Source organism: Dreissena polymorpha, chromosome 7, assembly GCF_020536995.1.
Source record: "Dreissena polymorpha isolate Duluth1 chromosome 7, UMN_Dpol_1.0, whole genome shotgun sequence".
NCBI lineage: Eukaryota > Metazoa > Mollusca > Bivalvia > Myida > Dreissenidae > Dreissena > Dreissena polymorpha.
The window spans coordinates 11,372,605-11,439,495 of record NC_068361.1 but is presented as its reverse complement, the minus strand read 5'-3'; the positions used below and the strand labels follow the sequence as shown (position 1 = coordinate 11,439,495).

At 34.1% G+C, this 66,891-nt stretch overlaps 1 protein-coding gene across 1 annotated transcript; it reads right to left on the bottom strand.

The window, feature by feature from the left end:
* Window positions 1–11,960: 11,960 nt before the first annotated feature.
* LOC127838254 (beta-1,3-galactosyl-O-glycosyl-glycoprotein beta-1,6-N-acetylglucosaminyltransferase-like) lies at window positions 11,961–32,277 on the bottom strand. The gene is made up of 6 exons (XM_052365879.1): window positions 32,060–32,277; window positions 26,662–26,759; window positions 18,715–18,908; window positions 18,029–18,564; window positions 13,634–13,860; window positions 11,961–12,259 (listed from the first exon to the last, which is right to left on the bottom strand). Exons 1-6 carry the CDS (start codon window positions 32,275–32,277, stop codon window positions 11,961–11,963), a joined length of 1,572 nt encoding a protein of 523 aa, XP_052221839.1.
* Window positions 32,278–66,891: the final 34,614 nt, after the last annotated feature.

Genomic DNA, 66,891 nt, shown 5'->3' with positions numbered 1-66,891 from the left:
TTTTTTATATTAACATTAAACGTTTCATTGCACACACGACTCATCGCTTATTCAATTGTCTCATTTTTTTGTGTCGATCATTTTTCTGGAGTAATTAAAGCGCTGTGCATACTTTTGATACAATCAACATTTTCTGTTCTGTTATTTTTACATGTGTAAAAACAAGTTGCATTATGGAACAAACATTCTTGATTTGCCGAGGCAATGAACATCGAAACATTTTCCAACCAACTTATTGAACGTCCTTCTGTGATGATTTTAACGTTAATTGTAATTACATTCAACATGTATTGCAATGAACTGCGTTTGAGATATGCTGTTAGTTCATTTTCATTCATTTTTACTCTGTTTCACCAGAAAACTGCATAACAATTTGTTCGATCGAGTTTATACATCGAATATCTTTTTAGATTCGCATGAAAATTACAATTGTATAAACCAAGTATTAATGGATCATTATGATTTAATAAGTGTTTTATCATCCTTAAAATGGCCCAATTCACTTACAATTATACTACTCTCCCAATGCAGATGTCAATGATATATTGTATGAATCAAATTACACAAACTAGTATCGGGTTCTATTACATCACGTTTTCAGCAAAGTCAATACATACAAATAAAAAGTATTCCAAGAAGAAAATATTATATTTCAGTTCATTTTTGAATTAGTACAATAAATAAGATTTTTCGGTTGTCCTTTAATTCGCAAATAATTCGCATTAATCAAAACATACATAACAGCTATTTAACAAACATATTTTGCAATATATTGTTTGTGTTACATGATTCAGTAAATCGGCTTGAACGAATCTCTAAAACAAGTTTGATCAAACGTTTTATCTTCTGATAGTAGGATTGGTGGTTATGGTGGTGGTGGTGGTGGCGGCGGCGGCGGCGGCAGCGGCGGCGGTGGTGTCGGCTTCGGTGGCGGTGGTGGTGTGTAAACCTTTATCGGCAGAGAAATAAAACAGGTTTTAACTCGAACTTGTAAACTCTACATGTCTATGTGAATGACGAGCACTATACCAGAGGTATTTGCATTCCAATCACAATCAGGCAGAAATAATTGCTTATTCACACAGTATGCATGATATGTATCTATAAGCATTAAAGAACAGTCACAATTATATGTTGAACAACGTTAACCATATGTCAAACATGTATTCGTTATTACAAAATGTCAAACTTATTCAGACATTTGTTTGATGCAGATGTTCATTAAAACGTATTCGATATATATTTAACATATACAAACAACAAACATTTATATTGAACGAAAGCATACATTAGTTGACTTTTTGTTTGCCCCAGCAGGGAAGACATCATATGAAAAAACAGAAAATGTTGAAAATTAGATGACAGCTGCATGAAAAAAATTAACATATACGCGAAGAGAGTAATTTGTCATTATTCCACGTAGTGGCAGCATTAAGAATTGCACATTTCCGTCCGTAGGTCCGTCCGTAGGTCCGTCCGTGCGTAGATATGTCGAGAACCTTGTGTTATGCCTTTTTGTTCTTTATTGAAGGAATCTTGTTCAAACATTTACATTTAGATGGCCTTAATGTGCACACATTGTTTTTGTCTTTAGCTCTTCAATAACTACTCGGTGGATCTCTCTAAAACTTTTACTATTGAATAGCCTGTATACGTGGAAGATCGTTGAGACAGGAATTGTGGGTGCGAAAATTGTTTATATAATAATGACCCTTTTTTAACATCTGCATTGATCTTGCTGCAACATACACAGTTGAAATACACTTATGTTAACATTATCATAACAATTGCAATTTTTGAGACGAGTTTACTAGAATAATTGATCTTGGTCCGTTTTTCCACTTTTTAATATGTAGTCCCATTTTTGCGTCATTTGCCTTAAACTCATTTTCTTTTTAATATGTTGTCCCATTCTTGCGTCATTTTCTTGCCGCTTTGACTTTGTGTTTACCGTAGACTATATAGTGAATTATTTCAAACGTGAGTTGTTCGGGCATCAGTGTATGTGACACATGTGTTTTATGTGTGTTTAGTGAAGAGGTATTCATACGGCAAACCCGTTTTTGCCCCTTTTAATTCCATATAATATATATGCCGTACTGGACCTTACACTATGAAACGAAAAGTGTTTATGCAGTTACTGTAGTTTAATTTCTTTGTTTAACGTTGAGTATATACCAAGTAATATGATTAAATTTGTGTTATCAACTAATATTAACATACTGATAATATTCATTAATTGTTTGAATATCGTAAAATCGGTGTTTCAAATTTATGCATTTAGTTTAAAAACATATTTGCCTTAGAATCTGTTCTGGCTGCCCAACTTGTCCTATCCTTGGCACTTATGTATTGTCCGGTACGTTATGAAATGCTGCCTGGTTAAAATAGATAACAAATACATTTACTTATAGTTTGCCATATATGCGCGTATTCTTTCTAGTGACTTAATACGTAGGTTAAACTATATAAAAATGTTGAATTAATATTGAACATTTTTCTAATGCAATACATGTTTGGAGATCTAGATCTTAACACTGCCTTAAACGGGAAGCTATGTGACTAATTGGTGTATACCAATACCTGAAGCAGGTAGTGCATTATGTTATCGAACCAATTCAAAGCATAGGAACCATAACGTCTTAAATAGAAATAAACATGACATACGCGGAAAATGATTCCCATGAAAGTACATTTTGTTGCAACATCGTAAATTTCCATTAAACCATGTTCTGTTAACCTAACAGGTCCTTAAACGCCGTAGAGAGATGAAACGCTCGTACATCTATATGTACATCAATTTTCCTCACCACAGCGAAATTCTGTTCAGAAATTCAATTTCAAATTGATATACAACCAAAATTCTAATCTGTCACACTAATTACTAATACCAATCCCTCTAAGACGTGGAAATGGAAATATGCCGCAAGATTAAGTAGTTTAATTCTAAGTTGAAAATAAAGCATATTGTTTTGTTAGATTTAACGTACCATGATAATCACGCACATTTAAACATTCGATTTTTGTTAAAACTATGTAATATGCGTTGGTTTCTGCACGTTATCTTGAAGACGCGTTGTCCATAGAACACGTACATTTGCATCATGGCTAATCGGCAGACACCCGGTCCAAGTTACTGATCATAAGCTCCAATGACATGTAATTAAGAACTGTCTTCTACCATTTAATTGAAATGGACTGAGGGCACATATGCCCCTTGGGTGCAAAAAGGTACCAAGTGATATTGAAATAAGAAGGTGCATGGTACTTTTTTGCACCGATGGGGCGATACATTCGCCCGTCTGCCCTTCTGTCGTTCTTGAGAGCCATCACAACCTGGTTACTGACACAGACATACTGTGACGAACTGTGACGCACTGTGAATAAAACAGAATAACATAAATGAATACAATAAAGGGTTTACATCTATTCTTGTAATCAATACATCTTCACAAACAGTTATAGTTTTATTTCGACTGAACTCATTACGGCTGCAATGTTAAATGAGTGAAAGATTCCTAGTCACTGTATACACTTAAAACAATATGTGTTAGTGAAACATGTTCACGTGCACAATGTTCACGTAACCACACTTACCCCACGTTTAAAAGCGCCCGATAGTCACGGATGAATGATGCACAGAATATAGTCAAATGATAACATTCGCACTTGTAAATAAAAATCTCAACTCATTACTGAGATACTCAAGTTTGAAAAGTGTTGCGTTAGAAGAGACTCAAAGTGTACTGGTTTCGTTGTTTGTATTTTTCAGTCATACTTTTTGTCGCATTGAACACTTGATTATCTTAATATATTGTTCGTTTGCAGATAAAAAAAACAACAACATTACTTCATGAAATTTATGGTAGCATGACTTTAAATACTGGTTTTAAATATGAACAACATTTTTACTAAAACGTCATGTTCAAATACAGTATCGCGTTCGACATTTTTTTGTGGTTTGTGCCTGGTTAACTATCTTACTGTAAACAGGTCACCCGACTTTTGTTTTGAAGCGTGACTAAGGTGGTCGACTCAAAAAAAAAAGAACTATTGTATTTTCGTTTACCTATAACTAAGGTTGTGTTGCTGTTTTAAATTAATCAGTTAATCATGTAAACAAAAACTTTCTCTTACAAACATATTAAAGGGGCAGTCAACCCGATTGACGAAAAAATAAAAGTTCTAAAATACCGTCATTTAATGCATTATACTGATACATTTAAACATTGGATCTAAAAATCTCCAGTAAAAATCAAGAAAAAAGAAAAGAAAAGAAAACATAAGTAACCCCGAACAGGGCTCAAACCGCTGACCGCTTGAGTCCTGGAGTAAAAAGAGTAAGAAGTCTCCCATTTAGACCACTCGTCCATCCATGCTCATATAATGAGAATTGTATTTTATACTTTATATAAGCAATCCTCGTAGTTTCACAAAATTTAACGACAACAACAGAACTCTCCAAATTTTCTGGTAGATATACTCAGTAAAATTTTATTACCGAATATACTGAAAATATGAAAACTTTACAACATTTTTCAAGTCATGTAATATACCAGTCTTGATATTTTAATCAATATAAACTAATAATTGTAAAAAATACGGTATTTTAGAACTTTTCTTTTTTCGTCAATCTGGATGACAGCCTCTTTAACCGATTGGTGTGTGACGCTTTCGAAAATTAAATATTAATACCTTTAGATAAACGTTAAAACCTTCATGCTGTGGTACTTGTCATTTTTATTAAGGGATAAATCTGTTGAGACTATGTTACAGCCAGATAGGATTGTCTCCCTTTAAATGTATAATCTTCCTATTGTTCTCTTGGTTTTAATCCACATTGCATTCCTTGGTAACTGAATAATAATTATACTTCTGTTTTTACATTGTATAAACTTAATTATGTTGCTTTTCGCTTCATTTACTATTGTGCTATTATCTCTGGTGTCAAGTATCGTTGAAATGGCAAAATAATTCAGATATGTCACCATTTGCAAATCTTAGCCCGAGTACTTTAATCCGTTTTTCAACGAGAACAAACAAGTTAAAATGTTAAAAGCAAGACATTAATACAATAACGATGGATGATAAAAAGGTTTGCCACTTGTTTAACAGACATAATATGTAAACACGATAGAACAATATGCCAAAAGACGAATGCAATACGCACGTCATACATTAACTGTACGCTTATAGGTGTACATACTGCATCATCTGCATTATAAATAAACAGCACACACGCATGCGAAGATGAGTATATTTTATCATTCGCCCGCGCTTATGTGTGTGTGTATGTCTCCATAGCTTCGATTGTTACAAAACAATAATGAATCATCCGTATTTATTTGCATGTAAATGTCATTAAAGAACACGCCTTCCATGTTTTACAGTCATTTGTTACATACATTACAACTATAGTATTGTTTAAGATCAATAATGATTGATTGTAATCTTCAATAACTATCTCACGCACTGCACCGACATAAAACCGTTTACATTTTTAAACAAATCATTTAAGTCGGATTCCTAGGCCAGGTTCATAGACACTTGTGACGTACAAATACGTTTATATAAATCGGAAGGTTATTTCTAACAGCGAATGATTAATTGGGCGACAGACTCACGCCAGTCATGTTAATTACTACGTAAGTATAAAAATGACATTCAATACCATAATTAAATGAAATTAGTTATCAATTTTAATTATCCTCATTATTTGCATACATATATATAGTTCATTTGCCTTTTTGAATTTGGCAGACGTCGAAGATGGCGCGTATATTTATTGCGTTTGTGATATTTACATGCCTAGGTAGGTACTATCTTTATGTTATTTAAGCACTATTTGTATTATAATATTATACATATGTTTGCTGTTTACAGAAAAAGCAATATGCGTTTTAATTACAATATAATACCATTTGTAATGTTTATTTTTATAAATTATTTATTAACTAAATATCACTATATTATCTATTAATGGTCCGTGTACATACCGTCTTTTCGTTTTTCGTTTTGCATTCGACAACACGAAACACGAAAATAAACGCATATTAGTTCATATTCCGATTTTCTTATAACCGAAACAAATACAAAAACGAAGAACAAATCGGCTTATTTATATCGTTTTTCGTTTTACTAATTACAAAAGAAAACACGAAACGTGTATGTATATTCCTATTTCGTTTCAATTTAAATTACAAAAAAATTCAATATTTGACAATTGAAACAAAGCGCCTGCTCTCATTTATCGTTCTTGATTTGATAAAACGATACACGGAAAACGGAAAACGAGGGGCGCTGCGCAGATTTATTTGGATGATAACTCATGATTAATCTTAGTGCGCAGTTTCCTCCCTTTGAAACTATTATTTTGAATTATAAAATGTTCACTTTTACATGTATCATAGAGGAAGAATAGACGAGTCTTGGCACAGCTCTTTTTGACTAGTCTAATGGAATAATGAATAGATCAACAGTAAAGTTATATAACGATACCAATATAAATGCCTGCTTTTGTTTCAAGTCATTGGATTTGATTTAATGTATACAATGCATTACAATAAGCATTGCACAATAAAATATCTTTGTTCGGCGTAGCCTATCTCTTCAAGTAATAAACAACAATCGAATTATTTACTACACTGTATTCATATCGGTTTAAGAAATGAAATAAAAGTCCACATTATTGCTAATCATATACACATGTACATTCAATTAGTATGGTGAATTATTCCTAAGAGCATGCACGGCCTCATAAAGCCCTGTCATGGCACGTCGTGTGCCGTCCTGGCTCATACACTTCGGGTAACTGGCTGGCGGTGGGGTCTCATACCAGGTGTCCATGCAGTTCTTGCATCGAACCATTGATTTGCAACAAGTTGCAAATGTAGGGTGCGACACTGTTCCTGAATGTAACAATTTATGTTGTCATAAAGCTATCGGTTCACGCACTGAGTTCTTTTTAAATTTTATCAGCATGATTATATTTGGTGCTCCCTTTATAGAATAAAGAACATTTGCTTATAACAATTATAAAATTATTTGAAACTCTTTGCGAGAACACATCATTCAAATAACAGAAAAATCAACGCTAAGTATAGAACATTATGTCAATAGATTTTATTTTATAAGTTACAACTCTGACGTTGCTACAAATTTATTTATTTATTTTTAATAACGTTTTTGTTTGGTTGTACAGATTTTGTCCAATTTGTGAAGGACTGTTAAAATGAACTGGATGGGTATAAAACGAATAAAATAATACACTTTTCGACTAATAAATGTACTTTAACAGATCATGCAAGCGAACGCTTGATGGCGCGCTCCTCATATATATCATTGACTCAGCAAATCATACACGTATTGTTACAAATGTAAACACTTTTCTATAATGGCATTCGAGTTTCATTTTAGGAGACAATCGAGGTCATAAACGGAACATTTCAACGAGTGCAAGTAGATTCTATAGGCGTGACGCATGATATTCGCCTTCTTTAAGTAACGTAACGTTTAAAGGAAAAAAGATTAAGCGGCGTTATAATATCATTGGAATGTACATAGCTTGTTAGCAATAACTTAATCTTGGGCGCTCTTTCAGGAACATTAAATATGTTGTTTAATAAGTTATTAAATTGGTACATTTATTAATTATATTTAAGTTAATTTCATTTTCTTCAAGCGCAAAGCGGTTTCATATAAGCTGTTTGGTTATAACTCTTGTTTTAGAGCTAAAATCACTAGACATATCACAATGCAGTTGTTAAGTGCAACATGTATTTGTTATTAATCGAACGAATTGGAAATTATATATCAGACACCTTGCACTTGACCGTTCCATAAGATTAAAACATTTTTTAGATATTTATTCTCCTTTCGTCCTGTTCTTTCTTTCAATAGTGGCTGTACTAAACCAACTTTGACATTCTATTATGTAAGGTGACGTTAAAAGTAAAACATAGGGACATTTTAGCAGCCGCCGCCGATTATTGTGTCTTTAAAATGTCATGTGGGTCTAACGGGTAATAAAAATAGGAATACAGGACTCAGGGGACGGGGTATTGCAGCTCTTAAAATGTAAGGAACACCCCCCCCCCATGATAATAGGATTAAAACGAGTTTTTTTTTTAAATAAGTACTGAATTTACATAGCATAGGGGCAAAGAACAAGAAGTGTCATAAGAGGCTAATTATAATAGCCCTATCTAATCGGCTGGATCGGCATGAATTACCGGTACGTTGGAAAACCTTTCGATGTCAAGATTATGATCATTTCAAATTGGAAAGAAAACAATGCCTGGAAAAACAACTGAAAATATCCACGTCTCTGTCCCTTACGGGCGTGTCTTAACCTCCACGAAAAAAAGCACGTAGGATGCCATGCTGATGGAAATAAGTGATTAAGTCTTATGTAAGGGAGAAAAATACGCGCAAAAAGCCACTAATGAGTTACCTCCCCAAGACAGCAGCACATCCCGCAAACGCCACTCGATTTTCGTTTTTCGTATACCGTTCTTTCAAACTAAGAACGGTAAACGGGATCAAACAATCCGTTCCAATTTTCAAACATTTACTTTTGTTATAAGATTTGAAACGAAATATGAATAGGGGAATCAATTTCGTTTTTTGTTTTATAATAAGTACAACGAAAAACGATATAAAGAAGTTAATTTTGTTTCGTATTTTGTTTAAGTTTTGGTTATTAGAAAATCGGAATATGAACTTATATGCGTTGATTTTCGTGTTTCGTTGTTTCGAATGTTAAATGAAAAAGGAAAAAACGGTGTATACACGGACCATTAATGTTATTCTTCTATGAAATTATTTTGTGTTAGCCATCTATACAAGCATTTGATTATTTTACACTGAAAATGGTGTAGACACTTTTGCAAATTGAATTTGGTAGTTATGATTATAACGCAAAGTGTCCTGATTACACCTAATATGAAATGGCTGCATGTCTGGTTATATTTATGCGCTTTTGTCAATCACATGCAATAACAGCTGAAATGTTCATGCAATGTTGAATCATAGACGTCTATAATTTACCGTTGACGTTTCAACAGGGCTCAAGCCAACGAGGTTCTTATTCACGAACATTAAATCTAAAACTAATAAGATGGCGGTAGTTGAATGTTAAAATACCTTAAACGGACGAAAAACTTATTGTATATTAAATTACACATATGCTTTTATAATATTACAGAGACAAAGTGTGGCTCCGTGTTTGAATATACAATACGAACTTCTTAATTATTGCATTGTTATTATTTCAGGTCTAGCACTTTGTCGCCTTGAATACAAGTGCACACATTGCGAATATTCGTGCGAAACCGAGCCGGCTATGGAAAACCACCTGCAGAGCACACATCCCTATGACAGACCAAATTTTTATGAAATAAATATTGATGAAACAAACCATCGGCGCAGACAACGACTCGTTCAGGGGAGGCGAAGGCGTCCACGTTTACAACGGGGACGTTTGGATGCCGCTTTGACGCCATGAAGAATGGAATGATAATAAACATAACATTAGTATGCAAAGGTTTAAATGAAGAAATCTGAAAAAAATAACAAATGTATAATTTCATTCGGGAAAGTGAATTCATGGATTATAGTTTCTAACAGTGTATATACAAATTTTGATCATATTTCATCCATTTTGAATTCAAAACACATTTTTTATCAAGACATGAACAAAAGACGACAGCAACAAAGGTCGATATGCTTGTGTGAGTCTGATCTACGCTTGCAACACGAGATGATCTGATTCGAAGATTTTCTTCATATACAACATCGTCGTCATTGTATTATCGCACTATCGCAAAGTCGCATTGTCGCCATCGTACTGTCGAACTGTCGCCATCGTATTGTCGCACTGTCGTCATCGTATCATCGTACTATCACACTGTCGCCATCGTATTGTTCGCACTGTCGTCATCGTATTATCGCACTATCGCATTGTCGCCATCGTAATATCGCACTGTCGCCATCGTATTGTCGCACTGTCGTCATCGTACTATCGCATTGACGCCATCGTACTATCGCGTTGTCGCCATCGTACTATCGCATTGTCGCCATCGTACTATCTAATTGTCGCCATCGTACTTTCGCATTGTCGCCATCGTACTATGGAACTATCGCATTGTCGCTCTCTGGATTTAAATGTGTAACCACGATGGCACTAACGGTATTCCGTAGTATTCCGTACTTTGGCCAGGTGTCTTCAAGTAACCCAGCGATTTGTGGAAGATTTGAATATTTGTAGACGATAGTTGTATTCCCATTTGTAGAGCAAGTTGACTTAATGTACAATGTATCTTTAAGATCCCGTATGAATACCTGTAACAAAATCTTATACAAGTATGCATGCACGATTTACAATAATTTATACTGTTCAAAGAAAGATAGCGATGCCAACAAAAGAGAATAATAAATCTCGAAACAAACGCGTTTTCGAATTATGCATTTTTAATAGGAGTTGTGAAATATACAAATATAAAGATATATATGCATGATCAGATACCGATAACACAAATAATGTCCAATCACATTAAAACATACCGTGCTCCTTTGTCACGTTCAAAATTTTAGTTTGATGTAGAATGTGAACTGCATTGAAATACTGTCTTATTCAAGCCGTTGAAAGAAAGCAAAGGTCTGTCCGAGGTTTTTACAAGTGTGATAAATCCCACAATTATAATAAAAAACGCCAATCAAAATATTTACAGAACATTGCAAGAAGCGTAAAATGAGGATCATTGTACGCGCAAATGAATCAGCAGCTCAACCATGTCCTCTCCTGCAACCGTGGTTAGAAATTACGTTTGATCATTAAATAAATATAAAAAATGGCAAATTGTGTCAAACAATATGTTTAATCCTCCGCTGTAAGGTTATAAGAAGAATTATGGGAATGACATTTGTTCGTCCGTCATTCCATCTGCAATGTCGTCACTTTGCCGTAACACATATGTGTGTCATACACTTTTACGGATTTTCACAAAACTTGCCGAACTTAAGGCATTGTTACGAAGTGTGGAATGCATGGGTTCTCCATGCCAGCTTGAGGTCAATGCCGTTGTTTAAATAAAATATGGTGTGCCTCCATTGTTCTTGTCCGCTCAATAGTAAATACCCATTGAAGGATTTGGTGAAACTAGGCTAATTGTTTTGTCATCGAGAGAATGCGTTCTCTCCATTGAATCATGTTTATGAAACTCTGGATAAATGCTTCGGTTATTGACAACATTTGCACACAACATTAGTCAGAGATGCCTGCTAAAGTTCAAGGTCGTGCATAAATGTTCACGGTTTGAGCTTCTATTTACATGCCCGGCACATACTCTCTATATCTACTGAATGATGTGTTTTACAAATGTGCAGAAGTCGCGAGTAAGTTACGATTGCGGAAAGTCAATGTCATACTTTAACGTCAAAAGTTTGAGACTCTACTGTCAGGGCAATATATCCAATACACATTTTCATGAAACGACGAGGCTTGCCGAGTCGATATGTTATTCGTGCCTAGACTGCTATGTAACAGAACGATCAGACAGTTACCTGTTGTGTGTTTATCACAGCTATACGTCCCCATTTAACAAAACCTCGCATGCTAGCCAACCACGCGATTGTGTAAACAATATGAAATACTGAAATGAAATAGCGCAAAGCACATGTATATAAAGAGCTAATGAAAACAACTTAAACACGCAATACAATTTCCAGGCTGTTCACGTACATGTAAAGCCTAACATATACTATTATCTATTTTAGAATCAATATAGCAATACAGTAATTCTTAAATAGTATCCAGGATAACGTTTTTTTAAATCGGAGCCTTCCCTACAACATAAATATGAAAAATATGTAATACAGTTAATATATGGCACACTTAAATCTACATTATTACAATGGTACGCATATAACTTGCAGCAAACAAATGTGCTTCCCATGCAACATTAGATTTTGTTCTTTACAAATCCCAAAGTCCCGTAATATCTAGAATCAAATGCGAGATCTCCTAGGTAAATGTCTCGGGTGCGGTTGGCGATGAGTTCCTCAAGACAATCGTAACCATAGGGATGAAAGTTCTGGTGGAATTTGTTCACGAAGAGCTTTTTGCTCTGAGCCAGTTCCGGCAGATCGCCTGTGCCTATGATGCATATGGCGCGCACACGTTTGCCATGGCACTCTCTTTCGCCCCAATCCTTGAAACGCGTCATGAACGGCTTTAGCACATCGTCCGTCTCGGGTACCCCTGCATCATAACCAAATCGTGAACATAAAAGTTTATTATAAAGTATATGTACCGTACATTGTTCACATTGAAAAATGGCAATATTCTTGTGAGGCAACGTTATTATACAGTTTTCAGCTTGACCATTTTTTGGTTCTCGATCATGCTCGAAAAATAATTGTTTTCTAGGCGGATGGTCAAAGCCATGTATACCCATATATAAAAAAACTTGCAATAGGCTTCTGAATTCAGCATACGGAAATGGCCGAGTGATACCGAACCGTTTTTGAATGAACGAAATCTTGAATTCGCTCAGCGGGTTAGAAAATGGTTCAACATATTCAGAGTTTTTAGTATTTGTTGCTTTAAAATCAACAAACTATGCATTTAAATTTGAATGTCAAAACATCGATATATTTAAAAATTGATCATTTCTTTACATGTACATGTATAGACTAGTTGGCGAATCAATCTTTGTGTGTTGTTTCACTTGCCAAAGACCTTTTTTTGTATTTTATAGGTCTTTATGTCATTGCGAAGGCGCTCGATGTCATGTTTTTTTAAATTAATTTTATTTTTATTTTTTATTTTTTTCAGTTACCCATTATTAATTATAATGCATACACATACTAAATCAATAAAAATCTTCCGACAAAACGACTTCTTAAAACGTTTTGTTGGAAGATTTTTTATTGATTTAGTATGTGTACTGAGTATGCCTTATACTAAACAATGGGTAACTAAAAAAACAATAAAATAAAACAAAAAACATTGCCATCGAGCGCATATGTGTTGTTTCTGTATGTGATATACTTTTTTAAGACTATTTTTTAAAGAAGAATTTAATATAATAATCGAACGATATCCAGTACTGCAACATATCAAGTTTTATATTTTTGTTTTTCAAGCTCGAGTTCCGTCCAGTTTTGCCCAAAGACGTTACGCACCAACAGACGTTTGAAAGTTCTTCGAGGTTACACATCAATTACCAAATAAAAGCGTATTTCAGTGTCAACCTATAACATCATCCAGTCAGAAGTAAAAAATAACCTGTAAACTGTAAAATCTTGTCAGCGAATCTAACTTTTATAAAATAAAACATTACATGCATTTAGCACAGAAATAACACATAAAGATGTTCTAAGTGAAGCAATAAACACTCAATTAAGCCTTTAAAATTGTAAAGGATTATGTACATTATATACAAGAAGCACTGATGCACCCTTGTTTTGTTTCAATAAATGCACCGGCAATGGCTAAAGCAATACACAATTATTAATTCCAAATTGATCTTTATTTATAAACTGTTGCTAAATCCTTGAGCCTAACAAGGGCCATCTTCTTGCTACACATGAAATGAAGATGAACCGAGTCAATAAACGATAGTGAACCTACCTAAATAAGCACCTGGTACACCGAGTTGAGGGTTATGATTGAGCGTGGCAAAGTACGTTTCATCGGGAAAATACGTCTGTCTTGTCCAGTTCAAAAGGTCATGGGCTCTTTGATCATGCAACACGAAGTCCACGAAGCCCCTGTTGACCACAATGTGCGCGGCCCCCTTTATTGCCGTGATGTTGTGAGGTGGTGAACCGGCTTTCTCCCATCGATCCCTGTTGGCTCTTAAGTCAGTTTGAACGTTTGAAACATTAAACAGATATTGATCAACGAAATCAGCATTATTAAGAAAACTGCGTCACCGATCTGACCCGACCTTAGACTGAAATATTCATGGAGAAAAGGGAATTTTCCTTGCAAAGTTCACGGACCTCGGTACCATAATTCAATAAAACGTATGAAAAAACATTATTAACGTGCTTGTCGTTACATTATGCATCAAAACTAACTGTCCAGCGCCGTTTAAAACCTTTGTTTACATACATTTCAACTGGTCGACATTTTAAACACACAAGTGATTTCATTGGTCCAATGCGAAGGTGTGTCTGTACACCTGAAGATTTCATACGTGAATCGGGCCTGATCGTTGACGATTAGGTCACGCGAGTTGTGTATCGTGTAATTTCTTAAAATTTGACCCAGCATTTGTATACATATTACAGGATATGTACATGTCCAGAAGAAATTGAGTGGGATACCTTTGTATATATATCTTGGATAGCGATTTTTGTTCAGACAAGTTGATTATTCGTAATAATTTTATTATTTTTCATTCAAAATGATGTTTTTACTAATTAATAACATAGCCACACTCTTACCACCTGTGCATGATATTGTAGTTGTTTTGTTAAGTTTTTTACCGTTTTGACTATATATTGGTCTACGAATCCAATAAAATGGAAATAATAATCCATGGACTTAGTTTACCATCTGCCCCAACTGTCACGCCTACTTCACTTATATTATATATCATAAAATGTAAACCCCCTTGATTTATGTACGCTTTCTTTTCGTAAAATGCCGGTGGCATGATATAAAGCAGCAGTTTTTATTTTGAGTTTTTATCCATTATAAGCAAACATGATAGTTTCAAGCATGACGGAAGTGCCTCTGTTATGGCTGTGTGCAATGATAAAATATTCTATTGAGAATTGTTGCCTTTTTGTATTATCAGCCACGTTATTTATTAGTCGATGGATTCACTTCAATAACCCACTTAAGTATGATAAATGAACAATCTTGTTTAATAACAATAGCAGAATTAAATCAAACATAATGGTGTGATCGATAAACAAGGTTGTTTCTTGCCAATATAAATAATGTTCTTGTTGCCTATGTTAAAGGTTGTTGGTGATGGAAAGTACGTTTGTGTATAATTTATATATACTAGCATCATACTAGTTCTATTTGTTATAAAGAAATTACGTTTCTGTACTGAGCAACGGTGTCTTTGAACTCGATGAACCATATACCGTGTGACATCCGTATATGTAAGGTATCAATGTACGAAGTTTACCGGTACAATTGCTCTTTCTGTTTTAAGGTATTGAGTTCAAACAATGCTTGTTTATTTTCTCACAGTAACCTTGACTTTTACCCAATATACCCTATATGCGACTCCTTGCGTAACCTGAACTACTGGTTTTTATGGGCATCGTTTGAATACAATAGATTTATTGTTATTAAGCGACATAGTTTACATTCAGTATTCTATATTAAGCAAGGGTTACAATGACCCTGGTCAAAAATATAGTTTGATGATATGCAAATCCATGTTTGTAGTTGCATACTTATAGCTCAATTCGTTATTTTAGAATTATTTTGCAGCATCCATATCTATTTGTAGATACACGATTCATATCACATGAAACGCTATCGAGGTAAACACATAACCAAATTACTTTATTTAGCCAAACGGGAACTAACAAAAAGTGAAATGGAAAATGCTTTAACAATGAAAATTGAGTTATATGCGTTCGATTTTCATTTAACAGCGTGTTCAATCAATTGTGCAGTTTAATTTGCCTATGAAGTGTCAATTAGAATGTCCATGGTTCAAATGACGCTTGAAGTAGAAACTTATCCAACTAAAAATAAAAATCCAACTAAAGTTCCCAAGATGGCATATGAAGAAATTACAATATGAGAAATACATGATATTTGTTTCTGATTAACTTAAGTCAATCTTGTATTAAGAGGCAACTAAAGGGGGTATCTAAAAATTGTCTATTAATAACATTGTCTTAATGTAGTTCTTCCATATATGTCGAATTGTGTCGTTTTGCCACAATGTTTTCAGCTTTTGTTTTCAAATGAATATACATTTAAATAAAATAAAACAATCTTGTACTTTGTTCTCTTATTCTAAATAAATGGTTTTCACAAAGGTATTTTCAAACAATTTAGACATGGAATTATTTGCCCTAAACATTGTTGCATATAAGTATTTCCAATTGCGAATCTTTAATAATCCGAAAAGAATTGCCAGTTTTTTTTATTGAAATTAACGAAATAGTACCACACATAAACAATAATTATTTGTTTCGTGTAAATCCTTTGTTCTGTTTTGATCAAGAGCAGCTGTCTGTCACGACATCAACACCAGCTCTCCTTTGTGCAAAAGACTAAAAACCATACTAAAACATTCGGAGAATCGAACTTACAAAAGACGTTGTTACAGAAGAAAGACAACTTCTATAATTAAAGACTGCTTTACACGCGTCATTCAGACAGCAACAGAAACCATTCCTAGAGGAGTCAAGAATCATAATCCTCAATCCCGGACGTAAGAATGAAAAATGCGCACGACCACCTGGCCCAAACCAGAAAGGAAGGCGGTGCAATACGATCCATGGCCATACAAGCGAGTGAACAGTCCTGTAGATAGCTTTACAGCAGATCATGAAGACCAGGTTAACATGGAAAACAGCAGGTAGAACAGCCTCGGAATAAGATGTCTGAAAAGATCTTGCTGTGTATAAGAACAGAAAGCAATGCTGAAAGTTCATCACAAAGAAACACCATCATGCCACAACATCAGTAGCAGAGCAGGCATACCTAACCACAAGTCTCAACAGCCGGGTTTGATGCCTTGAAACATGATACAAACGCAATCAGAAGAATAATAAGCCGCAGCCGAATGTGACGTAATAACCCCGTAGAGATAAATAAATTAATTAGTCATGTTTATATAGTATAACAAATGATAGAAATTAATATGTAACAGCATATGCATATCAGTTATTCTTATAGCATATTGTTTATTCTTATGATAGAAATTAATAAGGAGATATTTTAACAATATGGATATGCAATGTTAGAATGAAGTTTGAAAATTTAATAAAACAAATTTGTGACACATTGGTCATTTACAAATAATCTAAGAGTACACATAAACTAGAACTTGAATTAAGATTTATTACAAGTAAGAACACATCCAGGGTGGAGTATAAGATGAGTCAACAAGATGAAAAGTCAGTTAGATAAGAAAATCGAGGGACCATATACTTCACAATGAGTTCAATAAACGAAAGGGTCAGCATATAGACATGAGATTAGTATTACTTCATATAGTTATTGAAATAGCACAGATGAACGGGTCAACGAAAAGTCTTATTTGCATAGGTTATACAAAATATTGCACCGACAAACATGACAGTAAAACTTCATACCAATACAAAGTAATTAGATTTTGGAGTATTTGACAAGCAGGTAAATACATGAATAAATTGGTTTTTCTAGTATATTCCAGCAAGTCAACCAATCAGCAATAAGCACGTTAGCTAAGGACCAATCAAAGTTATAAAGAAAATATATGCAAATTAACCTGTAGACAAAATGTAGTGGTGTAGTCAGAAGTAGTCAGTCTGCGGTTAGATTTGAATAGAACTTTGAGATCTGTCACGTCTTTTTTACGTGGCGGCCATGATGGCCGCCGCGCTGTAAAATTGTATGTCATGAACATTAGCAAGCGTTGTATTAGAAAATATTCAACAAAAATAAATCGCGATGAAAATATAGATGAACTTTGGTTATCACTGTATGTCTCCACGAACAATGTGTAATTACGTGATACGAACATTTCAGATAGTCTTCTTAACAGATGCTTTGCCTGTCCCGGGGGAATGGAAAACACCACACTCCGACTCATAGCAGCTTTCTATACTATCAGATACTGAATGGATTCTACCATGATTACATTCGAAAGAAAAAAAGCACATCGTAAACAATTTCGTTTTTTTATATTTGATTCCGAATTAATGTATATTTTTATACAGCATCGTAGCATGACAATTTTTTTCCATACTTTCGTGGTTGTGTTTGCATGCAAAAGAAACATTGATGCAGAGTCAATTTGTATAACTGCAATTATGAACATTGATTTCAATTTACCTCTTTAAAGTTCCCTCCAAGTCGTTTGATCCATTGTAAGCCTCTAAAATGCGCACAAGTTCGTAGTTCGTTCTCAACGGAAACTCCTGTCCAGTCAGATTAATGAAATATTTCCACAATGTACTTTTGTTCCAAAGCTCTTTCATGCAGAGCAAATCTGGCTCAAGATTGGTCATTGTACCCCACTGTACGTCAAATCGTGTTGACATCACAAATACGTTATCAAAGCAACTGGCAATTGAAGACATGCCATCGTATATGGTTTGATTTGTTTTGGAGTCAACATGTATGCAATAATAGTTCTGTGGTCTGTAAATGGCGCGCAGAAGTCTCTCAGATTGTTCAATGTCTGTGAACATGATAATACTGAACGCTATTGGAAAGTCGCGTTCAACTTCCGTTAAATGATGGTCAATATATCCACGCTCATGTATAAAATTTGAGCAGTTCTTTGTCATTGCTGAGTAGTTTTGAGGTTGGAGGAAATTTCTAACTTGTGTTGTGTTATCTGCACGTTTTATTTCAGTTTTATCACCCTGAAATATAGCATTGCAATTAACATCAGCAACCATTCTTGTATTCTGAAACACATGTTTGTGTGGTAAGTACATGTGTTTTAGTTTATTGTCTTGTTTTACATACGGTTTGATGAGACTTAACAACTTTGAAAGCCCGCGTAATCTTACTAAACTCGTTGAGTTGTTTTTGCCCGTGTAGCCAATCATCTCTAGTGCCTCGTCTGTAATGTTATATTCGTTGACATGAAAATTAATTAGATGACTTTGCTCACGAACGTCATGCGTAGAAACGGAGGCATCATTCTTACAAAATAAGTCTGTCTTCACAACCCTTGAATAGATCTGTAACGAAATGCTGTTTTCTAGCAGGAACATAAATGTTCCAGTTAAAACAATTAGTCCAAGAAGAAGTTTGTATTTGATTGACAATGGCATGATGCTGAAGGAAAGTTCTTTCACGACTGTTGTTGATGTAATCTCGAAATCCTGTAAGCAGAGAAATCGACAGACTATATTAAAAGACGGTTTATCACTGAACGCTATCTGCCCAACCATATTGAAAAAAATCTTTATTTAAATATCTGCGCAAATAACGAGAATAAAATCAACTTTAAACATTTAAAAAAGAAAACATCTTCATATTAGAAACTTGTAAACGATACATAAATGTATAAACACCAAATACTTACACATTCGCGATGTAAAACCACACCTGTATTATAAAAATCATACATAACATAAAGAAATATTATTGATCTAGATCAATGCTAGTTTTTGAGTAATAAGTATTCAATGTGCATCCAATTGCACCACAATGTTAAGTTTTATTATGCGACAATCAGATACAAAATATAATTGGATACTTTTTTTTTCATTTTCATTTATTAGAATTTATGCAAAAAAAGGAATCCGAACGTGGGACATTAATATTTCAAGTTTGGAATAGTATTTTCAGTTTATAATGCCGATTTATCCACGAGTAGCTACATATTCGAATTTTATTAAAAATCTCGTAAAGTTCGCATTCAAAAGCTCAAGTATTTGCAACCAAATTCTATATTTTGGTATTTACAAACATATAGAAAGGAATTCCCTCGGTTATTATTATTATTTACTTATTATTATTATTATTTTATAATTAATAATAATATTATTATTATAATTATTATCAGTATTATTATTATCATCATCATTTACTTACTATGGTTGTTATTTCTCTTGCAATATGTTTTCTAAACAATTTGTACACTCATCAATGAACACACAAAATAAACTTTTAATAACAAGAGCTATCAGATGAGCGAATGCTCCACATGTTTGATAATTTCAGGAGAGTGGGAATGATAAGCCAACAACAAAACGTACAATGGAATCTCAGAAAATTTCTTCACATTTAGTCATGTGTTATCTCCTATCTGGACAAATACACACACACGCACGCACGCACACACGCACGCGCTACCTTTGTTTATAGCAGTGTTGTGTGCACTGTCGAAAGGTAACATTAATATTTTATACGCATCACTTTTTTATTTCAGAAATCTCTATATGTATTAACGCATATCAATGAGGAAGTAACATACAATTCCAAGCATTTGGAGTGCCATTCGGGTAAAGAAATTGCAAAATTAAGATGCGCACTTCCGTATACATGCGCGCATAATTTTGTGTTATGTACAACTTTTCCCGCGCATGTCTTTAAAGAAAATGTGTGATACGTTCTTTATGTGGAATTCTTGTCGCTTTAATTTCACTCAATAAACTTCTTTAAAATATGTATATGTCACATACGAGGTTAATATATCTCTAAAGGTAATATAATCTAAATGTTCAAATCGATAACAATGAAAGCTTTGAATGGCGTTAATATTGTTAACCATTGTAGTCTACGCGTAGCCAGTAGAGCTGACATCGTAGCGTAGAAACTTCGACACGGAAAGCTTTAATAAAAATGTTCGGAACGAGACGACTATAGTTGTTTATATTCGTTTCATCTGTGCGGATAGTTTTGACAATCTTCATATTACTGTCTCCCATCAACACCGCAGATTTAACAATCTTCATATAACTGTCTCCAATCAATATCCACGTTTGATGTATATTGCTCGAAGCTCTTTTAGCGGAAAGTGTATTGCAACATTTCACCACAACAAATGGCGTCGGGGAGGGGGGGGGGGCGAATGACGAACCCCAAGAAAATTAAAAATATAGTGACAGTTTATGAAGTGGACATTAACGTTGAAAATTGTACTGAAATAAAGCAACCGGAACGGACTGAATGACCAGACCGTCATGTAAATATACAACATAACACAATTTCTAATTAGTAATATATTTACCACATTTGTACGGCTACAATGGTTACCTGAAATAGCAAAGAAATGTTTATTACCTAATATGTTGAACAATACTTAACGAACAAAGTTATCTTGATATTTCGTTAGTCCAATTATTTATAACGTCGTTAGTAATAACCCTAATAATAAGTAAAACATAACAAACTAGATGTATCTTAAATCGGTTCAGCCACTCAATTACAACAGGTCATGCTAGCTTGATCACCAACAAATTCACACATTACTGTCTTATAGTGTGCTACTGAAAACATCGCCTCAAGCTCCCTTAGTCCTACGGTTACCTGTTATGTTTTCTTAAATGGTGCCACGATATAAAGTGTGCGGGTCACAACTTGATCTGACTCAATGGTTTACTTCGATTTTAGTGTTAAACTTATCTCAATGAGAGTGTATTTAAAAATGGAAGAAGTAGACTCAAAAAGCAGGTGTTTGTCACGCGACTTAATAACTATATAAAACATATGTGCTATGTATCTATATATTATTTATGTATATATCGATGTAGGTATATATGTATCTATGTACCAGTGTGTATCTATGAATGTTTATATGTATGCATCAATGTATGTATTTATGTATGTATATATCTATGTATGTATGTATCTTTGTATGTATGTATCTATATATGTATTTATCTATATATGTATACATCTATCTGTGTATCTTTATTTCTTTGGATCAATGTATCTATATATGTATCTATCTTTATTTCTTTGTATCTATCTTTATATATTTGTATCTATGTATCTATCTTTATTTCTTTGTATCTATGTATTTATCTATGTATTCATCTTTATTTCTTTGTATCTATGTAACTTTCTTTGTTTCTAGGTCTCCGTCTGCCTGCTTGCCTGTCTGTCTGTCTGTCTGTCTGTCTGTATATTTAGTTATCTACCTATCTTTTTATATTTTTGGTGACAAAATACGTAATATCCAGCCATTTTGTTGCAATTTCTTTGCTTTGTAGAGACATAGAGTAAGTGTATATTGACACATATGCATACATATGTACTTTTAATGCTTTATAATACATTCTTTGATATTCGTTGCATTTCAACATCATTTCATAAACTTGAATCCTTTGTCTGATATATAATGTGGTTAGACTATGTCCACTTTAGATAGTTAAAGCTGATAGCTTTTGTCTTAATTACTTACTCGTTTGCCAGTTGGTGCTAAAATTACATTGTATCAAAATGCTAGTGTTGCCCCTCCCGCACATTATTATACCCCCACAAACTCTGTTCGGGGGGCTATATAGAAAGCAGTTTGTCCCGTCTGTTAGTTGTTCTAAAATTTCCTGAAATCTGATGGCATTTCTTAGGCATGGCTTTGTTTTATGTTATAATGATTGCAAATACATTTAAACTAAATTCTGGAGGGGATGTCACCCTCTGGGATGCTTGACGGCCCTGTAATTAGGTCTAAAGGTCAATGAGTGCATTTTGCTTTAAACATTGAGGTAACATTTCCAAAATTGTGAAATATCAGAAACTTTGACTGATTTTACTCCTGGACTGACTTATATTTGATAATTGAAGTGTTATCTCATTTTTTAAATGATTTTGGCTTTTCATAAGTAGGTCAAAGGTCATCAAGTGCACTTTTATAACCCGTATGGAACTGAAATCGCAGTGTTGAAACCATCCAAAGATCCATGTATTATATATTTGTAAGTTACTTTTCAATAAGAGATGGTTACTTTGATGATTAAAAAAGTATTTCTCTGTTGTATCGGAAGTGAATGTTCCTAACTTTGTAAATAACGTTACCTAAATTAAAAGATTTATTTTTATTTTTAGACTTTTTATACTTATTGCGTTTATAATATAACAACTTATTATAATAAGAACCAAAATTATCTCTGCATTATCCTATCAATACAATTAAGAGACTTTTAACAATGAAAATATAGTTACAAGTAAACATATGTTTTATATGCATATTATGCTAAATACTATTTTAAGTAAAAGATTTCAGCTCAAATAATATACTCAAAGTTCTTAATACTGTAGGTTCTATAATGTCATATTCATGCAAGATAAGTTATAATAAGTTATATTTACTTCACCAAATTAGTATTAATTGTTACAGATCGAAATAATGTCAAACAGAAATTATTTTACCAAAAACAGTGATCTATTTAGTAATATATTTCAAAATCTTGAAATACCATTTATAATATAAAACAAATGTCCATCTGACTTCAATGCAATTTTATGACCTACTGTAACATCATGCTGAAGATAATGTCGGTCTTGTGCGATATTTTATTTAACATGCGTTAAATAAAGTCACAGTTGTGTTCCAAAACACGAATTACTATGGCAGTATATGCATCTCCTTATCTTTTATCGTTTACAATAATTATATGGAGTTTAAACAGCCATTCGCTTCACATGCGCATTCAAACAAGCATCCTTGGTCAGACTGATAGCACTTACATCGTGCTGTACTACACTTGGTTTGACTGACACATGATACTACATGTTACTGGACACATGCTGCCTTTGGTTCCCTCATCCATGCCGGTTTCAAAGCATTTTCTTCAAGTTTCCATGCGCCAGTATTAAGAGGATCATCGGGTTGAAAGTCCTTATCTGTGGCATTAAGCCATTTCTTTTCCTGAGTATTTGCCCTTTTAATGTGAAGTTCATGAGCATCATTTGTAGGGGTTACAAATTCAAATTCTTGCTGGCTTTCAAAAATAATACAGCACACACATAAATTTAGAAACTGCTAGAGCATCACCATCTCTATCAATACACTCCAATGTATCAGGGTGTGCGATATACTTCACACAGGCGGTTTTCTTACTTCCATTCCATTAATAGCAGACGTTGTGTCGCAATCTGTCAATTCGTGAAACGGCAAAATGTTCCTTCTGACATTTTCACCTTGTTTTTCAGATATTGTGTGCACAGGATAACATTTTATTTGTTTGCCTGTACCAGATATCATATATTCCTCGGCGTCAGGATGAGAATGAGACATGTGTAGATTTGTATAAATCCTTTTATTATTGTAGTTGCTTGCAAATTAAAGCAGTTTTTCTCTCCTAAATGCCTGAACATGGCCCATTTTGCCCGATCTTCTACTTCAGGGAGCCACATTTCGCTCATTTTTTTTTAAAGAAAATTTGTCAGGATCTTTTCTACATGTATGCCAATATCTGTGTTATCAATGTTAATACACAGTTTTTTCAAATTGGACTTTGAAATTTTTATTTTTTCCAATTGTCTTACCCTATTTAAGTTTATGGTAAAATAACGAGCACTGCTCCAATGGTATTACACTACCCACAATGTATCAGGTTTCCTGGGATGGTATGATAACAAAGCATACAAACTGCTACATGACCATTCCAATTATCGACCGACAGTGGCGTTACTGGACAGACAGACGGACAGACAGACGGACAGACAGACAGACAGACAGACAGACAGACAGACAGACAGACAGACAGACAGACAGACAGACAGACAGACAGACAGACAGACAGACAGACAGACAGACAGACAGACAGACAGACAGACAGACAGACAGACAGACAGACAGACAGACAGACAGACAGTCAGACAGGCAGGCAGGCAGGCAGACAGACAGACAGACAGACAGACAGACAGACAGACAGACAGACAGACAGACTATTTTGACTTTTACAATGTACATCGTCAACAACACATAATGAAACAAGTGAAGTCAATTTTATTGGAAAATATATAAGTACATGGCCAAAAAACATACATAAGGCATGTAACAGCGATGTTAATAAATCCTTAAACGACATGATGATGAACAGTATGGTATATATAAAATGGGCATGAAATAAAATTTAATGAATTGTTATATGAATGTTGTCCATAATATTATATGAAAAGTATAACCAACACGTAGACAACATAAAGTAGATCAATAGTAGGGACATTGGTTGTCGTAATACTACAGTGAATACTACACACAAAAAACAACATTAACAGCAAAAAAGAAAACGAACAATATATACATGATTAATGCTAATTGTGACTAGATCTTAGATCGAAGGTCATTCTAGCAAATTTAGCTAGGTTTATTAATATCTTCCTGTTCGAAGTAGTCATTAGTGGCTTAAATTTTATAATATAATGCCAGTGTAGATAATATTTAGATAGCATCAGTTTTTTTTAATCTCTCTATCATTGACAACTTAACAAGAAATAGTATTCATTCTCAATTACACCCATATAACATCGTGTGCATACTCGTTCGATGCTTGGAATATTTTTATATCTACGTTCTTCAATGAATAGTGAGTGTGCAGAACAGCGAAGTCTAGTCAAACAATTTCTATCATTAATATTTACAACAATATCTAAATAGTTTTCAAAATAAAAATTTGATTTAAATAAACGATAAGTATCAAGTTAGGGCAAGTTATCAATATCACTGGTCCATGTTTGTAAACTGATATCCTTTATATGTTGACAGATACAATTAGCATCGCGGGTGGTTATCTCAGATTTATAATACAAAAAAGACAATCCTAATTCCTGAAGTAATATCTTTAGTGTATTACCCCAGTTAGAAATATGTGAATTAACGTCAGAGAACTCTATCAAAAAATTATTGCGTCATGAATCTGGATTCTTCTTTATTTTGAACCAAAATGTAATGATACGCATCTGTTTTTCACACTCTAAAGGAAAACTACCCAGCTCACCATACACTGCCGCGGACGTAGCTTGTGGCCGTATAGATAGTGTCTGTTTTAGAAATTTTAAAAGGACTTTTTCTAGTCGGGGCCTGGATGGAATCCCCAAATCTCAGTACCGTAGGTCAATATTGGCAAAATCATAGCATCAAAAAAGACACATTTTTTCACCAATACTAAATGAAATTTTAGAAAAGAGTCTATTTATAGAAAACATTGCCCTACACGCTTGTTAAGATAAGGCTTCATGGGCTTTAGAAAAGATTTCCGTTCGAGGACAGTGCCATTTACTACATAGAGCTTAATATCATTATATTTAAGATCAATATTTTTTATTCTATTGCCTTTATTAAAAACCATAACTACAGTCTTGCTGGTGTTCACAGATATGCCCCATTTGCTAAAATATTCATGCAACCTATCCTAAAGACGCTGGTGTTCCGCAGCTGAGTAAGAGAATAATGCTGTATCTTCAGCAACTGGCACCGTGAATAAAAATGTATGTTGTCGACATTTACATATTCAGTAGAATCACATTACAAATAGTATTACTAATAGTTATGTGTAAATTTATTATTTTATATTAAAAAAAAACTATTAAATTCTCATCATCATTATGAACAATATCATCATCATCCTATCAACATCATTACCATTAATGTTACCATCATCTCAATCATCGATAAAAAACATCATCGTTATCCTCGTTAATCTTAACAAATATTATCCATACAAATAATAACACAAAGACAAAATTGGAGTGGGTGATTGTATTTGACAGGACTTTCGAATAAAACACAGAGAGGATACAAATTATAAATAACAATATAAAACATAAAATAAATACATAACTATTCTCCACCATGTTATATACCCATCGAACTGTCATTTTACTGAAAAGATAAATTTGCAAACATTTGTCAAAGCAATACAATTATTTGTTTCAACCAAACTCGGCACACTGCGGCCTTCAACAACGGTCAACTGACCACACAAGCAAACTGGCTTATCCACAAAAGGCACACAATAGCAAGGTACACTATAGCATTCAACAAACGGTCAACTCACTGCACAAGCCAACTGGCTTATCCACATAAGGCACACTATGGCCTGCAACAATGGTCAATTTACCACACATGCCAACTGGCTTATCCACATCAGGCACACTATGGCCATCAACAAACGGTCAACTGACTACTCAAATAATACATAAGATAATAAAACAACAAAACATCATATAATTCAAAACACACATACATTAATAATGCCTTTTTCACAAATCTAAATTTAGTGACATCGATAATATGTATTTCACAGAATCTTTTATACAACCGTCTTTAGTGGAAACACTTGTCCATGTACCATGCCTTTATCACAGTCTTTCCACAGTCTTATTATTGGCACTTATTGATGCTCCACCAGCACGAAAAGAATGAAGTCCATATTTAGAAGAAACATAACCCAATAGACTTAACTTCTTCTTAAAACTATCATTTATAGTCGAATAACTAGTATGCGTATCATTCGAGATTAATTTAAAACAGTGTTTTAAATTACAAAATTAAACTGGTTTCAACACATAGTCATTAGATGAACATCCAATATCTGCAACACACAATTACTTTGCAAACATTTCACAGGACAAGTCTCTGTATTCGTTCTTGCAATAAAAACTGTATCACATTCTCTTAAAATGTCCGTTTTTGACTTTTCAACTCTAATTTCACAATGAGTATCTAAAACACAACATATGATTGTTTAACAGACACAATTTCACTTATCCTGAAAAAAAAACCCAGTTTAGGATACTAAAAATATCGTAACGTCTCTTAAATCTTCCAAAAGAACAATCATTCTTTTTAACTACCGGCTTTGCAATTCTCCGAATGCACTCAGAAAGACATTATTTAAGCCACTGATCCAAACAAGGGTAAGTTTTCATGGTAAAAGAATGAGCCCTATTGATGGAATAAAAATCACAAAGTTTTAATTTATTAATTTGGTACTCTTTAATACATGCAGCTAAAAACAAAGCTACAGTTACTGGGTTGGCTGGTAAACTCTTCAAATTATGAATGTTACACCATAAACAAAACTTTTCAAAGTCAACCTGTATTAATGGACATTAATGATTTTTATTTGCCTCCAAAAAGAAGACATTTAACTTCTGAGAACATGTCCTATGGGTGAACCGAGACTTTTATGCACATGTCAGCAACCGCTATCCATCTGTCCGATTCAATATACCTGTATAGCTTTAAGTTCTCTAAAAGTAGAACTTTGCCTTCGCTAATCATCAGACCACATCCTGTTTGAAATAGAACCAACATGTTGAATTATTGTTAAATTATTATTGCTCCTCTATCAGAAGCGTCTGAGAAAACTAACACTTCCGGAATATAATCTGAGAATAATGGTTTCTCAAAAGGAGCAGACTACACATTATGCCAACGTTCTAAATCATCTTTACACTCGGACGCACTTAAATATGAATCCCAGCATAGCCTGCTTTCTATCAATCTGTAAAATACGTCAGTTTTTTAAAAACAAACATTTACTAAAACAGGAGACATAGAGATTATTTTACCAGCCAAGCAAACGAGATTCCTAGCTGTTATGTAGAAAAGCGAAAACTGAACTTTATTTTAACGCTCTGAAGTATTTGTAATACGCCGCTCCGGTTTTCTGATCACTCCACATTTTAAATCCCAGATAAAACCTACCCATTCTAAAGACTGGAATTAAAATAGATTTATCTACATTTAAAACAAAACCCGCTCTTTGCAAAGTCTCCAATACACATTTACCGTCATTTACAGTTTTCTCATTAGTTTACACTGAGACCGGTATTCCCGCTGCCTTACGAATTTTCCTGTCATCATCAGAATCAGATGCATAATCAATCATTTCATTCTCATTGACTGTGCAAAAACCTGCAGATGAACTGTCCGCAATTCTAATGATTTTATTACGATGCGGAATTTTATATTTAAGCTCCTTCATTAATTCAATGGAATTGGACACATCTGTCAAAGAAAGCGCCTTTTCACACATGTTTGCAACGTCTAAAATTCATTATTATATCAATTGCCATTTGTTTCCAGTTTTATGAAACATAATTATCAAGTCTAACTTTTTTCTTGAATTGTCTGCAAATCATTCTGCTTCCAGTTGAAAGTCGTTTCGAGGGTAAGAAATTTTCCTGTGCAAAAGGCTATGAATTTCTGTCATGATACACAAACTGCCCTCCATGCTTTCGTTCTCATTGCCCATACATTGTGCCTGTCAAGTAGACACCTCAATTGGCGACTTAATTGATTTGCAAATCATGTTAACCCCGAAATGAGAAACCCGTGCGTTTTCGCAATAAATTCCACGCACAAAACCCGTACATTTTTCGCGCTAAACCATAATCTCTCTTCTAAATAATATGTATACAACAAATGCAATACCGTACTCATTAAACCGAAAATAATTTCATACATATATATCGTTTACAAACTATATAAATAATAGTGGTGATAAAAGCTCATAATATTTTACACCAGTATGACAATAAAATAATTCAGAAAGAGATTAGGCAATTTTAATTTTTTGATAACACTGATTGTCTAAACGCATGACTTAACACAACCATAAATTGATATAATCATTTTAACAAATTTAGAAGACATATTATACTGCAAAAGTTTGTACAAAGTTCCGTTCCTATAAACGAGATCAAATGCTGTTTTTAAATCTACAAAGGCAAAATACCGCTGTCGCTTTTTTCGATTAACTACTCTATTTATCAATGCATTTAGCACAAAACTGCTATTGTACTCTTGTCGTTTCTGAAACCGGATTGAATATCATTGAGTATATAATTGTTTTCAAGCCATTTCTGAACTCTTCTGTCTAGCAAAATTGATAATATTTTAGAAAATATACTAGTACGAGTTATCCTCCTGAAGTTATTTTCATCGTTCGTATCACCTTTATCAGGCACGAAGACAATAACGCCTAAGCAACATGAATATGGATACGAATTTGTACTGTATATTTATTTAAATATTTTACAAATAACTGGAGATATAAGCTCATGACAATCAACCAGGTCTATTGGTAGGATACTGTTCTAGGAACCGGAAGATCCCTGGTTCAAATCCCGCTCAGACCGCGGAATTTTCCTGAGCATAACATTAATCCCACGCTTGTTCCTCTCCACCCATGATTATAAATTGGTACATGTCAGAGAAAAGAGCCAATGTGCCGTGACAGCAAACTGCGTCGAATGTAAACGAACGACTTTTATCGCAGTGATCGGGGGTAAATGTCAAGTCGATTCAAGACGAGTCTAGTATCATAATCAGACAATAAACACATGCATTTAGGATAACAATCTCGGGAATAAGTTGATCAAACCCCCCGCTTTTCCCCCGTTTTAGATCCCCTATTGCGTCTATTACTTCATCAATTGTAAAGTCCCTATCAAGGAATTCCACGGAAACAGTGGCACTGTCTAATACGATTGATAAATCTTCTTTAACAGTGACATTAGATAAAGATAAAACATCATTGCTTGAAAATAAATTCTTAAATGTTCAAAAAAATGTGTTCTGAGTAATATCACTATCATTTCGTCGATTATCAAAAAAAAAAATTCTTTCCAAAACTGTTGGGGTTGTAACATTGCATGTGTACACAAATTTGCTCGTTGTCGCATGTTAAACTTACGCATAACAACTCTTTTTGTTTTATTGTAATGTATTTTCGTTGCTAAAAATACTGCTCGATTAACAGACGAGCGATAAGTGTAAAATAATTGCTTGGCCCGCCTCTAGCTACGACGCGCAGCTATTCACTCGTTACTAAACCATGGGCTTTAATATTTCCCTCCAGATATTTTTTTAGAATTAAAGTTCGTTCTCGTTTGACCATATGCATTTAATAAACAGTCATACAATAATTTGGCAAACTTATCAATACCAACGTCAATATTCAAATTACTGCAAGTAATGTAATCGACAATTCGTTCATATGCCTGTAAATTGTTGTGCATACTGGTTAGATATGTATTAGACTTATCATCGTCGTAACACCAATTCAATTTGTTAATTATTACTTTCTCTTCCCCACTGGACGCCTTATCAATATTAATGTTAAAAGATATATCGATAGGTGCATGCGGCAAGAATGAACCATGCGCAACATAGTTCCTAATGAAGGAGAACAACTCGTGGTGCGCCATTACTTAGTCAATAGTACTACTACCATTAGCCGTCAAAAATGTATAATCTCCTATCCCCGCATCTATTTCACAACGCCTGTTAACAATTCAAGGATCGGAATTTAAACATAACTCGATTAAATTATTCCAAGACGAATTCACGATTGTGTCTTTGCAAAAACGCTCAGGTAAATAATTCGCAAAAATGTCATCGCTATCTAAAGTTTTAATATATAAAGGTAACTGTTCATCCACCTGTAAATAATCGGATTTATTACTGCATCGTGCGTTTAAGTCACCGATAATAGAAGCAAGGCTAAAAGCGAGATATTAAGATTTTTTATATGACTTTGTGTTATATTGAAATATATTGATAAAATATGTTACAATAACACAAAATAGGTAATACAAATTATTCATTGAAGACAAATTTCATAAAATGCAGTAAAGACAAATAAGCGCCCCGAGGCAATTGTGACAAAGATTTTTCGTACATATTTTCCTACAATACCCGAAGCATTCGTCTTTTTAGTTAATGTTCGTGTATCGTATGAATAGATATCGTTCCAGGAATTTAAAATGAACCGTTAAACAAAATTTAGATTCACATCGTACATGCATTATTTACATGCTGGCGAATTCGACTGTACAGACATTTTCGATTTCAGAATTAAATGTCTGGCTTATTTTGCATTTTTTGACACGTGTTCTTCTTAACTGCTATTTTAATTTATATTGAACTATTTGTTTAATATGTTTTTTACACATTTTATATAAATTAATACATATTTGACAAAATCGTATAATCTCGCTTAAATGACGAATAGTGACAGACAGTTCGTTCTATAAACATGTATCAGAAAAATCGCTAGCTATATAAATTAAAATAAATAAAGTTGTTTGGAGGAATATAACTAAAACATATGTAAACATCAACAGAGGAGTGAACCAACTGTCTACTTTAATCCAGATAGCACCCTGATTGTCAGTTTCTATAACTGAAATACCTTCGTGCAAAAAAGATTTATAAATCAGACAAATGCCACCATGTCCGTGTCTACAGTACTTGCTGTTATCTAAATAACGAGGTGCATTTATACATACATAGCCTAATACAAATCGAGTTCATTATCCGGTTTTACCCAAGTTTCACAACAAAATACAATATCATATAGATAAACAAAGTTAACAAAATCTCCATAATTTATACATTTTTTCAGCCCATTAACCTCCCAATAGAAAATACTCAGTTCATACTTTTCATCGGAATCCAAATGCGGCGGCGGCGTAGAGGTCGGCATAAACGGTCGACCATCAATGAACAAATTGTCGCGGACAAGGAGGGTGCTCTTTCCATCACGCCTGGGGCCTTCGAGGGCCTTCCGGCGCTCCAGGACTTCCGCGGGGTATTGCTCAGTCACGTTGTATGGTGATCGACGCAGATCTACACGCTTAAGCGCGTTGTTGATGCACATACTTGACTGGGTATCTTTGAATTTTGCAACTATGGGTCTTACTTTATTCCTTTGGTATCTGCCGAGTCAATGTGCCAGGTCAACCTGAATCACACTTTCTGGATCCGAAATCTTAAATGTTCACGACAGAACTTTTGTCCCGCAGTCTTCCGGTCGAGAGCGATCAGATGTTGTAGTTCCTTTCGCTGAATGCGGCACGTCACCGGAAGCGCCTTGAGTGCCATCCGATGCATGAAAACAGTACAATGTCAATTGTGATAGGAACAAAGTTGTACACATATATACAAACTATTTACTTTGCTAAAAAAGTGGCGTGAGCACAAATGAAATATTACAACAAAAACAGAAAACGAAAGAAGAGGATTATCATTTAAAGTATTTTTGCATAAATAGTAAATGTTCGAACTTAAAGTGATTCTTTTACAAAAAGGCATACTTTTATAAGTTCTATATTATCATTCGATTGCAGTAAAGTTATAGAGGATATTTGTTCATGTCAGTGTAAGATCGTTTGTTATTTCACGAGTGATCATAGAAAATATATTTTCACGAGTAGCGAAGCCACGAGTGAAAATGTTATTTTTCTATGATCATGAGTGAAATAACAAACGATCTTACACTGACATGAACAAATTTTCTGTTTCTTTTATGCCTCTTTTTCAAGAAAATAATTAATAATAATTTCCCTTTCGCTGAAAAATAACCCTCTCCCGTGGCGTGCCTCAAAACAGTTTAATACACAAAATGACGTCATTAGTGTTTGCATCTTTCCTCCGCCGAAAGAAAAAAGTCCAATAGTTGATCGTCTACGAGTAAACAAAGCTGAAAGGTTTTAACATTTTATTGCTGTTACTAAAATAACCAAACAAAGTTAAGCATAAAATAATGCTACAATAATACTAACTTGTAACAACATTAACTAAACAGTACATGTCCGTGATGTCGTAGGAATATGCAAATTTTGACATTTTCATTCATACAGTGCGCCATTTTTACAAACTGTCAACTGAGTAAATAAGTGTTTCAAACTGTGGATAAACAACAAACAGGATTATTTTAATTGGTGTTAAGTGTTGATGAGCAAACTTAATCGCTATCACTGTCACTGGGGATCATTCTAATCCTCTTGAACGATTGCCGCACGATGTCAGGGCTGGAAAAATCATGATGCACAAGGCTGTGTTGTTGGACTTGCTGCTGAGACAGCGTGTTTTGTTCCTTTCGATTGAAGTTGAACACAACGTTTCCATGAAAGTGAGAGTTCATGAAAAATCCTCTTCCCATCGGCATCTCACAGGAATCCCCGAAATTGTGTGTGGACATTGCAGGAAGAGCGGGAGCCCGAGGCAAGATGCTGTTTGGACGTGACGAGTCTGACAAAATGTCAGAAATGGCCATTGACTGCTGGTTGTTCAATTTGCTGTAGTTGTTGATGCTGTTGATGTTTTTATGGCCCGAAATTTGAACTATTTGATTAGCTGGGACTCCTTCATCATTTAACTTCTGCACCATGCGTTTTCTCACACTGAAAATGATACAGTATAATGGATGTAAACAAACAGGATAATTCATGCTGATAATGATTTTTAGAAAAATGCATAAGCCACTACAGTGTAGTGATCATCAAAAATATTGGCTATTAAATCGAATTGATCATTTGATAATGTAAGTGTAAAAATGTCATTGGAAATAAAATATTAGTTTTAAATTTACAAAATTAAGTGAACATGTATCTGTATTGTACAACTTCAAAGCTGGAAATTAATAAACTGATGAAAGAACATCTAGTTCTGGCCTCCATAACTTTAAATGTCGCTTTTATGATTTTTGACTGGCGCAACTTTATACAGGTCTGTCAATACTTGCGTGGCGTAGTGGATATGGTTTCCGCCTAGCGATCGGGAGGTCATGGGTTCGAACCCCACTGGGAGCGTTTCTTTGATCTCTCCCAAAGACACCAAGTACTGGTTCTAGTCCCAGGAAACGGACTCGAGAGCGCTTATATAAGCATATGGCTTTCGATGCAATCGAGCAAAAATAAATAGGTTTTAACTAAAACTTTGTAAACTGTTCGCTGAAGTTTCTTTACTTAAAAAACACATCATGAGCCACACCAGACGAAAACAGACATTATGTAGCAAGCAAACAGTTTCGCTTTTGAAAGCGCAGTCAGCTTTAAAATGCGAGCAGATCTGGATTTATCCTGGGCGCCATCTCCCCAAGGTCTGTTTTTACATGATGCGGATCATGTGTATAGTTAATAGTTACTTTTTTAGTACCTGTATGGTGCGTGCCTCTTCAATTCCTGCATCTGTTTCCATCTCATTCATGATATTGTACAGCGTATTTACTCCCATTGCCGATTTCTTATACCAGCCTTTTTGGGCTGGTGTACAAACACTCAAGAAAAATGGAGAGTCTGCAACCAACATGTCAGTAGGCCGTCTGTCGCGGTATGTTTTGTACAGATGAACAGGATCACGTTGAGGATCATCACGTATCTCATAGGCTTTTGGCTGATTTGCCCTTTAAAAAAATAAAAAAAATAATTAAGAAAAACACACTTATTTTAATTGTACCGATGCAATATTAATATTTATTATCAGTGAAATAATATTGATATTTTCACTATTTGATGTAAAAAATAACATTGAAAATGTCAATTTATTAATAAATATATTATTTGTTTATTTATAGAATCTAAATATGATATTATTTATTTATTTATTTATTTATTCATTCTTTTTTTTTTCTTTTTTTATTTATTTATCTATTTATTTATTTTTTTAATATTAATTAATTTAATAGAAGCTGAACAGATTATTTATTTTAATAATGTTTTGAAAAATAAGTAAAAAAGTCATTACCTGGTATCGCGAACATTAGCACCAGTCCTTGTCTTCGTCTGGCGTTCCTTAGACAACGTAATGAACTGACGCCCGGAGCTCGGATCAACTTCTAGAGAGAAATCGCCCCATTTCATATTGCGGATTTCAGTACCTGTTCTCATTCCAAAATATGTTGCACAGACGAACAACATAGAATGAGCTAAAGAGCGTGCCGAGTGGTCACCCAATGTCTTTGCCTTGTACATCAGGTCAAGGTGTTCATCGGTTAATGTTTCTGATGTTTTCGGCTTGTTACCTAAGCCCTGCTTTTTGAGGTCCTTTTGCTAAGACTTGAGAACATCTCTTGCCCTTTGAAACTCTCGATCAGTAGCTATCCTAAGTTTGCAATTGTGTTTCTTTAGGTGTCTGTCTATAGAGCACATGAAACCTCTTAACGTGGTGGGCTCATATTATTCGCCATTCTTTTTGTAACAGATAATAAAAACTCACATATGTATTCATTTAGGGTGTCAGGTGGTATAAACTGTGCCTCAAGAATGAGTCAATGTCAATGTCAACGGCTCTAAACTTTCGAACCTCAGAATTTGTATTAACGTTACTCACAGTTTTTAGTATTTCATTTTCATATCTTTCATCCTCATTTTCATGATCAACCTCTTTTGCCCCACCCATTGTTGATACCACAACTGTTTCAATTGATTCCTCAGGCTCATTGTTTACATAATTGTCCAGATCAAAAAATTCACCAAAGAATGCAGGGTATTCATCATCACTTAATTCTGCAATTGATTCCATTTTTTTTTAAGATCAAACGAAGATTTTAATTTTTTTTATTGTTCCCATATACTTTTACTAGTAGTGGAAAAAGTAGTTCCGAAAATTTGTTCTTTTCACTCGTGAAAAGAACAATTGTTCTTTTCACTGCTGTTATTTCACTGCAGAAATGTCATATTTTAGCATTAGGTATAAAAGAAAAATATTTATACATAGATGACCGTTTGTGATAACATGTTTTTATGTATTTTTTCTTATGTTTGTAAACGCAGAGTAAATGCAAATAAAATAATATTCATCTTGAATATCGGTCGTATTGCTACAAATGCATTATCGTTGATTTCCAGAAACTTTCCTTGCATAACGACCGGTTCGAATATGAAGTAGATGATCTGTCAATCTTAATTAAGTGAAAAGGTATCTCAAACTTCTTGGTTAAATGTCTAAGTAGGACTCATATTGAAAATTGATTTTAAACTTTCGATAAAAATATTACATTGAACTGTTATTTAACGTTCTATACCAGTCCTGTGTAAAGTTATCATATACTCTGCGTTTAAATTCGTCTCAAATGTGTTAATCGCAATATTAATAGCATTTATATCCTCAAATGCATTACGAAAAACATAATTTGTGAACACATACTTAAAATATAGTTTGTGCTGTAATAGCTTAAGAAAAATAGGCACATATTTTGATACGTCACCTATTGGTGTTTGTTTCGGAACGGTGAGGTTCCTTTGATAATTTGTCATCGCTTAAAAGCTGGAGGAAGATGTGATGGGGGAGAAACTTACTTACTGATACAGCAAAAGCACCATGTGTAGGTGCATGCATTGCTTTTTACATTTATTGCGGATTACATTCAGTATGTTTATTTAAGAAATACTATTTTTCTATCATGGTTTGTTGTCGAATAACCCACAGTAAGGAGTATAGATGCGTAGGAATTTGATCACGAGTACGAAGCACGAGTGATTTGATAACACGCATTTATACTCCTTACTGTGGGTTATTCGACAACAAATCATCATAAAAAATATTATTTCGATTCTAGCATGATTCTGATTGATTTGATTCAAGCTTTTGGACGTGAACTATATTGTTCAATACTCCACCCTTCTTAGTACAATGTTCACTATTTAGTGACGGCATTGAATTGTACAAACATATGACGTCGTTTTCATTCATAAATATTTTGCAAATGACGTCACTTTCATTGAGAACAACGTTCGTGGAAACTAAATGACGTCACGTTTATTGATGCTACTGAAAAGCTGGTCGTGCTATAAATGTTTTCTTTATTACGTTTCAAACAAATAACATTCTTTGTAGGCGTGGTTATGAAACTTATCACCAAATATACAATTTGTTGTTTCATTACATTTATTATCATGCTACATTTATTACATTTCTTTTAGAGCGGGTTGTAGCACGTGCTTTGTACTGCACTATTTCTTTATTTATTCGGAACTATTTTTGAAACATTAAGCTCCGCCCATAATTTGTTGCAGAATAACCCACACTTGATTTCCTTCTTTGTCTATAGAAAACAAGTCGCGTTTCGTGTTAGAATTGTTATTAAAATATCGATGAAACGTACAGATAATGGTTTATACTATAATAAACAACGCGAACAACGTATTGTGAAACAGAAACAATTATTTATCATCGTAAAATGAAACTGGCCTCACAACAAATACTTCTATTACATTTTTAGTATGTATTCGTTAACTAAGGCGGTCTAGTACAAATGTGAACACTGCTATTGAACGTGAATATAATAATACTCGTTCATAAATGGTTTGTACAGGGCCTCTTAGTTCTAAATGTAGCTAAAGCTGTATTTAACGAAACAATACAAATTAAATGCTATGTTTGCAAAAAATATATAAACATATGTATCAAGTATTGTAAAAGTCAGAAAAAAGGTGCACATACATTAAATATAATTAAATTGTTTTTAAACTTTGCAAAATATTACATGTCAATATAAGACACAGATTTCTATACCGTTGACAAATACCAATAGTGCAGTCAAACATGGCTTAAGTATGCGTTTTTGAAGTAACAAAAGTTATTATTTCACACATTGCTATATTTTTGTAAGATATGTTTGCATGACATTTCGAACACTTCATGCCTAAATATTTCTTGCGATTAATGTATGTGACAACTTGATCATGTACCAACTAGCTTATTACGCGCCAGCATCCGTAATTAGATTGTAACGTAATGTACATATACTATATATAATATTAAGAATTTATCTCATTGTACATTATGGTATTGTTATTGTCGTGTTATTGTTGTATAAACTAATTTAGGAAATAGAACCTTGAAATTTAGAAATTGATTATGTAGATGTGTAATGTAATGGGTTATAATGAATATATTACTATTATTAACAAACTAATTTAGGAAATAGAACCTTGAAATTTAGAAATTGATTATGTAGATGTGTAATGTAATGAATATATTATTCTTATGAGTTATTTTATAAAGGATAATATGTATATTCAAATAATGTATATATGCAATGTTAAGATAAAGTCTGAAAAATTAATAATACATCTTGGGAGGTATTTACAAAACTAAGACCTGGTTAATTTATTTAAAGTAAGAAAGCAAACACACTCAGGGTGGGGTATAATTGGGATCAATAAAATGAAAAGTCATTTAGATAAAAGAATCGAAGGACCATATACTTAACTATGAGTGCAGGGTCAGCATATAGATACGAGATTAATAGTACCCGCACATGGTCATCGAAACAGCACAGATGAAAGGGTCACCGAAAAGCCTTATTTGCAAAGGATACACAAGTTATGGCACTGCCAAATATAACGGGATTGCTCTATACCAATATAAATTGATTAGATTTTAGTGCATTTGGCAAGCAAGTAAATACATGAATAGATTGTTCCTTCTAGAACATTCTAATAAGTCAACCAATCTGTAATAAGCCCGGACCTTGGTGATCAATGGAAATTACAAGTAGATTTTATGTAAATTAACTTGGGGACAAAATGGGGATGTTTGGAAGGAGAGCGGCACTCTGCGGTCGGGTTAGGAAAATACAACAGATAGACTTAGAAAATAATGTTCAAACTATAAGTACAATTTTGATGTTAGAGAACAGAGTAGAATAAAAGAAATATTTTAGACATCAGAGACTTGTTTTATCTTCACTAAGTACACTCGATTACGTGACACGTGTTTAACTGGTGCGCGGTGACAACAGGATCAACCAGAAGTACCACTTCTTTCACGGGCCAGAGGGAAGAAAACGTGCCGGACCTCCACAACGAACGGGCAAATATTCGGTGAGTGACTGACTTATTTTCCTATGGTTAATTATCTAAGATGGCAGATCAAGCGATTCCACAATTCTTTCAAAATTTAAGCGAACAAATTAGAGGGCTAACAAATGCTATCGGAACTCAAAGCGTCTCACAAGTAATTCAAACTTATGACGGAAATCCTAAAGAATACAAAAATTGGATCAAAAACATAGAGAAATATGGGGTACTTTCACGTTTGGCGGGGGATCAATTGAAGTTAGTAGCTTACCAATCTAGTAGGGGACTTGTTAGCGATTACATTCAGAGGTATTTGACTGATTTTCCTGATGAGACATGGGCAACCTTAAAAAATGAACTTAAGATAAGATTCGCAGAAATCCAGGACCCTCATTATGCTCTCGCTCTCTTAAAAACAATCAAACAACAACCCGACGAAAATGTCCAATTATTCGCGGAAAGACTTCTGTCTTTATCTAGTGAAGCGTATGAAAATGTTGAGGATAACCTCGAGATGATCGAAAGTCAGTTAATTGGAACTTTCATTGACGGCCTGAGACATGATTATTTACTCCTTAAATTAATGCGAGAAAATCCAACTACTTTAGCGTTAGCAGTCAATTCCGCATTAGCCGAACAAAATGTAAGAGCAAGATTCGAATTAAGGTCACATTTGAGTCATAATCAAGTTCAAACACCACTTAATAGACCTGTTCCCATGGAAATCGATCATTTGAGACCATCAAACACTTGCAGGTATTGCAAGAGACAGGGTCATGTTATACAAGACTGTACACGTAGGAAAAACGAAATAAATGCATACGCGGTAGGTCAAAACAGTTACGCACGTAAGAACGAATATGACAAAAATTGGAAAGACAAAATAGACTGTTGGAATTGTGGAAAATTGGGACACTTCAGTAGAGAATGTACTCAAAGAAAACCATACCTTAATCAAAAAAACTAGGAACGTCTTACCAAAAAGGGGTCTATGGTAACGACGGAAACGTAAAGACGTATAATATTGCTTTGTGTGGAAACCCAAATTCTTGCCTCATTTCAATAGGAAATTGTAAATTTAGGAGCTTGGTAGATACTGGTGCAGAACTTTCCGTAACTAGTAAAAGAGCTTATGATCTATTAAAACACAAACCACCACTTAAAATGACAAAAATTAATCTAAAAGCGGTCGATGGTAACTCGCTATACGTTCGCGGGAATGTAAAATTAAAATTTAAAATAGGGAGTATATATATTGAACATCCATTTTTTGTCGTTGAAAACATTAATAGGAACGTAATACTAGGGAGAGATTTCTTACAAGACAACGGTGTCCGTTTATACATTGACCTAGGATGTTTAAGAATAAAAGATTGTTATGTACCTCTGGAAGAAGATGTACACCTTTCAATAATAGCGAGGCTAACTAGACATACCGTTCTTAAACCACAAACTGCATATAGACTCCTTGCCAGGACTAAAAGAAACGGCTTACGCTCAAATCAAAATGATGATTTTACTGGAATAAGTAATTCTTTCTTTGATAACGAACCCGGTTTAACAATCGTTAACTCAGTAGTCAAGGCAAAGCGTGATCGTAAATTCCCTATTCTAATTATAAACAATACCCATAAAATGATTAGACTAAAACGTAATTGTCCCATAGGCCAACTTCAATCTATCCAAGATAATGAAATATGTTCTATCGAAAACGTTATCAAAAACAATACACCCAAATCAGGCTTATCTAAAGATGAGATTCTATCAGATTTACATGTCGCTGGAGATCAAAAAGAAAATATTCTTCCAATACTCTTAAAACACAGAACTCTCTTCGCAAGAAATAATTTAGAACTAACACAAACTACAGCAATGGAATTTAACATCGATACAGGGAACCATCCTCCCATTAAATTAAGGCCGTATCGAACACCATTAAATAATAAGGTATTCATAGATAAAGCTATTGACGAAATGTTAACGGCAAACATAATAAGCCCATCGAGAAGTCCGTGGAGTTTCTCTATTGTTTTAGTAGACAAAAAGAAAAATAACCTTGATTCAAATAAAGATCAAAAAGAAGAGAAAAGATTTTGCGTCGATTTCAGACAGCTTAACAAAATTACAAAACCAATTGCATATCCATTACCATTAATCGATGATATATTGGCGTTATTAGGGAAAAGTAAATATTTCACCAATTTAGATTTAATATCGGGTTATTGGAAAATACCTATAAAAGAAGAAGACAGAGAAAAAACGGCTTTTGCTTCAGGATTTAGGGGTCTATTTCACTTTAACGTTATGCCATTCGGTGCGTCTGGGGCGGGATCGATATTTCAAGAATTAGCTAATAAAGTACTTAAGGGTTGTGAAGGATTCGCCGTAGCATATTTGGATGATATTCTAATATTTTCACCTGACTTACAATCTCATTTATCACACGTAGATACAGTACTGCAAAGTCTCAGTAAGCATAACCTAAAGCTTAAACTATCAAAATGTCAATTCTTACAAAGGGAGACTAGATACCTAGGCTTCATTATAGATGAAAACGGTATAAGACCAGATCCGTTAAAAGTAGAAGCGATCCGACAATTCCCTAGGCCGAAGTGCGTACGCGACGTACGATCTATCTTAGGTGCTGCGGGATTTTATAGGAAATTCTGTCCGTCGTATTCAGAAGTAGTCGAGCCACTCATTAATCTCACGAGAAAGAATGTCCCATTTAAATGGTCAAAACAATGCGAAGATAGTTTCTTACAATTAAAAGACTCGTTCACGCAAATTCCTTACCTTTCCTATCCAGACCCGAATAAAGGTTATATTCTGTATACAGATGCTTCGGATAAATGCATTGGATCTTGTTTAACTCAAAAAATGCGGGGATAATGAAACCGGAGATTATGTAGGTGAAAAACCGATATTCTTTCTATCACACCGATTAAACCCGACGCAATGTAAATATATTTAATTGAGAAAGAATGTTACAGCATATTTTACAGTCTAAATAAATTACACCATTATTTACACAACGCCGAATTTGTTATCAAAACGGATCATCGCCCGTTAAAATTCCTTCTTGAATCTCTGATGCAAAACAAGAAAGTACAATTATGGGCCTTAAGTATAGCAGGTTACAATTGCAAAATTGAGTATATATCGGGAAAAAAGAACATAATCGCCGACTTTCTAAGCCGACCACCAAACACCAAAATAACGAATGACAGAGACGAACAAACAGAAATAGAATTAGATATTAACGATAAACATTATACAATTAGTTCGGAAATAAATGGAAAAAACCAGACGCGCGAAATTAATGTAATTGACTCTACGCATATCGATCACAGACAAGTAATTGATAATAGCACGATCCCACAAACGGTTATAAATAACGAGACAATCGAACCCGATAAAATAAATGAATGTAACATGGAAATTGAACAAGGAAAAGACCCACACATATCTGAGATTAAAACGAGATTAAAATTAGGGAAACAAAACAAACACGACGATGAAAAATTCATTATGGTTGACGGGATATTATACTATATATCGAGCGTCGATGAATAACCTACCTTTAGACTTTTCGTACCTAAACACCTGACAAGTTTAATTATTAATCAATATCATGACGAAAATGGACACGGTGGTTCTCAAAGACTTTTTCATACCATAAAAGAGAAATATTATTGGCCTAAAATGTTCAAAGAATTGCATGATTACGTGTCGAAATGTATTGTCTGTCAAACTAGAAACTTGCAAGCAATTAAAGCTCCCGTATCATCAGAAACCGCAATACCACCATTCCCTTTCGCGGTCGTTTCCATAGATATATGCGGACCATACCCAACAACGCTTTCCGGAAATAGATATATAATATGTTTCGTGGATCAATTTTCCGGATATATAGAGGCTTTTCCGTCGCCGGATAAGTCATCTGATAGCGTAATACACCTGTTAGTAAACGAGATTTATTGTCGTCATTCATGTCCCATAAGGATAATTACCGATAATGGTAAAGAGTTTACTAGTACGGCGTTTACAGAAACATTAAAATCCATGAATATCCAACACGTCAAAACGTCCACATATCACCCAGAAGCTAACGGTAAAAATGAACGCTCTCACTCGACTATGAACAATATACTATCAAAACGCGTTCAAGAAAACGTACAACAATGGGATTTACATTTAAACATGTCTTTGGCAGCTATGCGATTTTCCCATTCAGAGACATCAAAACATTCGCCTTTCTTTTTAGTATTTAACAGAGACCCCATTCTACCAATAGACAATTTGTTAAAACCTAGGCGTAAATATCACGGCGAAGATTATCATAAAATAATATTAGAAGAACAACACAAATCATTTAAAAAGGTGTGTGCACAAATTCAAAAATCTAAAGATAAACAAGCCGAATATGCGAATAAAAATACAAAAGACATCAAATTTGAGATTAACGACCCCGTTTACTATAAGAACTTACACCGTACAAATAAATTAGACAGTAAATGGAGACCATATTATCGTATTATCGAACAAAAATCACCGTTAACATACATAATAAAGAATCAATTAGACAACTCAACTATTAAAGTTCATGCTGACCAAATAAGACATGCTAATATAAATGAGTGGCCTATATCAAATACTAATATGGGACGCCCCATAAGGAAAGCGAATTTAGCTTTTGCCGAAAATAGTGAGTCTGATAGTGATTTAAATACGTCAATACAAGGATTACCTATCATAACTAGACAAACCCGCCAAATTCGGGACAATTCTGATGAGGAGGAAGACATCCCCTTAGCAGAATTGCAAAAACATTTACGAAAAAAACAATTCAAATACAATGCGTCAAACTCTAGCGAATCCGACACACATCAATACGATAGGACTGAACAACAATATCCACCCCCACGTCAATCGGACACCGATTCGACCGATCATCACATGCAAATTGATGAAATAGCTATTAAGCACAAAAAAAGAAAATCCATACGACAACGTCAAAGATCTAATAAATCTATTAAGAAAGTGATTTTCACGTGCCTAGAGGCAATAGCTGATCATATGTAATATTTACCATAACGACCACACGAGCAACGTTGACGTCTATACGCTTAAAATGACCCCAAGTTATGTAAATAGCATTTAGTTAGTAACCAAATCGGATAATATACTTCTTCTTTGTAATATTTCAGATGATGTTGCCATCATTTGTTTTGATATTATCGTTGCGCATGATCGGAGGACTTGAGATTAACGAAAATGTTATTTTTCAAAAAGTTAACGAAGTGTCTGTGACCAGAGCTCATTGGCAAATAGCCCTACTTCTCGATACCAACGTCTTCTCTGCATTTCTTACCCAACTTGAAACAAGACTAAACGATATCACAAATACCACGAAAGTCATGACGTCCCAATTCAAACGTAATGATCTAATTTTACAAACAGACGCCTTTGAACAGTCATTAGCACAACTCCATACGGAACTCGAATACATCCGTTCTGACCATGACAACATACTTGACAGCTATCTAGATTATAAAACGCTCAGTCATACCCAGAAACGCTCATTGTTACCCCTAGGCGGATTCTTTAAATTTCTTTTCGGCACAGCAGACGATTCTGACATCCGTAATATTCAAACGCACGTTAATCAACTTCAAGAAAGCCAGAAAACTATTATCCATGTGTTACAAAATAGTTTATCCATTCTCAATGTTACCCAACAACACATAACTGAAAATCGCCACTCCATTAACACTCTGATATCTACCCTCAGACAACTTGACGAAAAAATCATGCACACATATGAACGTTTACAGGCAATGACCCATGCTGTTCAAGATTATACGGTTAATTACAACTCCCTGAAGGTCATGGTTGATGAATTACGTCAGGCTGTTTTCCACGCATCACTATATCTAGAAACTTTTAAAGGACAACTTAATATGCTCAGCACTGGCAAACTTTTTCCATCTCTTATTTCACCTATTCACCTGAAAGACGTACTATTAGACATTGCGACAAAATTGCCTAATAATTTACAACTACCAACTAATCCCAAGACCGACCTATGGCATTATTACCAATCTACCTCAACGACCGTCATAATGTCACCAACTACTATTATCATTACAATGGACATCCCTCTCCTCGAGATAGGAGCTTCCTTCGATGTATACGAAGTATTCAATTTCGATATGCCCTACTCACCCGCTAACGAAACTATCAATGAAAATAAGATCCACTATAACATGTCCGCTAGATACGAACTTGAAACTAACGGCTTCTTGATTGACCAAGCGCGAAATCACTACTGCCTATTGACAAATAACGAAATGAAAACTTGCCAAGCGCGACGTACATGTGACGTACAATCCCCATTCTACCAAGTAGACATGTCTAAATTATGCGTCATAGCCATTATGATTAACAACACTCAGCACATAAAGGATTATTGCAAAGTGATCATACACCCTAACACCGTCTTACCTGATGCCAAATATTTAGGATCTGGTAACTGGGCGATAGTCTCTAGACAAGACCTACGCCTCGTGACGATATGTCAAGATCATTCCCAAAATAAAATATCCGCTCGCGCTATCGCTCCCATAGACATTGTTAATGTACCCATGAACTGTCGCGCATACAATGAATACTTTACATTAAATGCCTGGTACATTAACTCCAGTCAAACCCGGCTTCAGACCGACAAACTCGACATACCTACCTTTAAGGGTTCTTCCATTTGGAAACCATTCCATACCTCTCTCGTTAATTTCACTAAAACCGAAATGCCTCATGAACTATCAAACATCAAAGAACTACCTATGGAAGCTTTAATAACAAAACTGCAGAGTATCAGACAATTAAACGACATTGACACGACATCAGGTGACTTCCCATTATGGGGTTACCTTATCATAGGTGTAGCGACCGCTCTGAGTTCTGGTGCAGCACTCCTTATTTACTGTAAATGTAAACGTATGACCGATCTAATCGTCCCATAATTGCCCAATTCCGATCTGCCAACGATGATATGCACCTGGGAGAAATCAGTCCCCCGGGTTATGTGGGCGTGGCTTCCTGTGATGTGGCGCACGAACCTCTCGTGTCTGAGGTCAAAAAGCCCTCAGCACCCCCGCAACGACCGAGAACACTGTCATCCCTATACCCGTCTCTACGAGGGTAACAAACCCTTCCAGACGACAACATCAGGATGATCCTTGACGATAACAACTTGTCAACAACCAAGTTGTGAACCATAAACAGCACCATGGGCTGTTTACTGGATATTACCTACTATCGTCAATAATGAACAGAACGATATACTTGAAAACTAAAATCTACAAACAATTGTTTAGTGCACTACCACATCGATCGATATATCACCCGTATTCGTTTATTGTGACTGTATATATGTGGTGAACACTCGTATAATCTTCAAAGAACGTTTGGAATATGTATTATTAGGATGTTGTCTATAGTTAACCAAGATGCGTTGAACACTCGTATAATCTTCAAAGAACGTTTGGAATATGTATTATTAGGATGTTGTCTATAGTTAACCAAGATGCGTTGAACACTCGTATAATCTTCAAAGAACGTTTGGAATATGTATTATTAGGATGTTGTCTATAGTTAACCAAGATGCGTTGAACACTCGTATAATCTGCAACGAATGTTTGAAATATGTGTTATTTCCACATTATATATAAATTACCAAGACTAATGTCAACACCATGAACTGTATCTAACGATGATTTTGATTCCACGAGTTATTCTACCGCAGAGTCAAACCAACAACTACCAGAACTCCACCGGACGCTGCCGCCCAATCTACCAGAAACCCATCATCCGCGGGCGCAACTCTACAAGACCAACATCGTTCACTGACACCAAACTTCACAAACTTTATCGTCTGCCGACACCCAGACTGCAGGAGCTCCAATATCACCCAGTCTACAAGACCTACATCAGCCGCTGACGTCAACTCTACAAGAACAACATTGTTCGCTGACGCCCAACTACACTAACTTTATTGTCCACTAAAACAACATACAAGAACTGTGCTGTCCACTGACGAAACGGATATAAACATTTCATTATTTTTATAACTATATATTTCATTTATTAACCATATACCTCGTTGACCTCTTTGTACACATTGCTTTTTGGATCACTAATTCGATTTTCTTTCAATCATTTTTTAGATTCTACAAAGAATTTAATTTTCAATTGCCAGTTTCCATTACTTTACCCATTGAAGAAACTCAATTAGAAGAAATACATTATTTTATAACTACGTTTGAACAAATGTCCACCCTTGAACAAGAACATAATGTTTCAATTTTTACTTATATGATGAGATCTGGCGAAATTCAAGTGGATACATTGATTTTCTTGATTACGTATTTCAACATACCTCTTCTTCATCAACAGATGCTCAATCATTTAACAAATGAACAACACATTCTCAATTATCAAATTTGCAAAGCAATATTCACGTACTACGGCATTGACTCTTTAGAATCACTACAAACATTCCGTCGATTAAAATATTCAACATCCATCCCAAACAAAATACGCAACATGTCAATCACCACATTCGCTCAAACAGATAACACTCAATTGCATAACCGCATCCAACAATATTTCACTCAAGGCCACCAACGTCAAAGACGTTATCAATTTTTATCAAAACTTTTATGTAAGTTCTGTTCAAAACATAGTATAGCAGCAGTACAAACACCTTGCTGTAAACTTACATATCATCCAACATGTGGCACACCATACAGAACTTTGAACAACGCACATGTATGTACATTTTGTTTTACACAGTTGACATTACCAGACATAGCCCTCATTCATGCATCACATCGGTTACCACACATACAGAGATACAGACAAATACTACTAGAACACAAACAACGCAAACTTGGTAATAGACAATAACAAAAAAAAAAAAAATATATATATTTTTAGAATCTTATCTTCGTCCAGATCTCAGGATTAAATTTTTGACATCATCATAATTTTTTCATATCATGAAATAAGAAAAAATTCAATTGAAAGGGTGAGTTGTGTAACGTAATGTACATATACTATATATAATATTAAGAATTTATCTCATTGTACATTATGGTATTGTTATTGTCGTGTTATTGTTGTATAAACTAATTTAGGAAATAGAACCTTGAAATTTAGAAATTGATTATGTAGATGTGTAATGTAATGGGTTATAATGAATATATTACTATTATTAACAAACTAATTTAGGAAATAGAACCTTGAAATTTAGAAATTGATTATGTAGATGTGTAATGTAATGAATATATTATTCTTATGAGTTATTTTATAAAGGATAATATGTATATTCAAATAATGTATATATGCAATGTTAAGATAAAGTCTGAAAAATTAATAATACATCTTGGGAGGTATTTACAAAACTAAGACCTGGTTAATTTATTTAAAGTAAGAAAGCAAACACACTCAGGGTGGGGTATAATTGGGATCAATAAAATGAAAAGTCATTTAGATAAAAGAATCGAAGGACCATATACTTAACTATGAGTGCAGGGTCAGCATATAGATACGAGATTAATAGTACCCGCACATGGTCATCGAAACAGCACAGATGAAAGGGTCACCGAAAAGCCTTATTTGCAAAGGATACACAAGTTATGGCACTGCCAAATATAACGGGATTGCTCTATACCAATATAAATTGATTAGATTTTAGTGCATTTGGCAAGCAAGTAAATACATGAATAGATTGTTCCTTCTAGAACATTCTAATAAGTCAACCAATCTGTAATAAGCCCGGACCTTGGTGACCAATGGAAATTACAAGTAGATTTTATGTAAATTAACTTGGGGACAAAATGGGGATGTTTGGAAGGAGAGCGGCACTCTGCGGTCGGGTTAGGAAAATACAACAGATAGACTTAGAAAATAATGTTCAAACTATAAGTACAATTTTGATGTTAGAGAACAGAGTAGAATAAAAGAAATATTTTAGACATCAGAGACTTGTTTTATCTTCACTAAGTACACTCGATTACGTGACAAGATACGATATTGCATTTTGGTCAAGACCATAATCCTATTTTCTCGGAAAATGGTGATTTTGATAGCTTACCAGAGAAGATATTAATCAGAATATGTAACCTTTCTGGGTCAATACAGCCTTGAATCTTGCTGTATTACAATGCTTTGCATTCATTTCTGTCACACACATTTGAAAGGTAAGGAATGGTTGTAGAAGTATAAGTTGTCAAAATTAATGGTATTGGAAAATGTTTGTATAAACATGTAGGCAAACAAATGTATGCAGAGGCAAGTGCTATTATTAGTCGAAGTGATCTTAATTCAAATTTTATTACCTATGTTTTTAAACTGTAAATCGAACGTATGAGCATATACAAAACGAGATATCTTTACAAATATAATTGGGTTTAAACATGGGAAACGTTCCAACCGTGCCATCGTTATTACATCGTATACATCTATTAACATTGCATGTGTTACGCAATGCAACTTCGTATGTGTAATTTTGTTAAAAAATAAACCATTTACATTTCTAAAACACGCTTTTCAGAAATCAAGAATATCACGTGTTTTTGTTATGAAATTGTGTGCCAGTGTTATTTTGGGTTTAAATTAAGCGTAGTTTATTAACGAAAGGTGGTGATTTCAATATGACGTAGATTGTATAACTATTAATAACAATATCTCAGTATTTTGTCGTTTTATTGTGTAAGTTACAACAAAGATTTTTTAAACCCTAGAGAAGTAGTGTTTCAAATAAAGCATATAGCTACTATTTGCTGTTGTTTCAGTACTGTGAATGTCAATCCAGTTGTCGCTGATATCACTTTGATCTTAAAAACGTTAAAATATGTGAAAGCTAAATTGTGGGACTTCAGCCAACTTCAATTTTACGTCGACTTTTGAAAAGTATTTGATAAATGATTGGGAAAAACTTTTAAATTATTTTACCGTAACCTTTATTTGCGTTAAGAAGGGTTTTTGATTTGTTTGTGAACTATATTTTAATTTAAACGCCATGTTCCAAATACACTATCGCGTTCGACATGTTTGTGGTTTGTGCCTGGCCGACTATCTTAGTGTAAACAGGTTACCAGATTTTTGTTTTGGAGGTGGTCGACTTAAGAACAAAGAATGGTGTGTTCTGTTGTATTTTCGTATTCATATAACAAATGTTTTGTTGCTGTTTTGAATTAATCAGTTACGCTTGTGTTTCGTGCAAACGAAAATATAAAACATACACATATGAACATATTCAGCGATTGCTGTGTGACGCTTTTGTAAATGAAATATTCACAAGTGTAGACCAACTACAAACTATTCATGCTGTTATTACGTTATTACATGTGAATTGTATAAAGGGATTTAGCAGTTGAGACTATCTAATAGCCGGATAGGGTATTATTCCTTTGAGTGCATACTCTTTCAATTACTGTCGTGGTTTTAATCCATAATGCATACTCTATTAACGTAATACGAATACGAATACCTTTATGATGTTATATAGAGAACCGCCATATTTATGTGTTTACATGTTATGAACTTAATTATGTTGCTTTTCTCCTCAGTTTTAGCGCCCTTTTGCTATCATCTCTTGTGTCAAGTATAATTGAAATTGAACACTAATTAAAATTGGTCACAATTTGAAAATTAGCCTGAGTTCTTTGATCCGTTTGTCAAAGGCAGCGAACTAAATTAAAATGTTAAAAGCCTGATTTTGAATGATAAAACGGTTGGTCACTCATGCACGTAAACAAGATAGAACAAAATGCCTGAAAACGAAAACGCACGTCATACATTAACTGAACAATTATAGGTGTACATACAGCAGCATCTGTTACATAATTAAACAGCACACACGCATGCGAATATTGATATTTTTTATCATTCGTCCGCGCTTATCTTTGTGCATGCATCCCATACCTTTGATTGTTACAAAACATCATCCGTATTTATTTGCATGTAAATGTCAGTTAGGAACAGACCTGCCTGTTTTATATTCAGTTGGTACATTTATTACTAACACTTTTATTGCTTTGTTCAATTATGATTGATTGTAATCTTCAATAACTATCTCACGCACTGCACCGACATAAAACCGTTAACATTTTTAAACCAATCGTTTTACTCGGATTCATAGGCCCAATTCATAGACACTTGTGACGTGCAAATACGTTTATATAAATCGTAAGGTTATTTCAAACAGCGAGTGAATAATTGGGCGACAGACTCACGCCAGTCATGTTAATTGCTACGTCAGTATAAAAATGACATTCAAAATCACGCTTAAATGAAATAAGTAATCAATCTTAATTATCGTTTTTATTTACATACATATATATATATTTCATTTGTCTTTTTGATATTGGCAGACGTCAAAGATGGCTCGTATATGTATTGTGTTTGTGATATTTACATGCCTAAGTAGGTACTATCTTAATGTTGTTTAAACATTATTTGTATTAGGATATCATGCACATGTTTGCCGTTTACAGAAAAACAATATGCGCTTTCATTACAATATAATACCATTGTCGATGTTTATTTTTGATAAATTCTTCATTAACTTAATATCAATATATACATTATTTGTATTCTTCCATTAAATATTTGTATGTAAGACATCTATATAAGCATTTGGTAATTTTAAACAGACAATGGTGTAGACATATGCGATTTAAATTTAATAGTTATGATAATAACACAAATGCGTTCTCGTAGCATTTCAGTCCTGATTACACCTAATATGATATTGTTACATGTCTGGTTATATTTATGCGCTTTTGTCAATCACATGTAATAACAGTTGAAATGTTCATGCAATGTTGATTCATAGACGGCTACAATTTTCCGTTGACGTTTTAACAGGGCTCAAACCAATGGGGTTCTTATTTTGTCTCGAACATAAAATCTAAAACCAATAAGATGGCTATAGTTGAATGTTAACATACTTAAAGCGGACGCAAAACGTAATGTATATTTAAATACACATATGCTTTTATAATATTACAGAGACAAATTGAGGTTCCGTGTTTGAATATACAATACGAACAATTTAATATTTTCATTTTTATTATTTCAGGTCTAGCACTTTGTCGCCTTGAATACAAGTGCACATATTGCGAATATTCGTGCAAAACCGAGCCGACTATAGAAACCCACCTGCAGAGCACACATCCCTATGACAGGCCAAATTTTTATGAAATAAATATCGATGAAACAAACAATCGGCGCAGACAACGACTCGTTCGGGGGAGGCTAAGGCGCCCGCGTTTACAACGGGGACGTTTGATGCTGTTTTGACGCTATGAAGAATGGAATGATAATGAACATAACATAAGTATGCAATGGTTTAAATGAAAAAATCTGAAAATATAACAAATGTATAATCTCCTTCGGGAAAGTGAATACACGGATTACAGTTTCTAACCGTGTATATACACATTTTAATCATATTTCATCCATTTTGAATTCTCTTTCTCAAAACACAATTTTTAACAAGATATGAACAAAAGACGACAACAACACAGTTCGATATGCTTGTGTGAGTCTGATCTGCGCTTGCAACACGAGATGATCTGATTCGACGATTTCCTTCATATACAACTATAAAGTATAAAACTTTGCAGCTACGTGTTCTGTTTGGTTCCAAACATGTATCTTAAAACACAGGTATATTGCATCCCCAAAGACATCAATCGGACAGAAACTTTCTTCAAACTCCTAAACACCTGAAGCCTTTTACATATTTCACTTACCAAGACATCACGAGAATTATATATTACGGTGACAACATTTGAATACTAAAATATAAAATAAAAACGAAAATACGCAGTTTTCTTATTATATCGTGATAACTTATTCAAAATTCATCGAATTTCTTCATCTGACAGTACACTTTGGATGTTTAAGATTGAAAAAGTACAATTCGCCATCAACAATCCACATTCTTCTTCTGTAAATATTGATATAATAACATTGTTAACTTTCGGGTAGCCATTTATGGATATATATGTACTTTGCTAGAGTGTTTTTCAAGGCGTGGAAATAATCTCGTTTACTGTACTATTGTTTATTGTTATAACGTTCAGAACTTTTAAATCCGGTATAGACGTTTGGGCAATGTGACTTGACTAGGAGGAAATAATAACAATATGTGTAGCAATCGTAATTACATGACATTTTTCCTCTCCATTCACTTTTTTCATTCCTATCCGTTTAATCAATCACACATTTGGAATATTATTTTCCCAACGAGAAGATTTGACGATGACTGACGCATTTGGTATTTTTCGTGAAAATGTTCATTTGCATAGAAAATTGAATTGTATAAGATCAACAGTGAGTCTTCGTGAAAACGACATATAGTTTTGTGATGTCAAATATAATACAACTAGATTGATGCGTATTTACAATTGGGTTTCGTCACAATCTTAAATCTTACACAAAAATTTGCTTTGTGGCCTATATCTCTAAAATGGGTTCATACTTGATTTGTGATTTTTTGTTTGTGTACGTTCACTAATTAAATATAAACATTACATTTTCATTTTCTTCATAGTATTACATATTCGTTATTTATAAATAATAATTTCAAGTATTCATGTATTCATGTCTTTAATTCAATATATTATAAATACATATGTGCAACAAAAAGTTAGTATTTTTGGTCATATTTTCAAAAGAAGTCAATAAAAGTTAGCTTTACATATTGAAGAACATCATTGTAAAACTCTTCACTTTCTAGAAAAAGAATACATAAGTAAAATAATAAAGCTTCCATTTGTGTAGTCTATATGTCAAATCAACTTGAAATATGTTCTTCCCAATACCGTTCCAAGTTCTAAGCAGTCGTGCAAACTGTCATTTGCTTGAAAATAAATATATTTGCCAATTTAGCATTTAGCATTGAGGTTCCTTTGATAATTTGTGATCGCTTAAAAGCTGATGGAAGATGTGATGGGGTTATAAACTTTCTTACTGATGGAGTCAAAAGCACTTTGTGTAGGTACATGTATCGCATTTTACATTTATTTCGTATTACATAAAGTATGTTTATTTGTTATTGAAAATATCGACGCAACGTACAGATCATGGTTTATACTTTAATAAACAACGTGAACAACGTATTGTGAAAACGACGCAATAATTTATCATCGTTACATGAAACTGGCCTCACAACAAATACTTCTATAACATGTTTAGTATGTTATCGTTAACTAAGGCGGTTAAGTACAAATGTGGACACTGCTATTTTACGTGAATACAAGTATACTCGTTCACAAATGGTTTGTGCAGGGCCTCCTTGCTCAAAATGTAGCTAAGGGTGTTTTTCAGGAACAATAAAAAATAAATGCAATTTTTGCAAACAAATTATATAAAAAATGCATAAAGTAATGCCAAAGTCTGAAAGAAGGTGCACATATATTAAATATAATTGTATTGTTCTTAAACTTTACAACATATTACATGTCAATATAAGTAAGACAAAGATTTCTATACCGTTGACAAATATCAATGATGCAGTCAAACATACGTGAACAAAATGTAACTATTTCACACATTGCGCTATTTTTTTATCAAGCAAATGCTTTATTAAAAGGATATTTTACACGACATTTCTAACACTTAATGCCCATATATTTCTTTCGATCAATGTATGTGACAAATTGATCATGTACCAACTAGCTTATTACACGTCAGCAGACGTAATTGTTCAAACACTTAATCATATTTTTTCGAAAAATTTAGATATTGGTTAGCTTACGAGATAAGATTTTTATCAGAATATATAACCCTTCTGGAACAATACAGCCTTGAATATTTCATTATTACAATGCTTAGCATTCATTTCAGTTACATACTTTTGATAGGTAAGGAAAAGATTGTATACAAATGTAGGTACTTATATATTTAAGGAAAAAAGTGCTATTATTAGTAGTAGTGCTCTTATTTGCAATATTAACAACCTATGTTTTAAAACATTTCATTGAACTTATGAGCATATACAAAACTATTTGCAATAATTCAAATCTAAGCTTTATAGGCCAATGGGCTGCTTAGAGTAACAATGCGCTCTCTCTTGTCCATGGTTTCAAAATATTATCAACAATGCAAGAGTTAAGGAACAATAAAACTGCAAGAACTTATTAAAGTTTACCTATCTAAACCACAAACTCATTCAAATGGTACCATTAAAGCAAGAAATAATTAATTTTATTGACCTACGTTTTGTTTTGTACGCTGTATCCGCCATATTGGAAAAATGACCCAATATTGGTTAGGTCGCAGAACACCAATATTTTGCGCGTCGGGTTATGTGCTCCAGCCTATAAAATCGATAACGATGTGGTATGTGATACAGAAAACACAGTTTTTAATTTAAACATAAACATGTCAGTGAGAAAAGTGTGTTGAATCATCGTCGTGTTTTTATAGGGTGCATGCAAAGGATAACATCCGTAGGTTGCCATTTAGGTAAATTTAACATGTTTATGAAGTTTATTCATTATTTTCCTCAATTTGTCTCGAACGACGTCTGTTTAGTGAAGCGCACGGATTCGCTGCGATGAACTGCACCCATGTTTATGAAGGGGTGCATATGGACTGCCAGAGCCGCCATAGCAACAATTATCAAAGGCTCTGGGAGTCCGTTTATATGGACTAATACAAAACATAAAATCGTAATTAAATATAATTGTGTTTAAACCTGGGAAAAAATTCAAACCCAACATTCATGAATACTACATATAAATCTAATTAAATTGCATGTTGTACGTAAAGCAACTTCGTATGTGTTATATTTCATATATTAGTATATACCAAGTTTTTGTTATAAAATTGTATACCGGTATTATTATTTTTGGGGTATATTTTAGCATCGTTTATTCAAGAATGTTGTTGATTTCAATATTACATAGATTCAGATAAATATTAATTTCGAACAACGACGATCTTATTTGGGACTATCTGCACTTTATAAGTATTTTGTCGTTTTAATATTTATGGTCCAACTAAGAAAACTATTTTTAATATAAAGAAAAGAAGTGTTAAAATTGAAACTTAAAATCGCTTTGATCTTGAAAACGTTGATATTTAATAACTAATTGTTACATGATGGGAACAAACTGAATTTTAAAATTGCATGGGCCAATTTTATACATGGTTCAAATGAGATCCAAATAAAAGTCACCAAGGCAATCTTAAACATAACTAACTACAACTTTAACGGCCACATCTGTTACTCACTCTAAATGGAACTTGGTTAAAATGTTTACCTTGACACTATCTTTGATATTTGAGTTAATTGACATCAAAACCAAGGCTACCAGGTGACATTTTAAAATTATACAAGACTAAAAATTAGCATTTTAGCAGCTTATTTACGTTCTGTTAGGTACCTTATTTAAAAAGTGAACGATTTGTATGTATAAAAGCGGATGTAGAACATTCAAAAAGCGAGAGACATCAGTTTAGGGTAAATACCTTTAAAATACAAGAGGTTAATCACGCTGTGAATTACATAATTATAATAATGAAAATTTTTATATTCAGTATGAAATACAGAAAACAAACACCTACAATGAACTGTTTTATCAATTATTTAAAACTGAAAATTCAAATTGAAAAAGAAATAGCCCTAAACAATGATACACTTCATATATTTGAACAAAAATGGAAACACATTAAACGTTCATAAACAAGTCCAGTATGCTTTCTACCCTCTCTATGCAACTCATCCTTATTCATGACTATTATGTTGTTTTTCTTTAAAATAAAAACCTCAATCACTAACAAACAAAGAAAAAATACATATTAACATGTTTTGTTAATCAAAAGAAAACCGCAATATGAAAAAAGTATATATTAGCATATCTTGTATAACATGTTTGAACATTATTGATGCTACATGGTATCACTTTGTAATATGATCAAATACATGTAAGCATTGTATGTCTTTTACTAAATAAAAAATATTCAAAATAGCATCATTTGAGTTGTTTGAAATGTGCGCACAATACTCGAACTCGTCATTCACAAATTACCTACTGGGTGCAGTTCACTTATTTTGGGAAATCTAATTTAACCCATTTATGCCTATTGGACTATCCATCCTTCTAAATTGAATCAATTTATTTCCAAAGTTAGGGATGTCTAGTATATTTATTTCTATATATAGAATATTTCTTACAGAAATTTCTTGAAGCAAACAGCGCAGACCCTGATGAGACACCACATTATGCGGCGTCTCAACTGGGTCTACGCTGTTTGCCAAGGCCTTTTTTAGGCGCTAGGCATACATGGGTTAAAACATATTTCCACCAATCGATAATAAGTCCCAACACATGTTTCATGCCAACATTATCATGTACTTTCGTTGATTCAGTTTTGAGGGAAAAAAATTAATGCAAGTGTCCAATAACAAAAAATGTTGCGAATATCCTTTCGATTTTCACATATGTACTTTCCAAAATACTTTCCGCATATGTAAGTAAAGTCGCTTATTGAAGACGAAACCATAGCCTCTAGCTCGGTAAATGTCAGTACATGATTATATCTTGAGTTTTTTATTAGTACGAGTCTCATGTTCAACTGCCACTGTACATAATTAACAATTCGTTGTTGAACTCTCTGTGACTAGGCTTAGATAAAATTAACACGATATATTTTTTAACCACGGATTTCTTTTTTTTTAATGGAGCAATGCTGCACTTCGCAGCATCATTAGAGTAATATTCATATGCAATATAAACCACTTTTAATTGTTTAAATACACAAATGATCATGAAAAACATGTTTGTAAAAAAAGAATGTGTATATTGTAATGTGACACATATACAAATTACCGTTTGTTATCCCTACGCTTTTAGGAACGTGGGGATATTTTATCGATCTCCGCTGTCTGTCCGTCTGACCTGGCAACTATCTCCTCTTACACTATAAGCACTAGAACCTTGAAACTTACACACATGGTATCTATGAGCATATGTGCGGCGATGCACAATTTGGAATTTTGATCTAACCCCTGGATAAAAAAAGTTATGGGGTTAAAATGGGGTAAAATGAGGACATTTTCACTTATTTTGCTAACAACCTGCGATGCACATGATAATAACTTTTGACCCAGGGGTCAGAGCAAAATTCCAAATAGTGCACCGTTCCACATATGCTCGTAGCTTCCATGAGTGTAAGTTTTAAGGTTCTAGTGCTAATAGTGTAGGAGAAGATAGTTGAGAACCACGCCCACCCAAATTTTTGTTCTATCATAACTTCTTCATTTATTCACCAATTAACTTTAAATTAATACTGAACATCTCTTATGACAACATGGTCTATCTCGACCATCCATGTCCACATTACCCACCCCAGGGCCATTGATAAAGGTAAAGGCAGCTTGGTTCCCGTCCTCTTTCAAATTTATCGAGAGGTTCACGAGTTCTACTTCCCTGTTCACCCAAATGTTTATTCCGTACCCAACATGTTTTGTACCCAATATTTTTTCGTCCCCAGTTTTTTAGTACCCATTTTTTTTCGTACTCAATTTTTTTTTGTACTAAATTTTTTTCATACCTAAATTTTTGTTCGTACCCAATTTTTTTCCGTACACATATTTTTTTTAAACCAATTTTTTTTTCGTATCCAAATGTTTTCGTACCCACATATTTTTCGTACCCATTTTTGTACCCCTTTTTTTTTCGTACCCAATTTTTTTTTCGTACCCAATTTGTTTTTCGTTCCCAAATTGGTTTTCGTTCCCAAATTTTCTCTCGTACCCAAATATTTTTTCGTATCCGAATTTTTTAAAAACCCAAATTTATTTTCGTTCCCAAATTGGTTTTCGTTCCCTAATTTTCTCTCGTACCCAAATATTTTTTCGTATCCAAATTTAAAAAAAAAAACAAATTTATTTTCGTATCCAAACGTTTTCTTACTCACTTTTTTCGTACCCATTTTTTTCGAACACAAAGTTTTTTTCGTACCCAATTTTTGTTCGTACTAAATTTCTGTTTCGTTCCCAATTATGTGTTGGTCTAACTTTTCGTACCCAAAAAATTAAGCACCCAATTTTTTTTCGTACACAAAATTTCTTATGACAATATGGTCAATCTCAACTATTCCCCATTATCAACCCTTGGGCGCCCGCCCACATAGACCACGCCCACCCAAAATTTTGTTTTACCATAACTTCTTCATTTATGCACTTTTTTTACTTCAAATTAATACTGAACATCTCTTATGACAACATGGTCAATCTCGATCATCCATGTCTTTATTACCCACCCCAGGGCCCCGGCCATATTGGCCACACCCACCCAAAATTGCCTTTTCGTCCGTCCGTCCTGGCCACTATCTCCTCCTACACTTTTAGCACTGGAATCTTGAAACGTAAATACATGGTAGCTATGAGCATATGGGCGACAGTGATCTATTTGGAATTTGATATGAACCCTGGGTCAAGCATGCGGCGTGGGGATACGCGTCGCCCGCTACCGCGCCATTTCTAGTTAGCTAGCTATCCTTTCTTTGAGTTTATGAAAAAAATGGCCTTAAATGTTAATGGTTCTACACATTATGAGTTTTGAAAGCGATTGGCAAGATACATACTTAATATATCATAAAGCCCTCATGTAAACTTAACTGTTACAATATGTTCCTTTTTTTCTATTTGAAGGGCGATTTTTTTAATCGTGTTATCAGAGTGTAAAGTGAACAGTGTTCTCGTCTATTAAAATGTAACTTTATGAGAGGTTTAATATACAAAGTAATAATACCATTTTTCGAGACTTCTGGAAATGTTGCGACCTGCCGGTCAGCCCATTAACAGTCCGGGCAGCTTAAAAGCGCACCTGCCGACGAAGAAATTACATCGGAATACATACGACGTTGATATTAAACGTGAATGCGTTTTATACGTCATTTAAATGTTTATATATTGCAAAACAGTAAAGAGTGTTAATGTAAAAAGTAATTATAGTTTAAAGATCATATACCACGTATCTCCATATGTATCGCAAAGTGCAATTATATTTAAATTTACATATTAATAAACTGTATACAATGATTTTATAAAACGATTACATACTACTCCTTTTCAGAAGAGCAATTTTTCGAATTACCTTTCTCCATGGCTTTTCCAAGCTTTTTTAAAATTTGTGATTGGAATATACGAATAACAATTTTCTGACGTAATTTTCATTAAGTGAGGCCTCCAACAAATTAAATAATACAAACGTATGTTTCCTTTAAAAGAGACTATTTTCTACAAAGAAGCATCAGAAAGCTTGAATTGCCAATCATTTCACGTATACAGCATTACAATTAACCTTCAGCTGAAAAAGGCGTACATAAGCAGCGTTGCCACATTTCCTCACATTAAGACGATGATCAAAAGAAAGTTCAGAGAGCACATTTTGTTAATATGATGCATTTTCTAAGTCTAGAATAGTAATGTAATCAACATTCAGAGATCATATTTAATGTGTTAAGTATCTTCATTACTCTTATAAACATACAAACATTAATGCAGTTTTGTTTATTTCTACCAATCTTAGTAGGGTTAAACATTGCTAAATGTCACGATACAATTCACATTGTTTCATCTGCTCAACAATAAATACAACATGTACACAATTTAACTGCAAATCTTATTTTCAAATTGTGCTGACGGCATTGGTTTTGCTTGAATTGTTGCACCATTAACTCAAAATGGAGGAAGTATTTGCCGATAGCGCTGCTAAAAAGCACATCCAACGGAATATAAGAATTATATTCTACAATATTCATGTAATAGATCGTGGCTAATTGCACATTCACAATACGTGTTTTCCGATTAACCTCCACGGTCGTTTCAAGTATTTATGTCTTTTATATTTTACACCATTTTTTGAAAGTCTAATGAATTTCTAGATAAATTATATACAAGACGTGATATCTTAGAAGCTGCTTTGTCAGTAGGTGTATATAGAAAATAAAGTCTAACTGAGATGATTGTTTAGATAAGACCAATATACTGGCTAAGTATGATACACCAAATAGTTTTCCTTTGTCTACAGACACAGATCTTCAATGCGCAGCTTGTGATCTATGTGATTAATAAGTCTTCTCATTCAAAAAATTATTTTGCCGTAACGATGAAAATAATATGCCACACGTATACTTTTTTTCTGCTCGAAGCAGATGATCAGACATAGGCTACGCTTGCGGATACAAAATCATTTATGAATCATAATATGTTTGAACGGCTTTGACTTTCGCTCTGTTACTGTTCGATGCGCCATTCTATCAGGCCACTTTTCACACGTCACGTATATATCACTGTAATATACCACTTTGTCCGATGTATTTATTTGTCAACTCTATAATGCTGCTTTTGAGCTTTAATACTATGATATGTTACCACGCAATGTTCTATTTAATTATACGCGAGTGTATTACCCAACATAGCAAGTTTTAATTATACGCAATTGTATTATGCTACTGCGTACGCTTTGATAATAGCAGTATGTAATCACTGTATTATGTAACTTTTTACGCATTAATATTGCGTTACTTCATTCCGCATGTTCATGCCTTTCTGTTACATGTCACTATATTACGCAATTATATACACTTTAATAACACTGCGTTATGCCATTGTGTATACATTTAATTATATACCACTGCATCCCACTGCATCATGCCAAATTGAGTGGTTTAATTATAAATGTACTATACTACTGTTAACTACATTAGTGTATTACTCCAATGAGTATTACGCCAACGAGTACCCTTTAATCATGCGCCTCTGTTTTATGCAACTGTGCACTGCATAACGCTAATTTGAACCATTTTATTATATGTCACTGTATTATGCTATTTTTCATTCTTAAATAATACGTTACTGAATTATGCCATTGTGTAACTTTTAATTGTACTCCACTGTATTACGGCACCTCAAAACATGACGAAAGTTCGTCCGTACCTAATGCAGAGTTGGAGGAGGCAGTACGTAGTCTTAAGGCATGACAATCTCCAGGAGTGGATAACGTCCCTTCCGAGCTGATAAGGCAGGGAGGAGAGGCAACGACTGCAGCAGTGGCGGCGCTATGCCAACAGATCTTGGAGGAGAAGAATTTACCCGATGAGTGGATCCAGTCACTGGTCGTTCCCCTACCGAAAAAGGGCAACCTCAAGTTGTGAAAGAACTACCGCACCACTAGCCTCATTAGTCATCCAAGCTAAGGGAAGCTATGCATCATCCTCAATCGATTTACAAGAAAGGCCGAGGAACTTCTGGCCTAAGATCAGGCTGGATTCAGAGGTGGTGAAACACAGTGGAACATATCCTCAACTGCCGAATCATCATTGAGAAAACAATGTAACACAAACGTGAGCTCCGTCACAACTTCGTGAAGATAAGGAAGGTTTGGAACGCGTGGGGCATACTTGCATATGTCTTGTTATGAGGGGATTCAACATTGAAAACAAGGCTGGTGCAAGTCATTCAAGATCTCTACGAAAACATCAACACAGTACTTCTCAATACACTTTAGGGGTACTTCTTTAGGACGTAGTTGTCCTTCCTTTTTAACCTGTTCCTTGAGAAGAAATTTCAACTCGACTCTCCATGACGACCACACCTCTATCTCCATGGTTAGAGGACCCATTACAAACTTAAGATTCGATGATGTCATTGATCTTCTGGGTGGCACCATCAGCGACTTTCAATATCTCACCAGCAGAATCTATGAAAGAGCAGGGGCAAACGGGATTGAGGCCAGAACGACGAAATAGAAGATCATGGTGAACAGCGCGACCAACGCCAGTAAAGATATCACCATAAACGGCGTGACATTAGAAGAAGTGACCAGTTAAACATACTTGGGCGCAAACCTGTCCAAGGATGGTACCAGTGCCGCTGAGATTCGCATAAGAGTTATCATGGCGACCGTAGCTAATGTTAGACTTTGCAGGCTGAGGACCAATCATTTTATCAGCTTCCATTCCAAGAACAGGCTCTACAAGTCCCTCGTAGTCTCCATTCTACTCTACGGCTGCGAGGCCCGGACGCTCTCTCTGCAACACTGTTCCCTAGGACACGATAGAGGTAGGTTGACATCGAGGCCGTCAGAAAAAGAGCTGGGGGCCGTTTCATCAATATATACGATTTTTATGGTATCGTAATTTACGTTTACATATTTGTTAAACGATTAACGATTATACATAAATACCGTTTCATCAACGAATTCGTAAAGGCACCATACATAAAATACGACTACTTAAATATACGTATTTTGTAACCGATAAAACTAGTGACGCAGTCTGAAAAAAATTGCATGACGTAATTTTCGCGAGTTCTGTCAGCAGAGGAAAATATCGCATAACAATGCTAGTTGTGAACTGAAACAAAAACAAACATTGGAATATGTCGGCAACGACTATTATTGTACACCGATGTGTGGAAGACTACCGTCTGCTGTTTGGCAGCCACTCTTTTTGCGTAAGGAGGCAAAGAGGAGTTATTTTGAAACTGAAAGGCGACGGTTGAAATGTGAGTTGACAACTTGTTGGTCATGAACATGAATGTAGATTATTTATCGCATATTTTGTTATTAAAGAATAAAAATATACTGTTTAGAGTAAGTGTTTTGTTCTTTCTATGCAGCAAGGCGACTGTGTTTTAGATCAATGAACAGTTTAATAATATCCATTTATTTAGGCCAAGGTATTTCAGGCTGACAATAATTTGAACAAGACATCATTCATTGAAAGTTTGCCATGTCTGCATTTTTTTGTTCAATTATCTAATATTTTATATCAATAAGGTATTAGATTCACATGACAAAACATATAGACTAAACGGAATGAGTTAAGTTTTGATGTCATAAATATGATGTCATATGTCAGAGTTCATGCTTGAATTATATTGTTTTTTTAAATGTTAAAATTTTCGTTCGGAATCGGGCGCTGTTCGGAATTATGAACACCCCCTCTACAGTACTTAAAATGTCATATCAGTAGGAATGCTATTTGCTTGTCTTTATAATAATTATATTGTCAACCAAAATAATTAATTATAGTGATGATTTACAAGATGTAAATCAACCTAGATTTATAATGTTGTTGCTGCAAAACTGTGTTAAATGTAACAATCACAAATATAGTTTTCATTTCTTTGTATTCCCAGGAAACAAAATGTTATCACTGGCTGAAAGACCTGAACATGATGCGCCAATTCAATGTACAAAGAACAGGGTTGTCAAAACTCAAACAGAAGTTGCGTCAACCAACTGTGTTAAATCATAAAACAGAGAACAGAAGCCAGAAGCAACAAATATTAGTTTTTTTTTATAAATTATAGTAAAGCTGACTGCTTATTATTTCCTACAATAAAAATGCAACAAGTTACGTTTTCTTTTTTTTTCTTTTTTCTCATTTTACTCTGTTATAAATGGGGTCTTGCTGCATTTTTTAAATAAACTTATTAACCGACTTTTATTAAAAAAAAATATTTTTCGACATCGACATATTTGGAAATTGGAAAGAAGTTATAGGACTGTAGAGCATTAGTGTCACACACAAATTTTGAGTTTTAATTTAGAAAGCTAGATAAATATCACAATACAAAAACTAACTTTCAGAATCAATAACAGGTCATGCTGTCTTATTATGACTGGCTTGTGTTATTTTTGACTACCACACTTGTCTGATACATGAAAGTGCCATATGTTGTATTTTATACATAGTTTTGTTAAATGTATAAACTAGTAATTTTATTTACTTGCAGCCACATGTGAAGAATGTAGCAACAGTGTGACTAAAACTCGAGAGATGTTGATTTCGTCAAGGGAAAGAAATGCCAAAGAAACAAATGAGGGACATTAGCAAAAATTTAGAGGAGCTGATTTCCCTTTAAACAAAATGAAATTTCAAATTGCTCAATTGTTTCTGGAACTTTTAATTGGTTTTACATGTGATGATGTTCAGTGATTCTATGAAGCTTATTATAACACATAATTAGCTCGGCGTTTTCGGAGAAAATCCGAGGTATTATCATAGCCAGCTCGTCGTGTCGTCCACGACCTTAACCTAAACTAAAACCTTAACATTGGCACTAAAATCGCAGTGCTTCCACCAACAACTTTGAAACTTCATATGTAGATGCACCTTGATACACATTTTGGGGTCACTAGGTCAAAGTTCAAGGTCATTGTGACCTCTAAAAAAAATTCTGACAAGCTTTCGTTTATTCAAAACTGTACTCTTAGACGAGCGTGGCACCCGTTATGCGGTGCTCTTGTAAATTGTAAATAAATTTTTATATGAATTATAACACCATGCCCTGTTGGTATATTGTACTTTCTAAAAAAATAAAAAATAAATGTGAATGTTCTTAATGTTTTATTCATTGAATACTAGTGTCATTGCAACTGTTATCAAAAACAGTAAACCTTATTATGATAAAAATGTCTATGAAAATACAAAACAATTGAAAAGGTAAACAACATATTTTAACGGTAGATAAAGACTTAATTATTGAACAGAGCATAATAAAAGGGGTATATTTAAGGAAATACATTTGGCAAAGATCTTGTTTACCGGTAAACTTCTAGTTTTTCATGACACTTTCATCCGTATTTATAGACAGCACATTTTATATAATTATGTAAAAATAATTTTAAAAGCCCACTTTTTAAATGTTGCTTTGAGAATTTTCAGTACAGTCAGAGAACACCAATAAGAGCTAACGATCAGTGGGTAACATATCACTTAAAAAAATTGTTCATGGGGAAAAACACCTTAAGTATATATGATCTTTTCTAGAGCTCAGATAATTGTTAAATATTTAAGGGACCAATTCACATTTTGGTAAATGTTTTAGCTTCGCAAATTTTCGTTAAGTTATGATATTTGTGAGGAAACAGTATTACTGAACATTTACCATGCTCTAAAATATCCATAATATGCATCTTTGAAGACTAAAAAACCTGAAAATTTTAAAGCGTTGCATCGTGATACAATTGAACAATTTCGAGAGTTCTGTTGTTGTCGTTATATTTTGTGACACGACGAGGATTGCTTATATTAATTATAAAATACATCACTCATTGTATGAGCACGGATGGCAGAGTGGTCTAAGTGTAAGACCTTTACTCCAGAGGTCAGTGGTTTGAGCCCAGTTGAGGGTTACTTTTTTTCTTTCTTTAATTTTATTCTTGTTTTTTTCTGGAGCTTTTTAGATCCAATGTTTATAATTATCAATATAAAGCATTTAATGAAAAACTTTAATATCTGCCAAAATCTGTGAAAAGGTCCCTTAAAAATTATTATTAAATCAAGCACTTGGTAATATCTAACACATAACTTATTTATTGGTACTCAGAACATTGGCATTTGTATGTTTCACAAACCTATAATATTGAAGTAAATATTAGCAAAATTATGCATACAAAATTATAAAACATGCAAACATCAGCTTTTGTAACTAAACTATGGCTAGACCACCATGAATACCAATCCTTCCAAATCAGCGATGACACAACTTTAAGCCATTTGACTGAGAAGTATAGCCAGCCTATTCAGAGAAGACTCGAGTCATCTATCACTTAATAACATTAATAACTACATCAATTGTACCAATT

Bases quoted from the DNA above. Each gene is read 5' to 3' on its own strand.
- LOC127838254 (XM_052365879.1), bottom strand. From the start codon at position 32,277: ATGTGCATCAACAACGCGCTTAAGCGTGTAGATCTGCGTCGATCACCA. The intron at 13,861-18,028 runs GTAAATTGAAAT...AACTGACTTAAG, and splicing joins TTGGAGGGAACTTTAAAGAG to AGCCAACAGGGATCGATGGG. The intron at 12,260-13,633 runs GTAGGTTCACTA...GTTATGATGCAG, and splicing joins TGTACCAGGTGCTTATTTAG to GGGTACCCGAGACGGACGAT.